Raw genomic sequence first — 64,201 nt, forward strand, 5'->3', positions numbered from 1 at the left:
AGCCGCACTTACAGTCATCTGTCAGTCTAAAAAACACAATTAGTCATCTAGAATTAATAGATGCTTGGAGACTGAAGCATGATAAAGCAAGGCAGTACACATGGATTAAGGTAGTGGATAACAGGGTGAGTGCAGCTAGACTGGACAGGATATATGTATCAGAAGGGCTCAGAGGTCAGCTGACTAGCAGTTGCATTAGTCCAGTGGGGTTCAGTGATCACCATCTAACCTCTGTATGTCTGAGTCTTTCTTCTGGAGAGAGAGTTAGCAGTTACTGGCATTTCAACACAAAACTCCTGCAGGACACAACCTTTTGTCAGAATTTTAAAACTTTTTGGTCAATCTGGACTCAGAGAAAAAGTGATTTTGAGTCACTGAGCATGTGGTGGGAAATGGGGAAAGCACAGATCCGTGTTTTTTGCCAGCAGTATACATCATACACAACAACTAACACTAGGGAAGTGATGGAAAGGCTGGAGACTGAAATAAAGAACATTGAAAGGGGACTACACTCCGACACAAGCTCCGGCGATGAGTCTTTGCTCCAGGAAAAAAGACTGGAGCTTAACTCCTTTATGAGGGAGAGAGTGAAGGGAGCTCTCGTTAGAGCTCGCTATATGTCAATTAAGGACATGGATGCTCCAAGTGCGTTCTTTTTTAACTTGGAGAAGAAGAAGGCAAAGGGGAGGCAGATGTCCTGTCTAAGACTGCCAGATGGCAGGATTTCTACGGACTCTGGTGAGATGAGGAGATGCGCTGTGGATTTCTACACAGCTCTATTCGGAGCGGAGCCATGTGAAGAGCAATGCCAGTCAGAACTCTTGGAAGGTCTGGTCAAACTCACGCGCAGGGAGAGAGCTGACTTGGATAGAAACCTGTCGTACGAAGAACTGACCACAGCAGTAGGGCAGCTAACTGCGGGTCGAGCACCAGGGGTAGATGGGCTGCCTATTGAGCTCTACAAGGCTTTTTGGGAATACATGGGACATGATTTCCATGGAGTAATGATGGAATGCTACCAGAACGGCTCGCTTCCACCCTCATGCAGGAGAGCAGTTCTCTCGCTTCTCCCCAAAAAGGGAGACCTAGCCCTCCTGAAGAACTGGAGACCCGTAGCCTTACTGTGCTCGGATTATAAAGTGCTCTCCAGGGCGCTTTCCAACAGACTGAAGGACCATCTAGGTGTACTAATACAACCGGACCAAACTTATTGTGTGCCAGAAAGAACTATCATGGACAATTTGTTTTTAATTAGGGATGTGTTGGAGGTTTGTAAGGCACATGAAATAAATGTTGGGATATTATCTATTGACCAAGAAAAGGCTTTTGACAAAGTTGACCATGGCTACCTTTTCTCCACCTTGAGTGGCTTCGGTATTGGGGAGGGATTCATAAAATGGATAGGTTTGCTGTACAATGACGCAAGCTGCATGGTTAAGGTGGGAGGTGGGCTAAGTCGACCTATACCAGTGAGTAGGGGGATCAGACAGGGGTGTCCCATATCCGGTCAGCTCTACAGTATTGTTATAGAACCTCTTTTATGTAAGTTCAGGAGCACTCTTAATGGCCTATCTCTGCCCGGAATGACCCAAAGCCCCCCTTATGTCGTCTCAGCTTATGCTGATGATGTAAGCATTTTTATTAGGAACCAGGAGGATATAGAGGGAATAACAAAATGCCTTGACGTGTATCAAAAAGCTTCATCAGCTAGGGTGAATTGGGGGAAGTGTGAGGCCCTACAGGTGGGGCACTGGAGGGGGGAGGTGGTTCCCAACCTGCCTGGAGGTCTACAGTGGGGAAGGCAGGGGATGAAGTTTCTGGGAGTCCACTTAGGTACGGCAGAATATCAGGAAAAGAATTGGGAGGGAGTGCTGGAAAAAGTACGTGTCAGGCTGTCAAAGTGGAGATGGCTCCTACCTCAGCTATCCTTTCGGGGGAGGGTCTTGGTCGCGAACAACTTAGTTGCCTCTATGCTCTGGCACAGACTGATGTTTCTACCTCCGCCCAGGGGCCTAATAGAGGAGGTGCAAAGATTGTTGGTCGACTTCTTCTGGTCCGGGCAGCATTGGATAAGGGCTGCAGCTCTGTACCTTCCAGTGGAGGAAGGTGGACAAGGCCTAATAGACATTTCCTCGCGAGTGTCTGCTTTCAGGCTTGAAGCAGGCCAGAGACTGCTGTATGACTGTGGGGCAAGGTGGCTGGGCACAGCCAGCCTAATATTAAAGAAGGCCGGTCGCTTGGGCTACAACAAACAGCTGTTCTTATTGAACCTGAACGAGGCGGACATTACAGGACTCACACCGTTCTATGCCTCAGTCCTTCAAGCGTGGCAGGCTCTTCAGGCCTCCAGGGACCCCGGTGACGTACCTGGGATGTGGATTTTCGAGGAACCACTGTTCTACAATGACTTTTTAAAGACTGAAACGCTGTCATCACCCAGTCTGAGGGCTGCTCTACGAGAGGCAGGCTGTGTCAAGCTGGGGCACCTGCTGAAAGCCACGCGGACATCCGTGGATGCGCTGGGACAGATGGCCAACATCAGATCCTCAAGGCTTTTGTCGAGGATAGTTCAAGAGGTCTGTGGTTCCTTATCGGAGCCCCTAAGAGTGTATGCTGAAAACCATGACAATTCTGATCAATGGGATGATGATTGTGTGTACAGTTTTCCATCTCTAACTGTCACTCCTGCTGTTGGGGAGTGGCAGGAGGGGGAGGACCAACTTCTCTCATTCAAAACCCCAAAACTGGGGCAATTCAGTGAGATGGAAAAGAAGAAGGCCTATCACACCTGTGTTAAGGTCTCACATGCACGCTCGTTGACGGGGTACAGAGCATCAAGGTGGGCTGGGGTTTTTGGCCCGGACTCTTCCCCGAAGGGTTGTTGGAGGTCACTGTACAAGAGGCCAATCGACAAGCGTGCGGCCGACCTCCAGTGGAGGATTGTGCATGGGGCTATCGCCACTAATAGACACCTGACACACCTGGATCCAAGCACAGGGGAGGGCTGTCCTTTCTGCTCACTGCCAGAAACGCTTGCACACTTGTTTACTAAGTGTATAAGGTTAAAAAGTGTTCTTGACTTGTTAGAATGGTGGTTCCTAGGATTAGGCGAAGGTTTTTCTTTTGAGAAATTTATTTTTGGTCCAAAGTATGCTGTAGCAAGGAAGATGGTGCATACGATGCTAAATTTCATGTCAGGTATGGTAAAGCTTGCAATCTGGATCACCAGAAGGAACAAGCTAAAGGGGGTTGGGTCTATAGATCCAGTGCAAGTCCTAACGGGGATGGTGGCTGCCAGACTTAGGGCAGAGCATGCTTACTACAAGCTAACAAACAATATGGAAGGCTTTGTTCATATTTGGGCTGTTGGGGGGGTGTTATGTTGGCCACAGGAAGAAGGAGAGCTGGTTCTTTGCTTCTAAAAAAAAAAAAAAAAAAAAAAAAAAAAAAAAAAGAAAATGTATCCTTTTCCTGTACTTGCGTAGCTGATTGAGGGTGGAACAATTTTGTTTTGCCTTTTTGTAACAAGTTGAGCTGATTTGGAAAGCTGTGGTTTTAATAAAGAGCTTTTAAAAATCAAATCTCTCTCTCTCGCTCTCTCTCTCTCTCTCTCTGTCTCTCTCTCTCATCTTTCTTGCTCAGCCAGGTGCATCAGAACAGCATTTCTTTCCCATGCTATTTCAAGGTATTTAACATTTGAGACATACTGCAAGGCCTACCAGACTTCGATAACAATCACAAACTGAATTTAGAACGATGCAATCCTGCGGAATCGCAAGTGCGGTGGCCTATATAGTATCTATAGGGATATTGTTCAATTTGAAGTTGAGTTGAGTTGGGTATGTCACTGTCCAATTAGATGAGGGCAAAGCGCATGACAAATGCCTTGGGAAGTGTTCTGAATTGCTGGCCAATCGGAGGGGAGAATACAATTTACAATTTAGTGCATTTAGCAGACGCTCTTAATCCAGAGCGATTTACAATAAGCAAAATAAAAGCATGGCAATATACATCACATACATAAAAAAGTATCATGAAACATGCGTATAAGCTAAGAATAGAGAGTTATTGCATGATTTAAACGTTTTTAAAGGATTTAAATGTTTTGCAGACCGCTGCACGGCACACAGAGTGCCGCGCTATGAGCTTGTAGGTCTGCTATTTGTAGGTCTGCTATTTTCAGAGAGACCTACAGGGACACATACATACAAAACTTATTTTTCTCTCTTCTTGGGGGGGGGGGGGGGGGGTGCAGGGGTGAGGTTGTCTCTCTCTTCAGGCTCATTGTTGGAGGCTTGTGTCAGGAGACTTGTCACTCCTGTCCTACATCGGCGTGTGTGTGTGTGTGCGCGTGTGTGTGTGTGTGCGCGTGCGTGCGTGCGTGCGTGTGTGTGTGTGGTGTACACATACAGTATTGGGTCTCAGCGTATACAGGGCATTCAAAGTACGAGGAGGGAGAGGTTTAGAACCGACGTCCTGGGGGCTTCTTGTCTCTCTTTCAGGGAGCTGTGTGTGTGCGTGCGTCCGTGCGTGCGTGTGTGTGCGTGTGTGTCTCTTTCACGGGGCTGACAGACTCGCTCATCTGTCACTGTAGGAAGGTTCAAAGGGCCAGCCGGGGTTCGCCGATGTGGGGTCGACTTACGTTTCAGAACAGCCAGGAGGAGGATGACTGCGCGATAATAAGTTCATATATACGCTTGTAGAATCCTGTCGAGATAATGTAACTATTATTTAATGTTCTGTCCTATATATGTGTGACCAGATTGAGATTTGACTGAGAGCCTGCCATCGTGCAACCTCCAGCTTTTCACCAGAGGAGAAAAAACGTTTTGTTTTTAATCCAAAATGAGTTAATAGCACAGGCAGACTCTTCACATACTAGAGCATGTCTGAAATAAGTGTCAGAGCTGAAATCGACATGTAAATATGAAATAAATGCTTAAACATGTAGCTAGGTGTAATGCTAGAGACCACAGAAGACATGTAAATATGAAATAAATGCTTAAACATGTAGCTATATAGGTGTAATGTTAGAGACCACAGAAGACATGTAAATATGAAATACATGCTTAAGATGTGTTTTTCCCTCGGAAACTAAGGGGGAGGTACTAGATTTATTTTTGCCGCCCTCTACCCTTCTTTTTGTGAAACATCGCTAAGGCTACCTCCTCAGTCGATTTCATCAGACTGTCATACACATCTTCTACATTATCTGCGTCAATATCAACAGATGAGAGTGACTGGAATTTGTTGTATAGCCTACTTCAAGAGTGAATCTCGTTGCAAGGTCTTGATTACAAGAGACCTCTTTCCAATCAATTGTCTTCATAGGGTGTGGCTCAGAAGGTTTGGAGGATCTAAGACTGAGTTTTACAGTAAGAGAAACAACTTTATGGTCGGAACCAACAGAACTGAAACTCGAGTAGGATCTGGAATCTCGAATACTGTTTCTCCACTTTTTATGACAGATGAGATAGTCAATCTGAGCGCGCTCTCCTGAGGGATATTCAAAGGTCCAAAGTTGTCCCTTTGGCTTCATGAAGCTGGTGTTGGTGCTGAAGAGATTAAACTCCTCAATGAAGTCCTTAAGAAGTTCCCTGTTGCGATTTGTTTCACTCATTCGGTGCCACCTGGTGGACACCAGTTTTGGTCCTCGTTGCTACCGAATCCCATTATTAATAAAATAAATAAATTGTAATTCTATTGTGTATGTAATTTGCATATCATCACCTGCACACCATATTAGAGGAATTTTCGAAATATGGATGAAGTAAAAAAAAAACAAGAAAAAACAAACAAACAAGAAAAGGCGTCCAAAGGCGCCATTGGCACTCTTGGCCACAAGGGGGAGGCGTCCAAAGGTCATGTGGCAGGTGATTCTCACTTCATCTAGGCCTAATTTGGCATTGAGGTCACCAGCAATGATGAGGAAGTTGTGTCATGGAACTTGCTCGACAGTTGATCGCAGAGTGGTGTAGAAGTCTTCAAGCTCTTCTTCAGTTGATGAGTTATGAGGACTATAGACACATATCATGGTGGTTTTAGGATTCCCCTTCAACTCTAAGACCAGAATCCTAGGGGAGATTGACTCAACACCTAATAGATTGTTGCTGGCTTTAGAAGAGAGGAGAAATCCAACACCTCCAACTGATTATTGTTGGAGTTTTTCATTGAAGACGAGGTAACTAATCGGTATAGGATCCTATTTGGTGGTACTTGAGGATATCGTTGGCATGGTAAAAACGATGTTCTTGGACCACAACGATGTCTATCCTTCCGGCAAGCTCTTCGAGGCGGCCAAGGGGACCAAGTTGAAACATTGAAGGAGCTGATCATTGTGTGTTTCTTGCAAGTGTAAGTGTATAGTGTAATAAATGTACTAAGTGTACTAGTGTACTAGTGTAATAGTGTAATAAGTGTAATAGTGTAATTAGTATAATAGTGTAATAGTGTAATAACCCTAATAGCCTAATGTGCCACATTTATCTATTGTTTGTGCTAAATTCCAATTGAGTATCTCAACTTAATATAGCATCTGGTTCATGGCAGAAACACAAAGACATTATTTTTTTCATCATTAGAAATTAATTCAGTCCAAAAGTTGATAATGTGCCTTCATATGAAAAGGGTTGAAAACCACTGATAACTTGTTTTTTTTTCTTTTCTTTTTGTTTTGAGCGGTGCCTAACTTGCTCCAATGGCTGGCCGTGTGTGTATGTCTGTCTGTCTGTTTTAGAGTATGAACAGCTGCAATACCGCTGGCAGCCAGCCAGGTGTTTTTGAGCAGCCTGCACCGCTCAGTTCACACAGGTGTGATTTTTTTCCCAACTTGTCCCTCCCCCCCTCTTCTTTCCATTCCTTGTGTGGAAACAATCAAAACATATAGCTGCAAGCTGTTATAAGACGGGTTAGGTAAGTAAGTACAAAAATAAAAAAATCACACCCGTGTGAAGTGAGGGGTGCTTAAAACGGTGAACAACACAAACATTAAACGCCATTAACAATAAAGAGACATTAAAAATACATAAGTAAATGTTCCATTCATTCATTGTCTTGTTTACAAAACAAGCATTGAACTAAAGACAAACATTAAACCTGTGTATAGGAGGGGCTCAAAAATAAAGATATCGCAAAGTACCGACTGCAGATCTGATGAACAGTAAATGTGAATATAGTTGTAGGGAGCCATCATTTGCCATCATTTCTAATGTCTAATAATAACGGAGTGGCATGGTGGTGATGTGATATTGATGATGTCATTCTTGCCCAAATAGGGAGGGGCGGCGGCCTGCATGCACACATCGGTGTAGTCAGGCATGCACGGCAACCGGTTGTGTTGTGAGTGAGGTCAGATCAGAACTCTGCTCAGTATTATAATTATTTAAAAAAAATCAATTCAACTTCATTCAGACCAGGACCTACCCCCTTTTAGCAGGCTTTACTCAGTTCCGTGAGAGAAGCAGATAGAAAACATATTAAAGGGAGTCAAAGAGAGGATAAATAGAGTGACCATAAGGAGTCAGAAGAGAGGATAATAGGGAGACAGAGAGAGAAGATTGTCCATTCCCCGACAGAACCTACAACGCCATCACAGTCCATGTATAGATGAGGAACCACCACTCCAGGAAGGAGTCTAAATCTTCCCAGGCTAAGGTCCACCGTTCTGGTTGTACATACAGATCGAGCCACGGCGACCTCTACTGCCAAATGCCCAGAAAGGGACCGATCCCCTCAGAATACTGTCAGCAAATCACCAGCATTGTAACCAGCCAGGAAAAAGGAGACGGAGACGAACCAAGATTGTACAGTCATCAACAGTTTACCGAGACTTTGACTCCACCAGGAGAAGTGAAGACACGTCATATGACTTATACAGGAATGAACACTCACGTCTGTAAACAGTGTGAGAAGAGTTTCAGTCAGATAGGTAACCTGAAGGCACACCAGCGTATCCACACTGGAGAAAAACCCTTCTGTTGTAAACAGTGTGACAAGAGTTTCAGTCAGAAAGGTCACCTGGAGGCACACCAGCGTATCCACACTGGAGAAAAACCCTTCTGTTGTAAACAGTGTGACAAGAGTTTTAGTGAGATGGGTAACCTGAAGAGACACCAGCGTATCCACACGGGAGAAAAACACTTCTGTTGTAAACACTGTGACAAGAGTTTTAGTCAGTTAGGTCACCTCAGGACACACCAGCGTGTCCACACTGGAGAAAAACCCTTCTGTTGTAAACAGTGTGGAAAGAGTTTCAATCACATAGATAACCTGAAGACACACCAACGTATCCACACAGGAGAGAGGCCTTTCATCTGTAAACAGTGTGACAAGAGTTTTAGTCTGTTACAAGGCCTCAAGACACACCAGCGTATCCACACGGGGGAGAGGCCTTTCATCTGTAAACACTGTTATAAGAGCTTCAATCAGTTAGGCAATCTCAAGAGCCACCAGCGTATCCACACTGGAGAAAAACCGTTCAGCTGTAAAGAGTGTGACAAGAGTTTTAGCACATAGGTGACCTCAGGACACACCAACGTATCCACACAGGAGAGAGGCCTTTCGTCTGTAAACACTGTGACAAGAGTTTTAGTAAGTTAGGTAACCTGAAGACACACCAGCGTATCCACACTGGAGAAAAACCCTTCTGTTGTAAACAGTGTGGAAAGAGTTTCAGTCAGATAGGTCACCTGAAGGCACACCAGCGTATCCACACTGGAGAAAAACCCTTCTGTTGTAAACAGTGTGGAAAGAGTTTCACAATGTTAGATAGCCTCAAGACTCACCAGCGTGTCCACACAGGGGAGAGGCCTTTCGTCTGTAAACACTGTGACAAGAGCTTCAATACGTTAGGCAATCTCAAGAGCCACCAGCGTATCCACAAAACCGTTCAGCTGTAAAGAGTGTGACAAGAGTTTTTGTCACATAGGTGACCTCAGGACACACAAACGTATCCACACAGGAGAGAGGCCTTTCGTCTGTAAACACTGTGACAAGAGTTTTAGTAAGTTAGATAACCTGAAGACACACCAACGTATACACACAGAAGAGAGGCCTTTCGTCTTTAAACAGTGTGACAAGAGTTTTAGTGAGTTACAAGGCCTCAAGACACACCAGCGTATCCAAACAGGAGAAACACCTTTTCACTGTAAACAATGTGATAGGAGTTTCAGTCAGGTGTGTCACCTGAAGAGACACCATCGTATCCACACAAGGGAGAGGCCTTTCGTCTGTAAACACTGTGACAAGAGCTTCAATGAGTTAGGCCATCTCAAGACACACCAGCATGTCCACACTGGAGAAAAACCCTTCGGTTGTAAACAGTGTGACAAGCGTTTTACTGTGTTAAGCAGCCTCAACGCACACCAGTGTGATTTGTGCAAGTCGACTGTGACAGTATGTCAGTGAAGGTCAAAGTTGAAAAACGACACAAGGGGGGAGGGATCAGAAATGACAACATGTTTGAGAGGCGCTAGAAATTGCATCATAGGCCAGCCAAGTCTATAGATTTTAATCTTTGTTAACCCATTCTGACCGGGCACCCATTTTGGTGTCAGCATCATGTTATGCTTTAGCTATTGAAAAATAGCAGATCTACAAGCTCATATCGCGCCACCGAGTGGCGCGATATGAGCTTGTAGGTCTGCTATTTTTGAAAAATCGAAGAATGACTGACATTTTTAGAATCTGATCTCAGGTCAGAATGGGTTAATCAGACCAGTGTGTGTCCAGTGGAAACCTCGTATGAATCTGATCTCAGGTCAGAATGGATTAAGGGTAGTTATGATGACATGTTTTTGCAAACAAAGCCTATGGACTTTAAAACCCTTTGACTGCCAATTACGTGATTTTTTCCTAATGTCGATTCCTGCCATTGACATGATTGATGTGATAAGAGTTTTTTTTTAATTGATTCAGAATGGTCTCGCTAATATCTACCGAGTAGTAGCTTACCAGTCGCTAGAGGCAATACCGCTGGCAGCCAGCCAGAGGTGTTTTTGAGCAGCCTGCACCACTCAGTTTTTTTATCCACCTGCCCCCCCGCCCCTTCCTTTTCTTTGCTTTTGTGGAAACAATCAAAAATATAGCTGCAAGCAGTTATAAGAGAGGGTCAAGCCCAAAAAGGAAAAAAGCTATACGCAAAATAGAAATAGAGATATCATATTGATGACGTCATTATTGCCCAAATAGGGAGGGGCGGTGGCCTGCATGCACACATCGGTGTAGTCAGGCATGCACGGCAACCGGTTGTGTTGTTAGTGAGGTCAGATCAGAACTCTGCTCAGTATTATAATTATTCAAAAACAAATCAATTCCAATTAATTCCACAGAGACCAGGACCTACCCCTTTTAGCTGGCTTTACTCAGTCCCGTGAGTTCAGTAAAGGGAGTCAAAGAGAGGATAAATAAAGTGACCATAAGGAGTCAGAAGAGAGGATAATAGGGAGACAGAGAGAGAAGATTGTCCATTCCCCGACAGAACCTACAACGCCATCACGGTCCATGTATAGATGAGGAACCACCACTCCAGGAAGGAGTCTCAATCTTCCCAGGCTAAGGTCCACCGTTCTGGTTGTACATACAGATCGAGCCACGACGACCTCTACTGCCAAATGCCCAGAAAGGGACCGATCCCCTCAGAATCCTGTCAGCAAATCACCAGCATTGTAACCAGCCAGGAAAAAGGAGACGGAGACGAACCAAGATTGTACAGTCATCAACAGTTTACAGAGACTTTGACTCCACCAGGAGAAGTGAAGACACGTCAGATGACCTATACAGGAATGAAAACTCACGTCTGTAAACAGTGTGAGAAGAGTTTCAGTAATATAGGTCACCTGAAGGCACACCAGCGGAGAAAAACTCTTCTGTTGTAAACAGTGTGACAAGACTATGGGTAACCTGAAGAAACACCAGCGTGTCCACACGGGAGAAAAACCATTCTGTTGTAAACATTGTGATAAGCGTTTCAGTCAAATAGGTGACCTGAAGGCACACCAGCATATCCACACAGGAGAAAAACCCTTCTGTTGGCGTCTGTCACCGTCGGTGAAAGCTCCGTTGAATGTCTTGCTAAAACCTAGCATTTTACCTATTTTAATTTGTTTTTTGAGCAATATGTTAGTGGAATATAACAGCACTGTCTACCCGCTACACATTCATTAGGATGTTTTAATCATCGGACTCTCTGCTAGCCGATGTTCACTGCCAACTGGTCAGCTGTCAAACAAACACTGCTGCTGACACCCAGATGAGAACGTTGATGACTCAACCAACAACAACCTGAAGCCTTCACCACTTCATGCTAGACCTGATCTTCGCAACGGGCTCCTTACGGAGCCCTTGTGCGTAAGTACAGTTCTGGACCCTCCTCACTCTGAGTATTCATCTAAATCTCTACTCCAGATCACCGCATCGGGCTCCTTTTGGAGCCCCTGCGTGTACGTACCGTTGCTTCTCGTCAGCTTTTGCCTAATGCTCATAGCCACCGGCTGATAAACCTTCCTAGACCTGTGTACTGGCGATTCATCTTTCTTCCCTTAGAATGGCGCCACTTACCCCGGTTGTGAGTGGGGACGAGCTGTCCAGTCTGAGGTCCGAGCTCCATACCATTGAGGGTCTCTTGGGCGACGTCCTCCGCAGGAAGTCCGCGGTCCTCTCCCAGTTGGACGCGCTGACAGCCAACGGACCAAGCAGTTCAACCCCCGTAGCCGGGCCATCTACTCCACTGCCCCCTCCCTGGGCCACCGTTGTGAAGAGGGGGAGAAGGGTCGCTCGACTCGCTCACCCTCCCGGGCGAGCAGGGAGCTAATGCTAACGTGGAGCGAACGACTCCCAGTCCACACGCTGTCCAGGCGCAACAGATCCGCTTCGTGAAATCGCGAAAGCGCTCCTGTCCATCACTGACCCCGAGAATCCTCCACAAACGTACACGACACCGTTCACCCCCACTGCCCACCCAATTTCCCCCGTGTCCAAACACCCCCAACCTAGACTCACTTTCAACACTTCAAACTCCACTGCCCACTCTAGCAACAGCTGTGGAATGCGATGACGTCACCACCAGTAACAGGGGAACCCCTGACCCTGAATCATCAATCTACTCACTCCTCTCCTCCTCTGGGTCAGTCATGGAAATGCCTGACCTGGAATCAGCTCCTGTGCCCCCCCCCCCCCCCCTGATCATTAAAACCCTTTACCTGCCTGGCCAAAACTCATTGTGTATAAGGGGCTGTTATTCAAGGACAATAACCCGGAGCTCATTATAATTGGCGATTCAATCACTAGAGACATTGTAATCCCGGGCTACATCACCTTTTGTCTCCTGGGCGGTAAAATTACAGATGTCTCCAAATTAGCACCTATTATCATCGACCTCTACCCCTCTGCCCACACTGTTTTTGTGCACATCGGTACGAAAGTGTCCTGGATCGGCAATCGGCCAAACACAGACTAGATCTAGAAGAAATTGCCACCAGCATCGAGCGTCTCAACAACCTTCACAGAGAAGCTGAGATTTGACAGTTTGTAGCAGTCGACAGTATAGGCTACTTGCGCACTCTGCTTGCACACTAGTAGGCCGTGCAACAAGCAAGTAGGCACTCGACAGAGTGAAGTTCTAGTTATTATTCTGTGTTTGAGCCACAGACCACCTTTGATGAGATTCAGCCATTCAGAAACCACCAAAGACTCCGGCACTAGTCAGTTTGTCGCTGCCCGGACGCATGGGTATTTTATGAAAACCTTCACTTTCACTTCCCCCAAAAAATCAGGAAGCAAAATCACCGTATAGCTAATGTGAGCATCGTAACTTTGAAAGTCATCAGAACCGCAAGGATATTGTGTAACCGTGAGGTAGCGACAATTCAGTACAGCTAACATCGACGTTCTGATCAATCACCTCAATCTGAGGCTCGATTCAGAGAAAAACGTTGCTAAAGATCGCACTTACAATGGAAGTGGACGGCGGGGAAACATTTCATTGACGGACCACAGCGGAAGCCACAGCCTCTAGCGACTGGTAAGCTACTACTCAGTAGTAGATATTAGTGAGACCATTCCGAATGAATAAAAAAAAAACACTTATCACATCAATCACGTTTACATGTAGCTAGGTGTAATGTTAGATTGTTTTGAAGCCTTGATTCCCTGCTTTCATATGACATGAAGAAAACTAATATTCAAATTTGGCCACATGTTCTGGGACCTACTGTATATAACCAACAATTAGTTCAGTTGTAACTCCTGGTTTCTCTCAGTGTAGACATGTTGTTCTTTGCCATTTTTGCTTGTCTAGTATGTCAAAGTTGTATTTTTCTATATGGCTGACTCTGCAGCACACACACACACACACACACACACACACACACACACACACGCACGCATGCACGCGCACACACACACACACACACACACACACACACACACACACACACACACACACACACACACACACACACACAAACTCAGTTTTATTTGCACATAGCGCTGTTAATATGATTACTAATCCATGCATGTTTTGGCGATGACAAAACATATATTTTTACATATATACATACAATATAATTTGTATAGTTAATATGTGAAACTTCCAAAACGTTTGTCTTTTGTTTTTGTCTGTGACATTTTGCCATTGTTTCTGTTTTATGTATAGCCTACATAAGCTATAATTTAACCAATTGACTTGACGTCAAAATTTTAAAAAATACTTTCTAAATTCTGACAGTTTTCTGAAATACCTATGTTTTCTATATCAGTGGTGCTCAATATTTCATGTCAAGGACCCCAAAAAATATATGTAATTGGCCTCCGACCCCCATCTGAAAATATGTTGTTCCATATTTTCAGACCAGAAGCAAAGATTTGAGTTAAAAAAATATATATATATATTCCAAATTTGTGCCACATTTTCACAATTTTTAAAAAATAGCAGAGTGGCGCGCTACGAGCTTGTAGATCTAAACAAATCTATAATACATGTATAGACCTAAACAAATCTATAATGGGAACGCCATGGAATGAATTCTAGGAGTCATTTTACCCTCGGAAATTAATTATTTAACTATATATACCTACTGTATTCTTTCCATATAGCCACTTAGCCATGAGTTTGCCCAAATTGCTTAAAGAGGGAAGGGTGGGGACTATAGTAAAACAGGGCGTAGGGGAAGAGAGAGAGAGAGAGAGAGAGAGAGAGAGAGAGAGAGAGAGAGAGAGAGAGAGAGAGAGGGGGGGAGAGAGAGAGAGAGAGAGAGAGAGAGAGAGAGAGAGAGAGAGAGAGAGGGGGGAGAAATCTTGAATGAGAGATTACACTAGTCTCTACCAGCCAGCACTGCAGACAGTCGTTGCTTGTTTAACAGCGTACAGCTGACTGACTGACTGACGTCTCATAACTTTTACTGTATAGGCTAAATAATGAGCACATATCTCAGGGAGTGAACGTCTAGTTTTCATCCTCTCTCTCATCTTGGACTTGCACATTGTGGAAAACTATATCAGCCTACTATACTGAAGACGTTTTGACACATCTTTTTCCCCCCTGCATGGCTGCACATGTAACGTCTCTCTATACTCTTGACTCCGAGGAGAAAGCAACGCAACGCAACAGGTTTTCAGAACAACAAGATCAAGGATTATTATTATTATTATTATTATTATTGTTATTATTGTTAAAGCAGCATTTTTGAGGAACAAGGAGGGGGACCTCCAGGCAGCATGGTTGTCCGGTGTGGCGGTGGTGTTGTTGTTGACCAGCAGCAGCAGCAGCAGCAGCAGCAGGATCAGATCCACTCATGGGATGTAGTGGCGGAGGGTTCCTGTTCCACTCCCTGCTGTTCTTCTTCCAGCAGTCTCGCGTCGTGTCCGTGCTGTGCACCATGCTCCTCGTGGTCACCTACTGCCTCTACTGCCTCACCGGACTGTGTGACTCCGCGCCGAGGACCCTGATCTACAGCAACAGCAACAACAACCACCACCAGCACCAGCACCAGCAGCAGCTTGTCCAGCTAGACGACGACATCATCACCCCCAGAGACTATGATGGCGGATCCGTGCCGGTGGAGGACGGCGGTAGAAACGACAATAACAACAACAGACGCGTGTTGTTTGACGAGCTGTTGGTGCGAGCCCGGCCGTCGCCTCTTCGTCTCCTCCGAGCGGCGCACAGAAAGTGGAACCAGACGGACGCGATCGTTACGCACACCGCCGGAGACACTGGTGGTGGTGGTGCGCTCTCCTCCACGCAGGTGCAGTGCTATATGGGGGGGGGGGAAGTATCTATAGACTCGTGCACATCGCATGTTGTGTAAAACATAGAATGCATAAAAGCTTTTTTGTTACAAGTTTATCCTACAAAAGTCCGGTTTTCAAAATTGACTGCCTGTACAAAAGTATTGGTATCATTGGGCTACCAAAACTCAAAAAGTAGAAACTTTAGGTTACTTTATGCATGAATGTCCTATTTTACATGCTTTCAAATGTATTAAAACATCTTTTTGGAAAAATAGCCGATCTAAAAGCTCACAAAAAGCTCATAAAGCTCACACCCCGACACATTGAGCTTGTAAATCGGCTATTTTCAAATGGCCAAAATGTATAGCGCTGAATTGGGTAATGACACTATAGCCTAATATAAATAATCCAAATCTACAAAGTATTAACTATAGTAACTAAAGTTTTCAAATAATGTTAGTGGAGTAAAAGTACAATATTTGTGTCCGTGTGTGTCCGTCCTTCCGTCTGTGAACAGCTAATCTCCGGCACCGTTAACCCGGTCGATGCCACATTTTGCACACATACTCCCTGGATGCCATCGATGAATCGATCAATTTCCCGAACGGCCTGTTATAGCGCCACCAGGAGGCCGCTTTGTGCAAAACAAGTTTTTGGACAGTACACCTACAGATTTTGTCCAAACATCACGCAAATTGGTAAACAGTCTCTCTAGAGCCATTCAACGAAACGGGTCTTTCAGATTTATCAGACTCCATCCTGATTGGCTAAGATTGGCTTCCAAAGTTCGCAGGAGTGCTCAGTTTCAAACAAAATGCTGCAAATCATGAACACATTGTGTGTTTATCACATTTGCTCTTTATAGCGCCACCAGGAGGCCGACATATGTAAAACACATTTTCTAATATTACTCCTTCAGATTTTATCCAAATTTCACGCAAATCGGTACACATGCTCTTCATAGTCATGTGATCAAGACGGGTTTGTTTGATTTCTCATAATCCACCCTCATTGGCTACGATTGGCTTCATTTCGACTATGAGCCTTCATCAGTTCCCTGAAAAATGATGGACTTATATTTTATTTCCTACTTTTTGATGTATAGGCTAACCACTTCAACCTTATACATTTCGGCGATTTGAAAATAGCCCATCTACAAGCTCACAATGCGTCGCAAGGCTCACAACGCGACGCATTGTGAGCTTGTAGATCGGCTATTTTCAATAGATTTGGCACACATCTTGAACTTGTGAAATGGGACATTCTGCAACACGAGCACTTTTTACTTTCAGTACTTGCCAATACTTTTGTACTTTTCCTCAAGTATACATTTTCAATTCCGTATAACTTTCACTCGTAACGAAGTAGTTCTACATTGCCGTATTGGTAGTTTTACTTAAGTAAAACAACTGAGTATACTTTTCCCACCTCTGTGACCTAGGTCTGTGACGATGCACTTATAGTCACTTTACACCTCTGCACACAGGTGGACGACGCAGCGGCCCGTGGTGCCGGACATCACACCGTGGACCCCCTGCAGCAGCAGAGAGGGGGTCCTCCTAGCCGCAGCAGCATGCCCGTGGCCAACACGTTCGGCACCAAGAAGTTCCCCCAGGCCATCATCATCGGCGTGAAGAAAGGAGGCACGCGCGCGCTGCTGGAGTTCCTGCGCATCCACCCGGACGTCCGGGCCGTGGGCGCCGAGCCGCACTTCTTCGACCGCTTCTACGACAAAGGACTGGAGTGGTACAGGTACTTACACACGGCTGATATAGGATTGGAGAGGTACAGGTACTTACAAACAGCTGATATAGGATTGGAGAGGTACAGGTACTTACAAACAGCTGATATAGGATTGGAGATGTATGGGTACTTACAAACAGCTGATATAGGATTGGAGAGATACAGGTACTTACAAACAGCTGATATAGGATTGGAGAGGTACGGGTACTTACAAACAGCTGATATAGGATTGGAGAGGTATGGGTACTTACAAACAGCTGATATAGGATTGGAGACGTACAGGTACTTACAAACAGCTGATATAGGATTGGAGAGGTACGGGTACTTACAAACAGCTTACTTGCGCAAGCAGAGCGTGCAAGTACTGTGGCCTACTTGTGGGCAAGGCACAAGTTGGCGAGAGAGAGAGAGAGAGAGAGTGCATTTCTAGTTTCATAAGTTATGTTGCCTAAACTCAACCAACGCCTGGGACTTTGTCATAATCATTGTTTAACAGCTTATAAGCCCTGATAGGTAAATAGCAGATCTAGTTAACGTAATAGCAACATCGTTGTGAGCTTGTATATCTGCTCTTTTAGATGTTCTTTTCTTTTTTTGAGAAAGAGAGAGAGAGAGGCCAGTGTCATTAACTAATTTTGAGGGGCGCCAGTCAGCTATAGTGTAGATTTTTGTCTTACACAAACATTTAATTCCCAATGACACTGAACGGTGAATTTACGTCATATGTAGACAAGCAAATCGGCACAAATTAAATTCCCATTCCCATTCCTCTCCTGGCTTATTGCTTCATTCTAGTGTCGCAGTCCCGCCCCCTCGAGAGACCCGGAAAATAATTCCCCGTTCATTTTCCTCATAGACTTTTCAGAAAGTATTTATTTAAAGACGTTTACGCCGCGGACAAAGCCAACTCTTGTCGTGACAAATCATGACAACAAACACAATTTTTCGGGCCAAACAAAGAATTAGAAACTATAAAAAAACGCTTTTTTAATTGTTTTTCTTCTTTGTAATCATTTGTTTGGTCCAAAATATTGTGTGTGTTGTCATGATTTGTCACGACAAAAGTTGGCTTCGTACGACGCTTAAAAGGTCTTTAAATAAATACGTTTTGAAATGTCTATGGGAAAAATGCATTGGAATTCATTTCCTGGGCCTGGCGTCGTCATGAAAGGGGGCGGGACTGCGACGCTCTATACTCGGCCACCATAATATGGTGTCCATATTATTCCACAATATTATTGTGGAATGCCTTGAGTATCACTGGCTTTCAAATCTGTCCTGTGGCAGAAAACCCACAAGTGGAGTTGGATATTAAATCCCATTGAAATGACAGATCACACGCTGCCACTGTTTTCCACAATGGAAACAAGTCCCCTGAGACTTAGTTGTTTGCCTTGTCCTTTTAGCCTGAATGTTGTACTGTATACTTATGTGTGCTATTTTGCTGTTTTCACGATGCTTTGTGAGCTTGTAGATCAGCTATTTTCTGTGCTGCAGCGGTCAATCTATCAATCAAACAAAAATCCAATGTGTTGCACCCCGGGAAAAAATAGCTGATCTACAAGCTCTGTGAGCTTGTAGATCTGCTTGTAAGCTTGTAGATCTGCTATTTTCGCTGTTTTTGTCCATCCCCCCTCTTACGGGATTTCAGCCCCTGCCCCCCTCTAACACTCTCTCCACGTCCCTGGGAGGGAGGGATGGAGGGATGGAGGGAGGGAGGGATGGATGGATGGAGGGATGGAGGGAGGGAGGGATGGATGGATGGAAGGAGGGAGGGAGGGAGGGAGGGAGGGAGGGAGGGATGGATGGATGGATGGATGGATGGATGGATGGATGGATGGATGGATGGATGGATGGAAGGAGGGAGGGAGGGAGGGAGGGAGGGATGAATGGATGAAGCCACTCACCTGTGGAGACCTGCTGCTGATGACTGCTGTCAATATGATCCGTGCATGGCTGATAATGTATTCACATGTCCTCCAACAAACCAGTGTGGTTTTTAGCTTTTAGTTTTAGTCGTAGTCTTTGGACTGAAACGTCATTTTGTCTTAGTGTTAGTCTAGTTTTAGTCGACTTTAATGTCATACGATTTTAGTCAACTAAATCTACAGTTGATTTAGTTGTCTGAAATGTATTTTGGCGGGCCTTGATGCCGTCATAGTGAGTGTTTTTACACATGCTGAAAATAGCCGATCTACAAGCTCACAGCTTGCAGATCGGCTATTTTCAGCATGCAACCAAGTGTAAAATGACTTAAACTGGATCTCTTGTCCACTAGTCCCTTCCTAACATTTTAGTCTAGTTTGTATTTGTCGACGAAATTGTTATATTTAGTCTTACAGTTTTAGTCGTCGTAGCTTACTTTTCATTTAGTTTCCATTCGTTTTTGTCAGTGAAAAAAGGTAGTCGACGAGCATTTTTCGTCTTAGTTTAAGTCGACGTGTATACAATACAGTATATTGAAAATGAAGTTCACTCTTGGGTTTTATTGTCATAAACATGATGACATATCTATAGAGAAGTACTTGTTATTGAAGATGTCTCACGTTTGCGTTTCCTTGAGTTAGATGATTATGAAATCTCTTTAGATATGTTTTTTGTTGAAGGCGTTTTTGTGGCAGATTTGATTTATCAAGCTTGGGAGAGAAGACGGAAACACTGTACAATTTAATGTATTATTATGAATATACTGTAAACATGCTTTAAAAATGTTGTGTTGGGCACTTTGGGCTCCATTTTCCGTCACCGCTAAACCCCTTATCCCTAAACTTCTTCGCCTTTTTTTTACTATTTTGAAAAACATTTTTGAATACTTCAACTAGCCAATCTACATTGGCATGTTGTGAGCTCGTAGACTAGCCATTTTAACTATTCAAAAATGTTTTGCAAAATAGTAAAAAAATAAAAAAGGCAAAGAAGTTTAGGGATAGGGGGTTTAGCGGTGACGAAAATGGAGCCCTATTTGTGTGCAGCACATGGAAATAATCAGTGTATCAATAAATCGATCAATCAATCAATCAATCAATCAATCATCTAGCCAATATGGCCCTGCATGTACGGTACGTACGTACGCTCTCATGTAGAATGCAGAAGCTCCGACGGTCTCCAGGGAGCTGTTTTGTCATCATGGCATGCGTTCATTTTAAAACACCATTTATACACTTCAAAAGTGACACCCACTATTAACATTCCATAGCCTGGCTGCGACGCGGCAGCGTGTTGAGATGTGTGTGCAACGAGCAAACGAGATGCAGCCCTGCTATAATATGCGTGTTATTATCGCTGTGCTGTGTATAGTATCATCATCATCATAACCTTTATTTGACCTATTTTGGGGCGCGAACCCCTTTTGGTGTTTTAAACATTTTGTTATAATTTAGCTATTTAAAAATAGCTAATGTTTAAAAAAAAAAATAGCTGGTGTTTTAAACATTATGTTATAATTTAGCTATTTAAAAATAGCTAAAAATAGCCGATCTACAAGCTCACAACGCGTCGCAGCGCGACACATTGCGAGCTTGTAGATCGGCTATTTTCAGCATGCAACCAAGTGTAAAATGACTTATACTGGATCTCTTGTCCACTAGTCCCTTCCTAACATTTTAGTCTAGTTTTTATTTGTTGACGAAATTGTCAATATATTTAGTCTTATAGTTTTAGTCACCATAGCACAGTTTTCATTTAGTTTCCATTTAGTTTTCCTCAGTGACAAAAGGTAGTCGACGGACATTTTTCGTCTCAGTTCCAGACGAAATCAACACTGCATATACCGTATATTGGCATGCCCATATACGCTGTATAATTATGGACATATCGGTCAGATCATGGGCCGTTCTGGAGAACCACATAATGGGAAACGACTGGACGGTGCATTCCTTGGTGTTCTCGCCCCGATGCGCGTGCCCTGCAGTTTGAAGTGGGTTGGTCCCATTATGCTGTATTATGCACATGGCCGTTATGTGGGGTAATTATTATTGGGCATAGCAGTCGCTTCTTGTCTGTGGCTCTCTGGACAACCGCATCACCATAATATGCCTATATATGGGCGTATGTATATGGGGTTTTGTTTATGGTTATGTGTGAGGCACAGTGACGTGGCCAGCGGTCCCCGTGCGCCCTCCCTCCCATTAGTCAATTTTAAAGGGCCACTTCACCCCTTTTGCAACCAGAACTTATTTTAATGATGTTTGGGAGACAAGAAACATTTTCCTGGGGGTCCTTATGTGGGTAATATGTGTTTTTAGATATTTCAGTATTTAAAAATGTCCATGGGCTCCATGATGTCATGGACCCTGGGCTCACTTACTTCCTGGACTACATGTTGTCTCAGTAAGGCAGTCCTCCCCCTGTCCACAAGGAGGAGCAGTGCACCAAAGCATTATGGGAATTGTAGTCCATGAAGGAAGTGAGCCCAGTGTCCATGACATCATGGAGAGCGCATGGACACCTTGAAATACTGAAATATCACAAATGACCCACACATAAAAAACCCCAGGAAAGTGTTTCTTGTCTCCCAAACATCATTCAAATAAGATCTGGTTGCAAAAAGGGGTGAAGCGGCCCTTTAATAGAGATTTTTGAAAAATCTTGTAAATGTGCGGGGGAAAATAATGTGGAATAGTTTTGAAAAATGTCAACGGGCACAAATCTCAAGTCTCTTATATGGCCACACAGAATGGTTTCATGTGTGTGTGTGTGTGTGTGTGTGTGTGGGGGGGGGGGGGGGTGCCAGCAAAACACACATCAATTTGGGGGTCCTTGACATGTAATTGTGTGAGAACCACTGGCACACACGTTATTACTTTTGACAAAATGATGGTGGTTTTACGTTTCCCATGGAGGATGGTTGGGGGGGGGGGGGCACATTACATCTCCACTACTGCTGCCATGTCGATAGCAGTTGATCTGAAGTGACCCGGCTGAGAGCAGAGCTATATAATTTGGGTGCAGTTAAGGCCCCTTAAAGAGGGTATATACGCCGGGGCTGGGTGACCGAGCTGGTGCTCCTCCTGATCACGTCCAGATGTTTCTCTGCATCAGCACGAGGCTCCTGCAGGGACAAGGTCCCAGAGACTGAAGGACTGAGAGAATGTGCTTGTCAGAGGACAGCGCAGCGCAGTGCCGTCTCCACAGGGGGGCATTGGGGGGCATTGCCCCCCCAGATTGGATTTTGTGCCCCTCCAGTCCAGATTGGACTACCCTACCCTACCCTACCAATATTTTACAAATGTTAAATCTATAAGTACTTCATGATTATTGTAAATATATACGTTCCAAATGAATTTGAATAGTTAATAGAAATACAAGGTAATATATGCATGCAGAAGACATATTTGTATTTCTTTGTTTGTTGTTGCTGCGGCTGCATGATTGTAGCCTATACTTGTAGCCTTTTTCAAGCTTCACTTGGTTAATAGGCTACTATTTGTTATACATAGGGGGGGTTTGAAAAATTAAGTGCCCCCTTTGGAAAAAAGTATGCCCCCCCCTGCTGATTTGTGCCTGGAGACGGCACTGCGTTGTGCGGATCCGGCAAGGCTCCCATCACACCTCAGTGGTGGAAAGTAACTATAAGTACTGCAGTGCTTAAAGTACAATTTTGATGTACTTTTACTTTACTGGAGCATTTCCGATTTTCTATACTTTAACTTCAACTCCATCACGTCTCGCAGAAGAGGCGAATATTGCACTTTTCCTCCTCTGCAGTTATTTGAAACCTTGAGTTACTATAGTAGTTACTTTGTAGATTTGGATTATTATTACAAAGCATTTGAAAAGCTCACAATGCGTCGATAATAGGTGACCACGTATACATAGTCTAGTTTTAGGTGACAAGAGACTCACCGCTCACCCCAACACATCTCTCTGTTTTTACTAAAACTACAACATGACGTCACTGAGCCGGGGAGGTAAGTGACTCACCGCTCAACCCCAAACACATCTCTCTGTTTTGACTAAAACTACAACATGACGTCACTGAATCCGCGGTGGTAAGAGACTCACCGCTCACCCCAACACATATCTCTGTTTTTACTAAAACTACAACATGACGTCACTGAGCCGCGGTGGTAAGTGACTAACCGCTCACCCCAAACACATCTCTCTGTTTTTACTAAAATGACAACATGACGTCACTGAGCCGCGGTGGTAAGAGACTCACCGCTCACCCCAAACACATCTCTCTGTTTTTACTAAAACTACAACATGACGTCACTGAGCCACGGTGGTAAGAGACTCACCGCTCACCCCAAACACATCTCTCTGTTTTTACTAAAACTACAACATGACGTCACTGAGCCGCGGTGGTAAGAGACTCACCGCTCACCCAAACACATCTCTCTGTTTTTACTAACCACCGAAAAGGTGCGTATATAGCAATTATCACCTAAAACTGGAGTATTGCGGGACGACATGATATGAGCGAGAGGTTATTTATCATAGCAGAATGAGAAGGGATCAAGAGCAGAGCGGAGCGTGAAAGCGCTCAGTTGTAATTGAATCTATGTTTTAACCCCCTTAGCAACTCAGTTTCGACTGGGAACGGCCGAGACACATGGAAACACTTTTGCCGACAATTTTAGCACGCTGCCTGCTATAGGTCTGCTCTGTCTCTCTCTCTCTCTCTCTCTCTCTCTCTCTCTCTCTCCCTCTCTCTCCCTCCCTCTCCCTCTCCCTCTCCCTCTCCCTCTCTCTCTCTCTCTCTCTCTCTCTCTCTCTCTCTCTCTCTCTCTCTCTCTCTCGTTCTCTCTCTCTCTCTTCCTTCCCCTCCCTCTCCCTCTCCCTCTCCCTCTCCCTCTCCCTCTCCCTCTCCCTCTCCCTCTCCCTCTCCCTCTCCCTCTCTCTCTCTCTCTCTCCCTCTCTCTATCTCTCTCCCTCTCTCTCTCTTTCTCTCTCTCCCTCTCTCTCTCTCTCTCTCTCTCTCTCTCTCTCTCTCCCCTCTCTCTCTCTCTCTCGTTCTCCCTTCCATATATCCTCACACCTCTTCCTTCGTGTTCCTCGTCCTCCCCTGCGTGTCTTTAGAGTGCTTTCAAGGAGTGTTTATGTGGAAACGCCACTGGCACACACATCGTTTACAGCAGGCTGCTCTCTGTGTGCGTGCATGCGTGTCTGCGTGCGTGCGTGCCTGCGTGCGTGCGTGTGCACGCTACATGTGTTCTTTTAATTGCCCCCCCCTCTTCCTCAGTCTGGTGCTGTAGTGTTGTTCGTTAGCAACGATAGCGCTGTAGCAGCAGCAGCATGGTTGGCCCCAGACCTGCACATGTGGCCAGATGTTGCCTATACTGTAAATGGTGAGAGTGCACTTACTGTATATGCATGTATAAGTGCCCTTATCCAGAGCACTGTACAATCAGACCGTATCATATATGTGTGACTGACTGTCGCAAACGATACAGAGACACCTCCATGACAATATTGTTTATATTTGGACCACATCGCTTATAGAGCGGCGCAGTCCCTCCCCCTTTCAGAACAACGAACGGCCCAGGAAATGAAAACGCAATGCATTTCCCCATAGGCAGTTTTTATTTAATTTATTCAAAGACCTTTTAAGCGTCGTACGAAGCCAACTCTTGTCGTGACAAATCATGACAACACATACAATATTTCGGGCCAAACAAAGAATTAGAAAGTAGAAAAAAACGGCAGGTTACAACACTTTTTTTGTTGTTTTTCTTCTTTGTAATTCTTTGTTTGGTCCAAAATATTGTGTGTGTTGTCATGATTTGTCACGACAAGAGTTGGCTTTGTACGACGCTTAAAAGGTCTTTAAATAAATTGGAAAAAAAACTGCCTATGGGGAAATGCATTGCGTTTTCATTTCCTGGGCCGTTTGTTGTTCTGAAAGGGGGAGGGACTGCGCCGCTCTATATGGAACGATCTTAAGATCACCCCATGTTATTCTCCATAGAGAGGAATGACTTCCGTGAACCAGGGGAATGGAGGGAACGAGGAAGTGACGGCAGGAAGGGCGCTCTATTCTTCTATATAGGAAGTGATTGATGTGCACTTCATGCACATTGATTGATTGATTGATTGCTTGCTTGCTTGATTGATTGATTGATTGATTGATTGATTGATTGATTGATTGATTCCCAAGTGGCTGCTTTTTGAGCCGCTCTCCTACGCCCAGCTTTGTGAGTAGCCAATGTGTGAGTAGCCAATCAGCCAATCACCCCATAGCGATGATTTGATTGGCTGAGGGCTCCAAAACTGAGGACAGAAAAGTGAGGACGCCAAAAGGTGATTGGCCCGGAATGTGATGATGTATGATGATAAGAACTCCCCTCACTTCACACAAGTGTGATTTATTTATTTATTGATTGAATACTTTATTATTCAAAAATGCAAACAGGTGGGAGCTACATTTATAAAACATTTATAGGCTAAAATGACAACACATAAAAGTCCTGCATGGGGACTTGCTTCCATTGTGGTCCTATCATATGATGTATTCAATTCATCAAGCCCTTGCTTGAGCCAACAATGTCAGATGTGGCCAGATGTGACCAACGCCACATGCAGACATGATGTCATCAGCCAGAGGGGGGGGGGGGGAGATGACACCTTTTTTAATACGAACGAGAGAAAATAAGATGTCTGTCTGTCTGTCTGTCTGTCTGTCTGTCTGTCTGTCTGTCTGTCTGTCTGTCTGTCTTGCCTTGCCTTGCCTTGCCTTGTCTTGCCTTGTCTTGTCTTCTGTCTTGTCTTGTCTTCTGTCTTGTCTTGTCTTCTGTCTTGTCTTGTCTTGTCTTGTCTTGTCTTGTCTTGTCTTCTGTCTTGTCTTGTCTTGTCTTGTCTTGTCTTGTCTTGTCTTGTCTTGTCTTGTCTTGTCTTGCCTTGTCTTGTCTTGTCTTCTGTCTTGTCTTGTCTTGTCTTGTCTTGTCTTGTCTTGTCTTGTCTTCTGTCTTCTGTCTTGTCTTGTCTTGTCTTGTCTTGTCTTGTCTTGTCTTGTCTTGTCTTGTCTTGCCTTGTCTTGTCTTCTGTCTTGTCTTGTCTTGTCTTGTCTTGTCTTGTCTTGTCTTGTCTTGTCTTGTCTTGTCTTCTGTCTTGTCTTGTCTTGTCTTGTCTTGTCTTGTCTTGTCTTGTCTTGTCTTGTCTTGTCTTGTCTTGTCTTCTGTATTGTCTTGTCTTGTCTTGTCTTGTCTTGTCTTCTGTCTTGTCTTGTCTTGTCTTGTCTTGTCTTGTCTTGTCTTCTGTCTTGTCTTGTCTTGTCTTGTCTTGTCTTGTCTTGTCTTGTCTTGTCTTCTGTCTTGTCTTGTCTTGTCTTGTCTTGTCTTGTCTTGTCTTCTGTCTTGTCTTGTCTTGTCTTGTCTTGTCTTGTCTTGTCTTGTCTTGTCTTCTGTCTTGTCTTGTCTTGTCTTGTCTTGTCTTCTGTCTTGTCTTGTCTTGTCTTGTCTTGTCTTCTGTCTTGTCTTGTCTTGTCTTGTCTTGTCTTGTCTTGTCTTGTCTTCTGTCTTGTCTTCTGTCTTGTCTTGTCTTGTCTTGTCTTGTCTTGTCTTGTCTTGTCTTGTATTCTGTCTTCTGTCTTGTCTTGTCTTGTCTTGTCTTGTCTTGTCTTCTGTCTTCTGTCTTGTCTTGTCTTGTCTTCTGTCTTGTCTTGTCTTGTCTTGTCTTGTCTTGTCTTGTCTTCTGTCTTCTGTCTTGTCTTGTCTTGTCTTGTCTTGTCTTCTGTCTTCTGTCTTGTCTTGTCTTGTCTTGTCTTGTCTTGTCTTGTCTTGTCTTGTCTTGTCTTGTCTTGTCTTCTGTCTTGTCTTGTCTTGTCTTCTGTCTTGTCTTGTCTTGTCTTGTCTTGTCTTGTCTTGTCTTCTGTCTTGTCTTGTCTTGTCTTGTCTTGTCTTGTCTTGTCTTGTCTTGTCTTGTCTTTTCTTCTGTCTTGTCTTCTGTCTTGTCTTGTCTTGTCTTCTGTCTTCTGTCTTCTGTCTTGTCTTGTCTTGTCTTGTCTTGTCTTGTCTTGTCTTGTCTTGTCTTGTCTTGTCTTCTGTCTTGTCTTCTGTCTTGTCTTGTCTTGTCTTGTCTTCTGTCTTGTCTTCTGTCTTGTCTTCTGTCTTGTCTTGTCTTGTCTTGTCGTGTCGTGTCTGTCTGTCTGAGGTGTGAAAACACGCCGCGTCGCGCCCTGTGTTATTGTTGTTGTGTCTTTGGAGGCTCGCCAGGCCCGGGGGAAGCTGACAATGGGAGGATTAAGAAAACAATAGCGGGGCGTTGGGGAGGGGGGGACGACGAGATATTTGTCTCAGGTGTTTCCGCAACCGGGCCCTGACAGAGCTGAGGTCATCGGAAAGACGACTCCCCTCCTGGGCAGAGCGGTGACGTCAGTCGACCTATAGCCTGTGTGTGCTGTCACTGTCACTGAATACAATAGGATATCACAACAAAACGCCATCACAGGGGGATCTGTTTTGCATCCGCTGTTCGCATGTGACCCCCGTGTAGCAGCGGTGTGTGTGTGTGTGTGTGTGTGTGTGTGTGTGTGTGTGTGTGTGTGTGTGTGTGTGTGTGTGTGTGTGTGTGTGTGTGTGTTTGTGTATGTGTGGGAGGGAGGAGTGTATAAAGTAACTACCGGTAAGTACATTGCCTAAAGTACTGTACCTAAGTACAATGTGGCTGTATTTTGTACTTTTCCAATTTTCCAATACTATTATTATTATTATTAATACAAAACATACATTAACCACTTTCATGTCATGAAAGGTGCATGCTATACTTGTATTATACCATTTTTTGGTAATTTCTTTAATCAATATTTGACAGGAACCCTTGTTGGTGTAGTTTAAAGCATTAAGACAGTACAAGCACGGTGGGGGCACGTGACACAGTTGGTAGTGCTGTCGCCTCACCGCTAGAAGGTCCTGGGTTCGATTCCCGCTGGGGACACTGTGGGCACTGGGGGCGTGTTCCCTCATCCGCGTCATCAGTGCCCATACCCGAAGGCGGGGGTTGGCGATAGGGCCTTTCTGTGTGGAGTTTGCATGTTCTCCCCGTGTCCCCTAGGGTAGATACCCTCACATGTTCTCCCCGTGTCCCCTAGGGTAGATACCCTCACATGTTCTCCCTGTGTCCCCTAGGGTAGATACCCTCACAAAAACATGCAGTAATCCTGGTCTCTAAAACTACCTCCCCCTGGCCAGCCGGGGCGCCTGATGGAGGGGAAAGGAACTGGTTGGAATAACGTGTCCCTTCCACGCGCTACGTCCGGCCGGGGAAATTCCCCTCTGTCAGGTGAAAAGAAGCAGCTTGGACTCTTCATGCATAGAAGGAGGCATGAGGTCAGTCCGCTGCCCCCCCAGGTTGGCAGAGGAAGTGTAGCGCCCAGGATTACATTAGATAATTGGCACTGGGTGAAAAAAAAAAACTGGGTTACAAAATCGTGGGATAAAAATACATTTAAAAAAAAGACAGTAGAAGCAATAGTCTGTTAAAGCATTAGTTTAAAGCAATTATGTTATGCTTTATCTATTGAAAAATAGCAAATCTACAAGCTCCTAGTTCTACGAGCTTGTAGATTTGCTATTTTAGAAAAATCTTGTAAATGTGGCGCAAATCTTTGAATAGCCTACATATTCTTTCAGAGCGAACGTTTTACTAAAATCTTTGCTTCTGAGCGGTCCCTGGAGGGGTCCCTTCTGAGGGGTCCCTTCTGAGGGGTCCCTGAGGGGTCCCAGGAACAACATATTTTCACATGGACGTCGGCGGCCAATTACCTATATTTGTGGGGGTCCTTGACCTGGAAATGTTTGAGAACCACTGACATAGAAACATGGGTTTAACCCTGTGAGAACCGCTGACATAGAAACATGGGTTTTTAACCCTGTGAGAACCGCTGACATAGAAACATGGGGTTTAACCCTGTGAGAACCACTGACATAGAAACATGGGTTTAACCCTGTGAGAACCACTGACATAGAAACATGGGTTTAACCCTGTGAGAACCACTGACATAGAAACATGGGTTTAAACCACTGACATAGAAACATGGGTTTGAACCACTGACATAGAAACATGGGTTTGAACCACTGACATAGAAACATGGGTTTAACCCTGTGAGAACCACTGACATAGAAACATGGGTTTAAACCACTGACATAGAAACATGGGTTTGAACCACTGACATAGAAACATGGGTTTGAACCACTGACATAGAAACATGGGTTTAACCCTGTGAGAACCACTGACATAGAAACATGGGTTTAACCCTGTGAGAACCACTGACATAGAAACATGGGTTTAACCCTGTGAGAACCACTGATATAGAAACATGGGTTTAACCCTGTGAGAACCACTGACATAGAAACATGGGTTTAACCCTGTGAGAACCACTGACATAGAAACATGGGTTTAACCCTGTGAGAACCACTGACATAGAAACATGGGTTTAACCCTGTGAGAACCACTGACATAGAAACATGGGTTTAACCCTGTGAGAAACACTGACATAGAAACATGGGTTTGAACCACTGACACAGAAACACAGGGTTTTTCCAGAAAACTTTTAGGATTCAGAAGACATTTTTGTAGAATCATCCTCGGGTCTAAATGGGTTAAGTAGCTTTTGAATTCCGAACGTACTTTTACACTGCAGTATAAGTAGAAAACATGATGTGAGTATTAGAGTGCTATTTTCCAGCACTGGATGGAAACCCAGCAGAGCACATTGACTTCATGGGCTACCGACCTGGGTTCACAACACTGTCACATCTGGACACACACGCATACACATGCACATGTGAGCGCACACGCACACGCACACGCACACGCACACACACACACACACACACACACCCTTTTGCACATGTGACAGTGGTGTGTGACAGGATGGATCTAAGGTCTGGGTGAAGTACATATTGTAGGTTTGGTCTCAGAGCTGACGGCGGTTCAGAGCTCTCTCGGTTCAAGAGGTTCACTTCTCAAACGTGTACATAATATCACTGTCACTGTCGGGATGAATCTCAATATGTATAAGCCTTTCAGCCAGTGTTGACTGAAAGGCAACACTGGCTGAAAGCCATTTGGCAGCAAATTTCTATTTTAGTTTTAGTCACATAGTCTCTTGAATAGTTTTCATTTTGTTTTAGTCACATTTTAGTCACCTGGAATGTTTTACTGTTTTTAGTCGACTAAATCTACGGTTGATTTAGTCGACTAAAATGTGACTAAAACTAAATGTGACTAAAATGAAATACAAATTACACTTGCTGAAAATAGCCAAGGTATTTACAAGCTCACAACCCGTCGCGCTGAGACGCGTCGTGAGCTTGCAACCAATTATTGTAAAGTGACTTATACTGGATCTCTTGTCCACTAGTCCCTTCCTAACATTTTAGTCTAGTTTTTATTTGTTGACGAAATTGTCAGTACATTTAGTCTTAGTTTTAGTCATCATAGCTTAGTTTTCATTTAGTTTCCATTTAGTTTTCCTCAGTGAAAAAAAGGTAGTCGACGGACATTTTTCATCTTAGTTTTAGTCGACGAAATCAACACTGCTTTCAGGGCCTGCTCACTCCTCACGCATGATGCATTGAAGAAGGCAGCATGACCTCCGTTCGGGGCTCTCCCCGGGTTGGCAGTGGGAGAGTATATGGGACCCATAGTATTACAGCTTAGGCACTGGGCACGCTGCAGAGCAAGACCTTTATATGCTGTTGTAGACGCTGTCATTTCTTTGGTGGGCGGAAGTTGCAGGATTTTGGCGGAAGTACATATATAGCGCTCAAGGAAATGACGTTGACGCTTTGCAAATCTGTTTTACATCTCCGTGAATGAGTGTTGTCACTTGTGATCGGTCGAAAATATATCGTATCCGGGGCGGATGTTCTGTTTTCCGGCCCCCGACACTTCCGCCGATAGCTTCTCTGCGTTATAAGGTTGTGACCTGCAGGCTTTCCTCTTCGCCCATGAGTATAAGCCCGGGACCGAGGCTATATAGGCACCGGGTGGCACCAGCTATAGGTGAAAGAATTGGTTCCAAATGGTAAATGGTGCATTTATATAGTGCCTTTATCCAAGGCGCTTAACTTAGATTGTGCATTACATTCACCCATACATTCATACACACCGATTGCGGCGGAAGCCATGCAAGGTACCAACCAGCACATCGGGAGCAATTTGGGGTTCAGTGTCTTGCCCAAGGACACTTCGACATGTGGACAGGAGGAGCCGGGATTCAAACCGCCGACCCATGGATCGTTAGACGACCTGCTCTACCTCTTGAGCCACAGTCGCCCCCAAAATCATGGGATTTCTTTCATGTCCATATCGCCCATGCAGCCCTCCCTGAGGGCGTTCAGACAGGCAGGCGCGGCCGTCCCTCCCTCCCTCTATCCCTCTATCCCTCCCTCCCTCCTTCTCTCCCTCTCCCTCCCGTGTCTGCTCTTAGTAAATCCATTGTCTTCTGTAACAAAACGCACATCTCTGTTTTTCCATCGCTTTCATCTCAGTCTTCCGAGGCAGAGCCACCGGTCCGGTTTTCATTTCTGCCTCTTCTCATTCCTTCCATGTCAATCCCATCTGCCTAGTCTCCACCCCCCCCCCCCCCCCCCCTCTCTCTCTCTCTCTCTCCCTCTCTCTCTCTCGTTTTGCATGTGCATCATACAAGCGAGACCGTTATTGGAATGGGTTTGGGGGGGAGAGAAGAAAAAAAAAAAGCCGCAAATAGCCGCGTTCACAATCTTACCCTTCCGAACATTTTAATGGTTTTCTGTGTTGTTTTATGGCTTCAAGGGGGATTTTCTCGGGTGATGGGTTTCACATGGAGGACTTGAGAGCCACCGCAGAGAGCTGAAAAACCTCAACGCTCCGTGGGCATCAATTGTCCCTGATTGTCATGAATTTGTCACCAAACGGCGAGCAGCTATAGGGGCCGGCCAGGGGCCGCCCGCATCATGGTGGAATGACTGGCTGTGTTTGTTCAACTTTGTTGTGCAGTTCGTACAACGCAGTGCCTCGAGGATGACCGTACTCGTTACTGCTGTTCTGTATATATAGGACAATATAGTTTGAGAGTGACCGTGACACGTTTCTGTTTGTTTGGCGAAGCACAATAGCTGTGGCTGCAAAGGAAGGCGTTGTCGTCACACACTGACGTCTGTGTTTGTGGACACTGACAGTAGCCAAGTACAAAACAACATTTTCCACCCATTGTTTCCTTCTGTAGCAGCAATCGTCAGCCACTGGCACTGCGCAAAATGCTTGGATGTGTATATTATAGGGAACTCCTGTTAAACTTTCCAACAAACTCCCGTAAACCCCTGAATTGTACCATCACGCCATATATGTTACCGTATATTACTGTATATGCCCGCTAAACTTGGGGTTTACGGGCAAAATACAGTGCCCATAATTGCCCGTTATAACTTGTCATGCAGTGGAGTACTATATTGTGCCGGTGTTTACCTGCGGAAGCCTTCTGGCTAACTATGGAATGAACTTCCCATTGACCTTATATGCACACGGCGGCCATCTTTGCCAGGAAGGTGCTAAGTAGGTGCAACTTCCCGTCGACAGGCAGCCCATTCATCCAAACAGAAAAGTCCTGTCTAATTGTCTTAACCCATTTAGGCCTGACGTCGAAATAAAAAACACGCTCGCTCTGAAAGAATAATATAGTATTATTCAAAGATTTGTGCCGCATTTTTATGATTTTTCAAAAATAGCAGATCTACAAGCTCGCATAGCGCGCCACTGCGAGCTTGTAGATCTGCTATTTTTCAATAGCTAAAGTACAACATAAAAGGGGTTCCCGTCCAGAATGGGTTCAACAACGTCAAATTCACCGACATCGCAGCATGTGTACGAAAAGCTTGAATTATCCTCTTTCAATCTGTAAAGTTTTTTGTTTCATAAAATAATCCACCGTAGACATGTTATGAGCTATACTTATCCTGTCAAGAAATTCCTTTGCAGCTGATTTGTTTTCTAAGTGTTGGAGTTTGGAAGCGCTTGTTCTATGTCACTCAATGGCCAAGTATATATATATGCTAATGTGTTTGTGATCTTTACAGCACCAAGGCTGACTGACGTTTGTTATAACGAACACACCCCCGAATGAATATGTATCATCAGACGTAGATGAAAGCCGTGATTTATCATCCGAGATCATTAGCGATTTTCTGTTCGAGAGGGATGAAAAGAAAACTCCAATGGGGCTGCATGCTGCCGTCAATATTTAGACAGCTCGTCAATGGGCTGACCTAATACCCCCTGACATCCCAAGGCCCTGTCCTCCCATTGGATTGCAATTAAAATAAATATATAGCGTAAATCCTTTAAAAGCAGCTAATGCAGGGTCTGTTCTTCTCTCCTTCATTCTCGTGATCAAGGTTATGTCAAAGGAAGTTTACTGTCTAGCAGTGTTAGTCTAGCAGTCCACTGATGAAAACTAAATGGAAACTAAATGAAAATTAAGCCATGATGACTAAAACCAAGACTAAATGTATTGACAATTTCGTCAACAGATAAAAACTAGACTAAAATGTTAGGAAGGCATTTTACACTTAGTTGCATGCTGAAAATAACAGCTCTTGTGAGCTTGTAGATCGGCTATTTTCAGCAAGTATAAAATCTGCCATTACGACGGCAAAGGCCCGCCAAAATACATTTTAGGCGACTAAATCAACTGTAGAATTAGTCGACTAAAATCGCATGACATTTAGTCGACTAAAACTAGACTAACACTAAAACATTCCAGGCGACTAAAATGTGACTAAAACAAAGTGAAAACTATTCAAGGGACTATAGGACTAAAACTAAAATGGAAATGCTCTGCCAAAAACAACACTGGAGCTCAGAACATTGCCGTTTGCAGAAAGAGTATAGTGTAGGGAACAGTTGTGTATTAAAAATAACCCTAATATACAAATTCTAATTCATTATAACAGACTTACCCTAAAGACAATTGATTTAGACCATGGCGACAAATGATGAATTATTCTCCTATAGCCAATCGACCTAGAACTATGCAGGTTTATTCATTGGACGCTGCTGTGCGCTTTGGGAAAACGCATGTAATCAGCAGAATCGCAAACGATCCTAAAGGTTATACAGTTATCGATGTGGCAACAACTATAACAAAAAAAGACATGGCATGGATGCACCTGGGACGGATCCTCAGTGATGTATCCTGAGGTCATGGATGCACCTGGAACGTATCCTCAGTGATGTATCCTGAGGTCATGGATGCACCTGGGACGTATCCTCAGTGATGTATCCTGAGGTCATGGATGCACCTGGAACGTATCCTCAGTGATGTATCCTGAGGTCATGGATGCACCTGGGACGTACCCTCAGTGATGTATCCTGAGGTCATGGATGCACCTGGGACGTACCCTCAGTGATGTATCCTGAGGTCATGGATGCACCTGGGACGTATCCTCAGTGATGTATCCTGAGGTCATGGATGCACCTGGGACGTATCCTCAGTGATGTATCCTGAGGTCATGGATGCACCTGGGACGTATCCTCAGTGATGTATCCTGAGGTCATGGATGCACCTGGGACGTACCCTCAGTGATGTATCCTGAGGTCATGGATGCACCTGGGACGTATCCTCAGTGATGTATCCTGAGGTCATGGATGCACCTGGGACGTATCCTCAGTGATGTATCCTGAGGTCATGGATTGCACCTGGGACGTATCCTCAGTGATGTATCCTGAGGTCATGGATGCACCTGGGACGTACCCTCAGTGATGTATCCTGAGGTCATGGATGCACCTGGAACGTATCCTCAGTGATGTATCCTGAGGTCATGGATGCACCTGGGACGTATCCTCAGTGATGTATCCTGAGGTCATGGATGCACCTGGGACGTATCCTCAGTGATGTATCCTGAGGTCATCACCTGGGACGTATCCTCAGTGATGTATCCTGAGGTCATCAGGGTTTCGGGTCTTCCAACATCATACCCCTCACTCAGGCGACCCAGCCCGGGGGTGATCAAGTCCCGACTTATGTCCCAGTAGCTATACCCTGGATCAGTCCCCATAGGGCAAAACCAGGGCCACACAATCCGTTGGAACTACTCCAGAACTACTCTGCCAGGGCTGGGAGGTATATACACTTCTGGTGCATGGAAGGATTTTGATATTATATATTGATCATAATGATAAGCTGTCTCTTTTTTACTTACCTCACTTCACCTCATAGCTCAGAGTTCATTCATTTATTGCTCAATCAGCGTATCTCAGAATTATTTCAGCATTTCCTGCATGCTTTATCAGTGCACTCATGCTGTTGCCCGGGCACGTTTCACATACATATCATATCGCTGTGTGTACAGTGTGTGTGTGTGTGTGTGTGTGTGTGTGTGTGTGTGTGTGTGTGTGTGTGTGTGTGTGTGTGCGTGTGCGTGTGCGTGTGCGTGTGCGTGTGCGTGTGCGTGTGCGTGTGCGTGTGCGTGTGCGTGTGCGCGTGCGCATGTGCGTGCGTGTGCGTGTGCATGCGCGTGCGTGTGCGTGTGCGTGTGTGTGTGTGTGTACGTGTGCGTGTGTGCGTGTGTGTGTGTGCGTGTGATACACCTGATGTGTATTCTAAAACAGCTGAAATGATAAACCTGAGCTGTTGCATGTGTTCCTACTTCCTATATAGTGTTAATTTCACTCTGAGAGTGTATACATGGAACCAAATGGACCCTAACGGGCCCCTATATAGCTTAGGGGCTTGCAGAGGAGTGTAACAGATGGAACCAAACGGGGTCCATTTGGTTAAATAAAGACTGAGGATATAGCAGATATAATAATAGCAGATCTACAAGCTCATAGCGCGCCACTGAGTGGCGCGCTACGAGCTTGTAGGTCTGCTATTTTTTGAAAAATCGAAGAGCGACTGACATTTTTAGAATCTGATCTCAGGTCAGAATGGGTTCATCAGACCAGTGTGTGTCCAGTGGAAACCTCGTATGAATCTGATCTCAGGTCAGAATGGGATAATATGCAAGAGGCAGATTTTCCAGAGTGGAAGGTGATTTTCCCTGACACCTCGCTTGGTGTTCGCCCGAAACGAAAAGTCATTACTGATAAGTGCTCGTAACTTTAAGAGGGGTGCAAATTAAGCACCGCGTCCGATTGGTCTAACAGACCAGGAAGTGGGGTTTATTTCCAATGGTGTTGACTTGTGCATGTGTTATAATGGTGTTTGGGCCCCGGGTGGGTATACTTTAACACATTCATGACGGGAACCCCTTTTGGTGTTTCAAGTGTTATGTTATGCTTTAGATATTGAAAAATAGCAGATCTACAAGCTTGTAGGTCTGCTATTTTTGAAAAATGGTGAAAATGTGGCGCAAATCTCATATATTCTCATATACGTATATTCTTTCAGAGCTAACGTTTTTTAACTAAAATCTTTGCTTCTGTGGGGTCCCTGGAACAACATATTTTCAGATGGGGATCGGCGGCCAAATACATATATTTTTGGGGGTCCCTGACATGAAAATGTTTGAGAACGACTGACGTAGAAACATGGGGTTCTCAGAAAACTGTCAGGATTTAGAAGGCATTTGTAGAATTGTCCTCAGGTCTAAATGGGCTAAGGCCAGAGTTTCTTTTTATTTCTTTATTTTTTTAGTTTCGGGGTGTAACAACGTTATTGGTTTTGAAAGTGGTGCTGTGCTCACACCCCATATGGTGGGAATTATAACAATGTGAGGTGCGTTGTGGTCCGGTGAAGGGAGCCTTGTAAAAAAAAAAGGCTCAGTGTGTGATTTGAGTCGTGTCGTTTTATGGCTGCGCGGTTGCCAGCGGGCGGCGGTGGCTCAGGGGTAGAGTGCCTGGATGGTAACCGTAAGGTTGCCAGTTCGAACCCGGGCTCCCCCAGAGTTACTGTCGAAGTGTCCTTGAGCAAGACACTGAACCCCTAATTGCTCCCGATGTGCTAGTTGGTGCCTTGCATGGTTTCTGCTGCCATCGGTGTATGAATGTGTGTGTGAATGGGGTGAATGTAATGCACAATCTCTGTAAATGCACCATTTACCATTTACACAGATAGCATGCAGCTAGGTAGGGAAGGACCGATGTTGTTGCCATGGTCTGAGAGAGAAACAAGCAAGTCGGGTGAGTCCATACGAAAACAAGCCTATAAAATAAGCGACCACAGTATAGGTCGCATGACCGCACACACAGCACGCACGCACGCATGCACACATGCATGAATGCGCGTCACACACACACACACACACACACACGTGCAGTACCAAGTTGATATTAATTTGGGTGGTCCTCGTCGACGTGGAAACGTTTTGAGTTCCACTAATTTAAACCAACAAGAAAACCAAGTTCGCTTATAATGAACAGACATGGCAACTCCGGGACGGGAATAACGTTTTATTAGTTTGAAGAAGAAAATAAAAAAAATAAACAGCTTTCCTTCATCCAGCCCAAAATGTTTGGTTTTCTTTGGTAGTCATGCTTGGTTGCGCTGCCATATCCCCCACAAAGCAAAACGTTATATAGGTTGGGAAACACATGAGAGAGGAGGGAGCATGTGCCCTCGAGGAAATCTTAAATGCCAATTGGTTAATCGTAAATATAATCATCTATTAAACTGTTTTAAATAAATTAAAGGTCTATAAATGGAAAACCATGAAGAGATCTGATGTTTATTTTATTTTTTTGTTGTTTTTTTTTTGCAGTGAATGGTTTGGCGGCGAAACGCTTGACATAATGGTTTGTTTACCAGAGTTTTACAACAACTAACATCAGCGGTACGTTTCATAAGAACTACTGCCACACTTCCTCCATGTGTACGGTCCAGGGTTCATCGCCCCACGGTGGACATTTTTGTCAAAATATTTTTGCACAGGCTATTAACCCATTTCGACCGAGACCGAGTCTACAAATGCCTTCTAAATCCAGTTTTCTGAAAAACCTCATGTTTCTATGTGTCAGTCCTTGACATTTTCATGTCAAGGACCCCCCATCTGTAAATATGTTGTTCCAGGGGAAAATGTTACATTAAATCAAATTAATGTGGCCTTCTTTTGGCCCATGGGGTGCCAGATTGGGGGAAGCTTGAAATACATTTAAAAAATGGCTGTTTAGGACTTGAGATAGTTTTGCGTATAGTGTGTCATGTCTTTATTTATGTTTTTTTTAATTTTTGAATATATAGTTTTTATCCCACGATTTTGTAACCCATTTTTCACCCCTGTGTCAATCATCTAATGTGATCCTGGGCTCTACACACCCTCCACCAACCTAGTCCCCATATATGGGGGACAAGGGGAGAGCAACGGACTTGAACTCATGCTTCCTTCATGCCTTCATGAGTGTCCAAGTTGCTCCTTTACACCTGACAGGGGGGAGTTTCCCTGGTTGGACGTAGCGCGTGGAAGGAACACGTTATTCCAACCAGTTCCTTTCCCCTCCATCAGGCGCCCCGGCTGGCCAGGGGGAGGCAGTTTTGTCTTTATTCATGTTAAATATGAATACATCCCTTTTTCAAATGAAAATGTCTGTCATATATGCCTTCTTTCTAGTAGTTAGTACACTAAATATGTTGTTGTTGTGGGGAGCAGTGCATGGTGGCATCGTCATGCATCCTCCACGATTGTTTGAAATATGCGAGCGGTTCCAGCCCTCCCAAGAAATTAAAAAGAAAATAACCACCAGTGTAATTCTATAAGTATAGCGTGGCATGTCTGCGCTGTTCCCACAATTACACGGAGGGGCGGAGGGACGTAGTCGTAGTGCGTCGTCGTTTTGCACGCCATGGCGGTGCGAAGGCAGCGGGACGTCGTTACCGCTGTCTTCCCCCCCCCCCTCCCCTCCCCTCCCCTCCCCTGCCCACACAACAGCTGCGGGTTAACCCGTTAAAACCCGAGGCCGATTCTACGAATGTCTTCTAAAACTGTTTTCTGTTTCTATGTCGGTGGTGCTCAAACCTGTCACCATGTCACATATACATATAGACCCCAAATATTATCCATATATTTGGCCGCTATGTCTCCCATCTCATGATGTTTTGTTCCAGGGACCCCCAGAAGCAAAGATTAGTTACATTGTTCGCTTCAAAACAATTTAAAATAAATGTATATATATATATATATATATATATATATATATATATATATTATATATATGGGTCTAGTCAAAGATTTTCACATAATTTCACAATAATAAAAAATAAATAGCACATCTACAAGCTCATAGCACCTCATAAAGTGACGCCCTGTGAGCTTGTATATATGCTATTTCTGAATATAGCCAGAGTATAAAGACGATGGTTGAAGTTCTTCAAATACAGGTACAATCTAAAATGGCACGCCAGGTTTTGATGGGTTAATTTATTTGAACACACACACACACGCCCACGGATTCGACGTTCACACAAAGGAAAATGTGCGAATGATGCACACATTCTCATCAAAGATGGGATTTGTTTAATAAAATCCTTCCCCCGCTTTAAAAGTCAGAAAAACAACATATGTTCCAGACTGTTGGGGGGGAGAGAGAGAGAGAGAGAGAGGCGTAAATAAGGTGCAGTCTGTCCTAGGGGTGGACGATATGGCGATAATTATCGTCGGGACGATACAACGTCTCCACGATATGGCTTTTTAGAGTTATCGTTTTCATCACGATAAATGTGCTGCATCAGACAGTGAATGCACACTCTATATATGCAGTTCTATGCCGTAATTTTTACTTCTGCAGTACGACAGTTTCGTTCACAAAAAATAAAAGATCTACAAGCTAACCACACGTTGCTACGGCACCCCAATGGACGGCGTGGTTTGCTTATAACTCTGTTGAGTTCTCAGCACTCCCAAAGTCCCCGCCCCCTTTCTTCTAGGCAGAGGGAAACAGCATTGCGCTGAGCTGTAGCCTCATGTAGTAAACAGCTCAACATGTCGAGGAAGGGTGACGTGTTTATAGTTCCCAAAAAGAACTCCACGTCTGTCACACAGACAGAGCCCGTGTGTTAAGACCAACGTGACTCGTCTTCATGGATATAAACTCACAAAACAACAGCATAGACTGCAGGACTCCTCCACCACCATTTACCACGCTATCGTCTGCTACGCTACAGAGTAAATTGTCCGTAACACCGGGGCTCCACCGGGCGCATCAGCATCGCGTCTCCGTCACCATCACAGAATGTTCCCCTTTTAATCAATGAAGGGGTCACCATTAAAATTGAACTGGTTCGTTTGTTGACGCACGCGACGGAGACGCAACGCGCCCGGTGGAGCCCTGGCGTTAGGCTGGCCACGCCTAGTAGCCAAGCACCAGAGCGCGCGCCGCTCACTGTACACGCGTCGCTCGCTTAATAATCATTAATTTCTGTATCAATGCGGACATAACGTGGTAAATGTTCATAAGCACACAAGTGTACAAAATGCTTTTTACACTTGATTTATCTCCAGAGTCCTCAGTCCTGCACCCCCACAATGCCTATGCCAGTTTAGCCTTAACATCTACATGTTATTCAATGTATTACTTTAGCACAAAATAATCTTTTCTAAACCAAGCCCTCATTCAAAAGTTATGTAAGTAAGTAAAATGAAATGTTATTTATAAAGCACCTTAAGAAACAAAGTTAGAAGGTAAAAACAAGGAACATATCAATCACAGTTGTGACAATATCAGAACAAAAACAGACGAGGCAGAACAGAAACATAGGGCTATACAAATGAATGTATTTTCTGTGAATTAACTCAGTTTAATCCAGTGATCCTCAGCCATTTTAATTTCAAGGACCCCAATAGAAAAGGAACCACCGCTCATCCGCTGAAAAAAACTTTAGAGAGGTGCTGGAGCCACAAAGGGAATAAGAGAAAAAATAAAGGGAAGCTCCGCACACTCAGATCTGCGCACAATCAATTTATTTTTGGCAAGCTTTCGGTCTACTGACCTTCTTCAGGCATTTCAAGGACTTATCCAGGAATTTCAAGGACCCCCAAATTAAATGTATATGAATTAGCCAGGGTGACAGGGTCCTATAGGCCTTTTCATTGTGATTTTCATCTCTGCACTGGGACCCCATGTTACAGACATGTTTACAATATTTTACAACAGTAGCTACTTATATTTTGTTATTTAAAGCTGTGATTATTTATTTAAGAAGCACTGTTCTGAACCAATGTTCGCCTTTAAATAAATAAAAAATTAATCATCCTTAACCTTTTAAGCTAAAATAATGATGACCGGGGACTTAAAATCATTGTTTTAATTGATGGCCTTCATGCCCTGGCACTTGGCCTTGTGCCCTCAAAAAGTTGACCACACTAAAGGCCAAATGGGACTCATAACAACTTTTTGGGAATCATTTGAATGACCACCTGTGCATCCCGGGACCCATATTTGAAAACCTATTTACATCACTGATACAGCGTCACACAAAAGCAGCAAAAGTAGAAGATCCACAAGCACGAGATGTGTGAGTGAAGTGACATGATTTGAGCTTGTAGATCTGCTACTTTAGCCCTTTTTGAATTTGAATCCTATATGGGATTTCCACCGACAGAGACGATAAGCAGAGCTTGCGGATCTGCTATTTCTGTTGCTTTTGTGTGATGCTATAGTATGGTAGAGCATACATTTGCAAGACATAAAATATAAAAAAATGACAACAAGCGGTTTCTGCTGACAGCTACATTATAATAGTGTGGGGTGTGTGTGCTCGTGCACATACCGATGAGGAGTTTCTCATGGTATTTAAATGTCTAAATACAGTCTAAATGGTATTTCTTAAATTTTTGTTACCTTGTACTGTTAAGTAACTTGAAAAATAACCATAAAAAACCGCGCGCGAAAATATCGTGATAATATCGTGTATCGTGATAAGCTTGAAAAAATATCGTGATAAAAGTTTTGTCCATATCGCCCACCCCTAGTCTGTCCTCTGTCGCGTGGGAACCTTGTATGTTCTATGTAGAACCTTCTCTAAAACACCCTGGACAACGCTCCACACGTCCCAGACTCTTCTCCCTTCTCTAAAACACCCTGGACAACGCTCCACACATCCCAGACTCTTCTCCCTTCTCTAAAACACCCTGGACAACGCTCCACACATCCCAGACTCTTCTCCCTTCTCTAAAACACCCTGGACAACGCTCCACACGTCCCAGGCTCTTCTCCCTTCCCTAAAACACCCTGGACAACGCTCCACACGTCCCAGACTCTTCTCCCTTCTCTAAAACACCCTGGACAACGCTCCACACGTCCCAGACTCTTCTCCCTTCCCTAAAACACCCTGGACAACGCTCCACACGTCCCAGACTCTTCTCTCTTCTCTAAAACACCCTGGACAACGCTCCACACGTCCCAGACTCTTCTCCCTTCTCTAACACACCCTGGACAACGCTCCACACGTCCCAGACTCTTCTCCCTTCCCTAAAACACCCTGGACAACGCTCCACATGTCCCGGACTCTTCTCCCTTCCCTAAAACACCCTGGACAACGCTCCACACGTCCCAGACTCTTCTCCCTTCTCTAAAACACCCTGGACAACGCTCCACACGTCCCAGACTTTTCTCCCTTCCCTAAAACACCCTGGACAACGCTCCACACGTCCCAGACTTTTCTCCCTTCCCTAAAACACCCTGGACAACGCTCCAGACGTCCCAGACTCTTCTCTCTTCTCTAAAGCACCATGGACAACGCTCCACACGTCCCAGACTGGGAGAAGGGAGAACCTTCTCTAAAGCACCCTGGACAACGCTCCCTTCTGGCTCCAAAACTATGGAATGAACTTCCCACTGCAATCAGAACTGCAGACTCACTCCGCCGTAGTCTGGAAACTCACCTCTTCAGACTCCATCTTAGCCCGTAGGATATCTTTCACAATAATGAATAAAACATGTTCTAGACATTCTAATGATCACAAAAAACATATATTACAATTATTGTACCTACTTTTATTAGGGTAAAGGTCAAAAGTCTTAGGTTAAAAAAATGTTCAAAATCGCACAGAGTCCAGACATTTTTAATTTGTGTGAATTTCAGCCTCTGTGGGGGGTATTTATATGCAAATATCATGACCAATGGCATTGAAATGGCATTGCAATGAACATCACTGATGACGTTTAGGTGAAAAAAGAACAGAAAAAAAATTTTTTTTTTAGTAATTAAATAAAATAAAATTGTTGCTAAAAAGCAACGCTGGGTCTTAGAGGGTTAAGCACTAGCCTCAACGACCTCACAGTATGCAAAGGCTCAACTTATGTAACTAAGGGCTGTATTTTGCATGTCTTAAGTACCAGGTCTTATTACTTAACTTAAGACCTGGAGGCGTGGTCAATGCTCTTTGGCCACTCAGAATAGTCAAATGGCATTGATCACGCCTCTAGGTCTTAAGTTAAGTAATAAGACCTGCTACTTTAAGACACGCAAAATACAGCCCTTTAGTGTCCGTGACATCACTGGCACTTTGAAATAATAAAATATCTAAAAACACATCTTACCCGCATTAAAAAAAAACAACAGGAAAGTGTTTATTGTCTCCCAAACATCATTAAAATAAGATCTGGTTGCAAAAGGGATGAAGCGGCCCTTTTAGCCCAAAAACCTGCAACTACAAATATTTCCCAAGCACAGAAAAACAAGCCCAAATTGCTTATAATAAGCGGACATGGCAACACTGCTGGGAAGTGTTTGAGTTGTGTGCCCCCCCCCCCCCCCCCCCCCCCTCTCTCTCTCTCTCTCTTACTCACTCACGTTTTTCCCGACGGTGCTGATATATTCGCTTTTCTCTTTAAATGAATCGCGACGAAACAAACAAGTTGACCGCAGCCAAAGTACAACAACTCACCACAGCTGGGGCGGTCGGGCTCGTGGCTTAGTGTGTATGGCAGAGAGAGCTAGAGAGGCAGAGAGAGAGGTCACCGTCGGTTCACATCTCTCTCTCTCTCTCTCTCTCTCTCTCTCTCTCTCTCTCTCTCTACACACATCTCTGGCCAAGACACTTCTTCGGTCATGAGGATCTGTTGAACAGTGAATTTCCCCACCTTCACTGGATTGTAGGGCATCAATATATATATTAAAGGGAATTATTCTTGTTTTTTTTAGGTTTTCTAATCTCAATTGCACCCAAAAACATGAACTTTTAACATTCAGTAGATTTTCTGTGATCTGGGGTTTTCTGGCTCAAACAGGTGCTCTGATTTGCCGGCAGTAAGTGACATCACTTACTGCAAATCCCATATATGTCAATGGGATTTGCCAGCAGATGTCACTGTTTCCCTGTGTTGCCTGTTTTCATTGTAGCTCAAAAGTAGCTCCAAACCCCAAAGAAAACTTCAGACCACAGAAAATCCACTGAATGTTCAAAGTTCAGGTTTTTTGGGTGTAATTGAGGTCATAAAACCTAAAAGAAAAAATAAAAATAAAAATAAATGAAAATTAATGTCATAAAACCTTTAAAAAACAAAAAAAGCTGAAATATGGACGTATACTTATGAGGTTTCTGACCGACAGCAGCAATATCCTTTAGAACATTTGTGACCCAATTTGACGGAGGGACTGCCATTGGATTTTTTTGGGAATTTGCAATGTTCTTGTGTGTTCTTGTGTGTCTTGTGTGAAAGCAAGGAATCATAGCTTCAGATTGACATATTGGTTGTCAGTTTGACCCACCAGTTTTGGAGATATGCCATAGAGTAATGTCTTGCAGAATACAGCAAGTTGAGAAAACAGGCCTGAAAGGTTCACTTCTGTGGACTCTAACACCTAGCTATACATGTTTAAGCATTTATTTCATATTTACATGTCTTCTGTGGTCTCTAACATTATACACCTAACTACATGTTTATGCATTTATTTCATATTTACATGTCTTCTGTGGTCTCTAACATTACACCTAGCTACATGTTTAAGCATTTATTTCATATTTACATGTCTTCTGTGGTCTCTAACATTATACACCTAGCTACATGTTTATGCATTTATTTCATATTTACATGTCGATTTCAGCTCTGACACTTATTCCAGACATGTAAGTATGTAACTTATATGTAAGTAAGTTTTTCTCCTCTGGTGAAAAGCTGGAATTTGCGCGATGGCAGGCTCTCAGTCAAATCTGGTCACATTTGTATACGTTGTTTGTTTTGTTTTGTTGTCCAGTGCACCACAGGACATGGAGGAGGTGCACTCGTTCTCCGACAGAGCGACCTCCGCTATCATGTAGGCCTGACGTCGACGTTTAAAAAATGTCTTTTTAAAATGTCTTTTTTTCTGAAAAACCTCATGTTTCTGTATCAGTGGTTCTCAATATTTCATGTCAGGGACCCCAACAATTATATGTAATATTTGGCGCCGACCCCCATCTGAAAAGATGTTAGATGTTGTTCCAGGGACCCCCCCCCCCCCCCAGAAGCAAAGATTTGAGTTAAAAACTGAAACTCTGAAAGAATATATATTCGAAGATTTGCGCCACATTTTAACGATTTTTCAAAAATAGCAGACCTACAAGCTGGAGTGCCGCGCTATGAACTTGTAGATCTGCTATTTTCCAATAGCTGAAGCATAACATAATGCTTTAATAAGCGAGGCAGGAAACCTCGTCCACATCCTCGTTTGTGTATAAGCCCATTATAATAATTAATGTTCTGATCCAGACAGGCCCGGCCCGGCCCGGCGCGTATTAGTCGTATAATCAGCGCCATATCACGTCGGGGGGGGGGGGTGGGGGGGAGGGGAAGAGCCACTTCCTTTTTAACAGCAGGGACCTGACTGCACGGTGGTGGGAATTAGAATGTGGCGAGTCAGCACAGGCTTGCCAAGCGTCACTCACTCACGCTTAATAGAAGACATCTCCCTGGCTGGCTGCCTGCCTGGCTATATACTCTCTCTACACATGTTCTGCTGAGGCTGGAGGTCTCCAGCCGTAGTGCTTCTCAACCAGGGGTCCCGTAACCACCAGTGGTCCCCTTGAAGGGGTCCCTATAGGACGGTGGTCCCCCCAGCTAGATAACCAAATGGGACCCTTATTAGATTTTAAACTCTGTAGTGCTGAGGGTCCATTGGGGATTCATTTTACGCTCTCGAGTCAAGAGTTTTTTTTTTTTTGATTTATTTATCTCACGATTTTGTAACCCGTTATTCACCCCTGTGCAAATCATCTAGTGTGATCCTGCGGGCTCTCTACACACCCTCCGCCAACCTGGGGAGAGCAACGGACTTGAACTCATGCTTCCTTCATGCCTGAGTGTCCAAGTTGCTCCTTTTACACCTGACAGGGGGGAGTTTCCCTGGTTGGCCGTTTAGCACGTGGAACGGAACATGTTATTCAGACCAGTTCCTTTCCCCTCCATCAGGCGCCCCGGCTGGCCAGGGGGAGGCAGTTTAGAGACCAGGATTACTGCATGTTTTTTTTTAGGGTACCTACCCTATAGGTATAGGGTTCTGGGGGGGGGGGTCCCTGGAACACCATGTTTTCAGATTGGGAGTCGGCAGCCAATTACATACTATAATCTTGGGGCGTCCTTGACATGAAAAGGTTTGAGAATGACTGGCATAGAAACATGAGGTTGTTCAGAAAACTGTCATGATTTAGAAGGTATTTGTAGAATCTCAGGTCGAAATGGGATTTAAACAAACAGGATTCCAATCTGGATGTGGCACAGATCTGATTCAGTCTGGATTTGGCTGCCAGTGTAATTATTGAATTTTATTTTTGTATTTGAATCGTGAGAAGTGACAGTTTTGGACATATGAGGTTTCCACCCGAACAGAGACGATATGTCCGCTGTGTAGGCTGGCTTTCTGTTTGCCTAACGTGAAGGTTGTCGCAGACTATAGAGGTTAATGTTGGTTTCGTTCAAACAAGTGTCAAATAGGTCTTACATCCTAATGCTAATCATTGCATGAAAGACTGTTTGTTCAGCTAAATAAATAGCTCTTCTACATCCTGATGATAAAACATTTTCTTTGAGGCGAGGAGTTAAATCATTTATTGCTACGAGCTGTTAGCATAAACACCAGCCCCAGTTGCCAGCGCATACATTCACTTTAAATAGACGGTGTTTGACCGCCCCTTCCCCCCCCCCCCCCCCCCCCCCACACACACACACACACACACACACACGCTACAGACAGCACCGCAGCATTGGAACACATACAAGCTCCTTACCTCTCGTCAGAAGCTTTAACATACATACATTGTACGTACATACATACATACAGTACATACATACATACATGCGGTCACCTTGGGTAAAGTTTGTCATGGGGACCTCAAGGAGGGCCTTATCTGAGGATCTTAAAGGATATACGTTCAGATTTGGGAGGGGTGTAGTAGAGGCACCTGGAGCTCACAGGCATGCAGCCAATGAAGAGCATGCAGCTAGTATTTTGGATTTCCAGAAAGACCTCGTGGTCTAAATGGGCAATAGAGAGCTATAGTTCGATAGTGACACTTCTCGGACTATGCACATAAACCCTACGTACTTCATAGGGCTCTATCCTTGGCCAACAACTGGTTTTCCCTCTATACGTCTAATCTCTTTGCAGAGAATAGCCGATCTACAAGCTCACGGCGTGTCACGTTGTAACACGCCGTCAGCTCGTAGATCGGCTATTTTCACCCGCAAAATGTTCACCCCAGAATATATAGGGACACTTAGGGTTCATGTGGTTAATTTCCAACCCCACGCCACAAACACAAACACATTTATGACAAGAGTGTGTCTGTTATTGATTCGCTAATAGTTAGACAGATTGTGTGACCGGGGTGGGGGAGGGGTGACCAGAGCATTGTGGGTGAAAAGCCACACACCATCAAGTATTCACGAGTCTGGGAAGAAGACGGACTTCTTGGTCAATTAGTGAAGTGACAAACGACTCTTCATGGAGGGAGGGAAGGAAGGACACTTCTAGATTGCTGCAGTTTCAAACACGCTAAACAGTGGCATGGCACGCCATCATATCAGTTACATCATATACATACATCACGCGTGGACGCACGCACGCGCGCGCGTGCACACACACACACACACACACACACTGTATAGAGAGACAGACCTATCGATCACATGGACAACTCGACAGACAGACGGGGAGAAGGCCATTATTTGCAGCTATGGAGTCGCGTAATGACTAATGACAATCAATTAATGGCCTTTTTGTGATAAGGATCAAGTTCATGGAACACAGCTGAGCTTAACTCTAATTCAAGGAGACTCTTAAATGCTTGGCAAGAATGGTCTGCTTTCTAAGAATGATGCTGTGGAATCAAGCTGCGGTCTTTCACCATCCATGTGGGCATGGAGACACGGCCAAATCATTTCTGGGTGTCCCCTGCAGCCAAAAACGTTGAGAACCCGTACTCTAATCGGTGTAAAGTACTGCTACTATGTACATTTACTCAAGTACTCAAGTATATATGACCTTCTTAATATTTTTACAATTTCCAATACTTAGTTCTACTTCTACTTGTAACCAATTCAGCCCTATATAATAGTTTCCCATTTGAAAAGAACTAACGCATTGTGAGCTCGTACTGTAGATCTGCTTTTTTTTCATACTTTTACATTTTACATATAATGTTTGGGTCCTTGAGATTAATTCTTTGAGAACTTATATATACTAACAGAAATATGGGTTGTTCAGAAAACTGTCAAGATTTCGAAGACATTTTTTAGACTCCTCAGGTCTAAATGGGTTAAATTTGGTACTTTAGGTATATTTTGATGTCAATACTTTTTTTTTTTTTTTTTTTTTATCCCACGATTTCGTAACACATTTTTCACCCCTGTGTCAATCATCTAATGTGATCCTGGGCTCTACACACCCTCCACCAACCTAGTCCCCATATATGGGGGACAAGGGGAGAGCAACGGACTTGAACTCATGCTTCCTTCATGCCTGAGTGTCCAAGTTGCTCCTTTTTCACCTGACAGGGGGGGAGTTTCCCTGGTTGGACGTAGCGCGTGGAAGGAACACGTTATTTCAACCAGTTCCTTTCCCCTACATCAGGCGCCCCGGCTGGCCAGGGGGAGGCAGTTTAGAGACCAGGATTTCTGCATGTTTTTTGTGAGGGTATACCTACCCTAGCTGTACTTGTACCCTAGTGTGTGTGTGTGTGTGTGTGTGTGTGTGTGTGTGTGTGTGTGTGTGTGTGTGTGTGTGTGTGTGTGTGTGTGTGTGTGTGTGTGTGTGTGTGTGTGTGTGTGTGTGTGTGTGTGGTGGTTCTACATATTTGCAGTAAAACATGTGAGTACGTACTTTGTACCATGACTGCCTCTAATTTACTGAAGTTAGAGCACACAGCAGCACTTCTTGACTCCGGTGTCGGACTGCAGTCTGAGGCCGAGTACACTGACTACACAAGTACTCCTTTAAGTCCTCACTTTGAACTATCGTCAAACCAGTGCTTAGAGCTTCGGGGCTATTAGAGGGTCAGTTACCGCAACACCTTCTTTTTTTCCTTCTCTTTGGCCCACACATTAAGGCCAGCCCTCTCAGCCCTCTCAGACAGAATCCAGGGGGATTAAAGGGAGATGTAAGGGATACTTCATACAGCAGGACAAGGCCTCAGAGCATGATACGTATACATGCACACTAAACCTTCAAGTGCAGCGCCGGCCTTTCTGTGTGTATAGCATTACCCGCTTCTCAAACCTTTTTTCACGTCAAGGACTCCACAAAATGATACGTAACTCGTCAGTTAAAAAAAACAGTTTTGTGCCATGCAGGGACGTCGTCCAGATGCAAAGATTATGAGTTGAAAATGTTTTGTTTGTTTTTTTAAATTATTATTATGTATTCAAAGATTTGCTGCATGGGGGGGGGGGGGGGGACCCCTGGGAGAGTATACTTTGAAACTCAGAACACAATTCTCTGCAGCGGACGCAGTGGCATGCAGGAACGCAGTTATTTGTATTGACTCGATTCGTTGTGAAATCGATCCCATGCCTGCCGTCGCTTTTTAGAGTTTCTTTTCACCTTCTTTTTTTCCGGGCCTAAAAAAACGGAGCCGTTTTTTTTTGGGTCGTCGCCGTTGTTGTCGTTGTCGTTGTTTCGCTGCCATGTCAAACGTCTGGCGAGGAAACACGAGGGAGCTTAATGAAGCGTTCCTTCATCCAAACGACTTGAAACAATCGTCAAAGTGGAATCAGAGGGACCCGACCGACCGCAGAGAGGAACAACGTCGTTGCTGGGATAACTGGCCTGAGATCAAGCTGTGTTTTGTTTGGGCCCCCGGGGGGGGGGGGGGGGGGGGACTTTGAACTGCCTCTCTCTCTCTGCACCACGGGAACGCTGTTCTTTTTGTTGAATTATATGTGCGGCTCATGTATGACAATGTATATACCGTACAGCAGTGATTGGTGTTCTTAAACCATTGAGACCGGGAAAGCCTCCGTGTCATTTTTAGATCTGAGCAACAAAAAAAAAGCATTATTTATTTTATTTATACTTTGGCGATTCATAAAAGTTGCCGCAAGACGTACAAGGTCACGGCACGTCACTTCGTGCCACGCTGTATGAGCTTCATGTACATCTGCTATTTTTGGTTGCTTCTGGGAGGCACAAAATATTTTCAGATGGGGGGGGGGGGGGGTTAAATACATAAAATGTTGGGTGGTCCTTGACGTGAAAACCTTTGAGCACCACTGTGATTATGTCGTAGAAACACACGTTTTTTTTTTCAGAAAGATGTTAGACATTTTGTAAGAACGGGTCGTCGTCTCCTCAGGTCTTAATTGGTTATGGGACAAATCCGCGAAGCCTCCTGTCATTCCCATGAACGGTTTGGACGTCTTTAATGGGAAACAAATAAGGCATTCAGGCTCCATTACTTGTTTGTTTTATAGCGAAAGCCACAGCAAAGTGCTCTTTTCAAAGTCGTTCACTGTTTTGACCATATACTCGCCATCATCATCCCTCCTTTTGAAGTCAAGCAATTTGTTCCCCCAGATCCATATTGGCCACAATAATATAGCCTGACAGACATTCTTTTTAGGGGAGGGAGGGGGGTGGGGGGGATGTCAGAGGAAGACATAATGAGCTGGCGCCGGATAGGACAGCTATACCACACACTACATTACCCACAATGCCCACAGTGGCCTGGCCTCTTGGCTATGGCTGGAGAGGAATGAGTCTGCAGCCTATAGTCTAGTCAGGAGGGACGGACGGACGGACGGGCGGTCAGGCAGGCAGGCAGGCAGACAGGCAGGCAGGCAGACAGGCAGACAGGCAGACAGGCAGGCAGGCAGGCTGGCAGGCAGGCAGGCAGGCAGGCAGGCAGGCAGGCTGGCAGGCAGGCAGGCCGGCAGGCAGGCCGGCAGGCAGGCAGGCAGGCAGGCAGGCAGGCAGGCAGGCAGGCAGGCTGGCAGGCAGGCAGGCCGGCAGGCAGGCCGGCAGGCAGGCCGGCAGGCAGGCAGGCAGGCAGGCAGGCAGGCAGGCAGGCAGGCCGGCAGGCAGGCAGGCAGGCAGGCAGGCAGGCAGGCAGGCAGGCAGGCTCATACTTTTAGAGCCGAATAAAAGTCGGTTCGGCGCTGTAGAGCCTACAATTTGACGTCATTTGAGGTTCTGGGGGGCGGGTACCGTCCTAAAGTCGGCTCCTCGGTGCTACTGAAAATCTCTGACGAGCCGCAATCATTTCGGCACTACAGCGCCGAAACAGCGATAAAATAGGAGTATGAATCGGCCCTTAGAAGCAACCAGTATCAAGTATAACTATAGATCGTATGTTATTTAGACAGATGCGCGGGTTCACTGGTTTACCTGGCATCCTTTAGTGTTGTGTTTCAATTCACAGATTACATATATTGTTGATAGTAGGCTATATTGTTTGTATACACCAACCAACCCACTTTTCATCAGTGTTGTTTTTGGCAGCAAATTTCTATTTTAGTTTCAGTCATATAGTCTCTTGAATGGCTTTCATTTAGTTTTAGTCACATTTTAGTCACCTGGAATGTTTTAGTGCAAGTCTAGTTTTAGTCGACTAAATATAAGATTTTAGTGGACTAAATCTACAGTTGATTTAGTCGAACAAAATGTATTTTGGCGGGCCTTGATGCCGTCGTAATGACTGTTTTGCCGTCGCAATGACAACGCACTAACGCAGTGCGCGACGCAGTGTGACACGTTGTGAGCTTGTAGATCGGCTATTTTCAGCATGCAACTAATTGTAAAATGACTGGATCTCTTGTCCACTAGTCCCTCGATTCCTAACATTTTAGTCAAAAGCTGTGTGTGTGGGCCCAGGCCGTAGCGTAACGGTCTGGGCACCGGACTGGTAATCCAATCGCAGTGTGCCGCGGGTTCGACTCCCGGACCCGACACGGCCTTTACTGCATGTCATCCCCCCATCTCTCTCCCGTTTCCTGTCAGCCTACTGTCTGTCCCTTCAAAAATCAATAAAAGGCGTAAGCCGCAAAAACATATCTTAAAAAAAAAGAAGAAAGCTGTGTGTGTGGGTGGGAGGCTGGGTAGGAGCACGAAAACACGCACACACACAAACACACACGCACATATTAACTGTATATATTATGATGCTTTCGGGTGTACAGTGACAGTACAGTAGAGTAGAGGGAATGCACGGACTGCACTGTAACTGTCATTTCTCAACCATTTCGGACGCGGGGTCGGGGTGGCTCGCCGGAAACCGGGCCAGCACCCTGGATGGATTTGGCGTTTGTTTTATGCTGGATGCGTTCCTGTGGGTCTGGAACTCTACCTCATGCTGATGCTGTGTTGGTTTTGCCTGTGATCCTATAGTTTACTAAGGCACTACAGACATGCTTTCTGTATGATCCTATAGTTTACTGAGGCACTATACAGACATGCTTTCTGTATGTATGATCCTATAGTTTACTGAGGCACTATACAGACATGCTTTCTGTATGTATGATCCTATAGTTTACTGAGGCACTATACAGACATGCTTTCTGTATGTATGATCCTATAGTTTACTGAGGCACTATACAGACATGCTTTCTGTATGTATGATCCTATAGTTTACTGAGGCACTATACAGACACTATACTGTATGTATACAGCTCTGGGTAAAGGAAGAGCGTCTGCTAAATGCCTAAATTGTCTAAAATTGTAAAAGTGTAACTGCACATGATTCAGCAGACTCCACGGTAGAGCTGTACTGTACTGTACCGTACCGTACCGTACCGTACCGTAGGCTACCGTACCGTACCGTACCGTACCGTACCGTACCGTACCATAGGCTACTGTACCGTACCGTACCGTACCGTACCATACCGTATACCGTATAGCAACCGCTGCCTGCTTGTGTGTCATGTGTTTTAGCCGAGCTCGGCAGCTTTTTCGGTGCTTTGCATTGTAGACTTTGGTTTACTCTGTCTGGTGTGGTGTGGTGTGGTGTGGTGTGGTGTGGTGTGGTTTGGTAGTGGTGTGGTCCTTCTTGGAGCCTCACTGGGTGGGGGGGTGCACACCACCACCACCACCACCACCACCGACCACTCCTTCAGGAAAGAGTCCTGGAAGAGAGAGAGAGAGAGAGAGGAGAAGGTTTTAAGGAAATTGCTGTTAAGTGGTTCTTGTGGCTTTCGTGACTTTGACTCATCAGCCGTCTGCACTGAGTCCGTTCGGGGGGAAGAGAGACCTCTCATCTCCAACGTTGTGTTGCTTTGTGCATTTTGCAGTTACACAATGCCCTACTGTCACACTCACAGTTACACAATGCCCTACTGTCACACTTACAGTTACACAATGCCCTACTGTCACACTCACAGTTACACAATGCCTACTGTCACACTCACAGTTACACAATGCCCTACTGTCACACTTACAGTTACACAATGCCCTACTGTCACACTCACAGTTACACAATGCCCTACTGTCACACTCACAGTTACACAATGCCCTACTGTCACACTCACAGTTACACAATGCCTACTGTCACACTCACAGTTACACAATGCCTACTGTCACACTCACAGTTACACAATGCCCTACTGTCACACTCACAGTTACACAATGCCCTACTGTCACACTCACAGTTACACAATGCCTACTGTCACACTCACAGTTACACAATGCCCTACTGTCACACTTACAGTTACACAATGCCCTACTGTCACACTGACAGTTACACAATGCCCTACTGTCACACTGACAGTTACACAATGCCCTACTGTCACACTTACAGTTACACAATGCCCTACTGTCACACTTACAGTTACACAATGCCTACTGTCACACTCACAGTTACACAATGCCCTACTGTCACACTGACAGTTACACAATGCCCTACTGTCACACTTACAGTTACACAATGCCCTACTGTCACACTGACAGTTACACAATGCCCTACTGTCACACTTACAGTTACACAATGCCCTACTGTCACACTTACAGTTACACAATGCCCTACTGTCACACTCACAGTTACACAATGCCCTACTGTCACACTGACAGTTACACAATGCCCTACTGTCACACTTACAGTTACACAATGCCCTACTGTCACACTTACAGTTACACAATGCCCTACTGTCACACTCACAGTTACACAATGCCCTACTGTCACACTGACAGTTACACAATGCCCTACTGTCACACTTACAGTTACACAATGCCCTACTGTCACACTGACAGTTACACAATGCCCTACTGTCACACTTACAGTTACACAATGCCCTGAGTGTCACACTCGACAAAGGGCGCCAAACAAAATAGCAGATCTATACGAGCTCAAAATGTGTCGCGAATGAGACACGTTTTGAGCTTGTGGATCTATACTATTTTCTGGTTATTTTTTTCTGCACGTTGAAAAATTACAGTTCTTTTTTTTTTTGTGGACATTGTGAGGTTTGATGGGGTGGGGCTTCATCAGTGGTCTGTCTGTAATGGCGCTTTAATCATACACGTGCTGTTATTTAGGGTGGGATGTTTGGTGCGTACTTACGCACACACACACACACACGCTCTGTGCGATGTTAATGTCTTCTGATGACGTGCTTTATATAACGGCCGTGATTAGGATTTTACGCTGGAACTAATTCGAGAGTATAATAGTCTGTCTGTGGCTGGTGGGTATATAGACTAGCGTTGCGGTCCCGCCCCCTTTCATGACGCCGGGCCCAGGCCCTGGAAATAATTCTTAATGCATTTCTTTCCCCCCATAGACATTTCAAAATGTATTTATTTAAAGACATTTTTTAAGCCTCGTACAAAGCCAACTCCAGTTGTGACAAATCATGACAACAAACTTTTTTTTTACAACCATAGACTGTAAATAAATATGGACAAAGCGTTCCCCGGGTCTAACATGAACGTAAAATGAAGCCTGTCAGTCCTTGTATTGTAAGTCGCCATCTTTCTAGATCCGTTTGGGCCCAGCTGGCCCATTGGCTGGCTCCGTTTGGGCCCAGCTGGCCCATTGGCTGCCCAGACAACGAGGCGGGACTTCCCCCCTTCTTCTCCGTTGGTTTTTATTTTGACTCGAGTGGGTGGGGATCATAGACTGTAACGGTAGCCACGCCCCTCAGAACATACGCGACTTTATGGTCATTTTTTTTCATAAATGGGACCATAATTTTCCAAAAAGAATATTATGACATTAGAAATGAGACTTTAAACTAGTGACTGGAAGCAGAAAGTATTCATGACCATGTTTATTAAGGTAATACAGTCTAGGTGAAGTTGGGCCCAAATACATGGACTTCTATGGGGCTATGGGTTTTTCTGGGTCCAATGACAGCGCCACAACAGGCCATTATATGAACTTTCAGGAAATCCCAATTTCCTCAGTGGCTTCACAAAATATCTGTCTGACTGCCCCCCTGGTTACAACACTTTTTTTTGTTGTTTTTCTTCTTTGTAATTATTTGTTTGGTCCAAAATATTGTGCTTGTTGTTGTCATGATTTTACACAACCTCCAGTTGGCTTTGTATACGACGCTTAACCCATTCTGAACGGGCACCCATTTTGGTGTTGGCATCATGTCGTGCTTTAGCTATTGAAAAATAGCAGATCTACAAGCTCACAAGCTTGTAGGTCTGCTATTTTTTTAAAATCGACTGACATTTTCAGAATCTGATCTCAGGTCAGAATGGGTTAATCAGACCAGTGTGTGTCCAGTGGAAACCTCGTATGAATCTGATCTCAGGTCAGAATGGGTTAAAAGGTCAAACGTTTTGAAATGTCATAGGGGAAAAATGCATTGGGAATTATTTCCTGGTCCTGCAGGCGTCTCCCCCGGCAGGGCTGGACTGGCCACAGGACGTACCGCCATGATAAAACAAAAAATCACACCCGTGTGAACTGAGTGGTGCAACTCCCCTCTCCGCATGCTGCCATTCTGCCAGTGCCATCATGATAATGTCACTGTATCAGTGAGTGACAAATAAACCCTCTTCTACCTTGAATCCTTTTGCCAGCATCTTGCCAGTGAGAGCTACAAAGGGTTGTGTATAGTTAGTTGTATGTTGGTTTGTATCATTCATGTTGTTCTGTAAAAGTGGTGGTATTATTAGGGGCTTGTTTGTTTGCGTGTGCCTCGGCGGAGCGGGCGGTATGGTTGCTGCTATCTGCGCGCTGGTTGTGGTGGGCCGGTCTGGGCCAAATTCGCGCGAAAATGACCCAGTCCAGCCCTGTCCCCCGGCCAGATGGGGGTTTGATGGTTCGATACCCTTTGGTGGAGCGGTTAGTTAGGGGGGTTTTGGTTTCCTATTCTGGAGACCATGGCGTTCAAATCCAGGTGGATATACCGGGGGTTCGGCCACTAGTGGATCAGGGGTAGATATGGGAACCACGAGGTTCCTCGGTTCGATCCCGAGGGCTCAAAGTGACCGATGAGGTGAAACCGCTTTTTTTTAGACCCAATTTATATTGTTTTCTTGTATGCTGCTGGTGTTGCGTGCCAATGATAGCCGATCTAGACTTTCACAGAGCGTGGTATTGTGAGCTGATAGCAGTGTTGTTTTTGGCAGCAAATTTTGATTTTAGTTTTAGTCAAATAGTCTCTTCAATAGTTTTCATTTAGTTTCAGTCACATTTTAGTCACCTGGAATGTTTTAGTGTTAGTCTAGTGTTAGTCGACTAAATATAAGATTGTAGTCGACTAAATCTACAGTTGATTTAGTCGACTAAAATGTATTTTGGTGGGCGTTGATGCCAATGGCTGTTTTTATGCTTGCTGAAAATAGCCAATCTACAAGCTCACAATGCGCCGCAGCGCATTGTGAGCTTGTAGATCGGCTATTTTCAGCAAGCAACCAACTGTAAAATGACTTATACCGGATCTCTTGTCCACTAGTCCCTTCCTAACGTTTTAGTCTAGATTGTATTTGTTAATTGTCCGTACATTTAGTCATAGTTGTAGTCATCATGGCTTAGTTTTTATTTAGTATTTATGTCGTTTTTGTCAGTGAAAAAAGGTAGTAAGTAGACAAACATTTTTCATTAGTCCACGGAAACAACACTGGCTGATAGGTCTGCCAAGAGTTTTTAATGTATGATCCTCAGAGCTTAAAGGACCACTTCACCACTTTTCAACCTATCTTCATATAATAGGTCCTCACTAATAATCATGAAAACAAAACTTTTTCACCTCGGTCTGTGTCTCATAGGAGGGCTGTGGGCAGTTCAGAAACCGTCTTCCAGTGACATCATCGATGGAGAATACAAGCTAATAGAAACTGCAGGCTTTCTAGTCCTGAAAAGTTGCAATGCGAAAATGGAAGCCATCGTTCTCACGATAATGAAAATCTAAACATTTTTGTGAAATAAATCTGCCTAATGATAATAGGCCGATTTTAATAATAATGCCTAATAGGGTGCATCCTGCATCCCAAAACGCAGTTCATAGTTAAGGGACGCAATAAAACAACGACCTCTGCATCCACGGGATGCACTACTGCACTGTTTTATATTCTAGTTTATTTTGCTAGCTTTAGTTATAATAATCATTTCTTCTTCTGTTTTCCACATGAATATAACCACATTATAACCATGTAAAATGAAATGGGAGTTAAATGCTGCCATTTGTAAAAACAAAATTACTAACGTGGTTGAAGTGGGATTCATAAAATGTCCCTGGGACTCATTTCTAAAAGACCATCCCTGCATCCTTGACTCATTACATTGAAAACCTATTTTCATATATAGGAGGCCTTAGCGATGTTTCACCAGTTTCAATTGAAACGGGCCCCCACCCTCAGGGGGCCTCCACCCTCAGGGGGACTACACCCTCAGGGGGGCCCCCACCCTCAGGGGGGCCTCCACCCTCAGGGGGGCCCCCACCCTCAGGGGGGCCTCCACCCTCAGGGGGGCCTCCACCCTCAGGGGGGCCTCCACCCTCAGGGGGGCCCCCAAGCTCCAACTGACCGCCAGGCATCAGTCAACTCCCCGCCACCCTCAGGGGGGGCCCTCTCTCTCGCTCGCTCGCTGCCTTGCTCTCTCTCCCACGATGTTAAGTTACACCTATTTCCTGTTAATAACCTTGGTAAAATGTGCGTCATTGGGAGGTAAAGGGGAGACACTTTATTGTGAAGGGACGACACGATCAGGTTGCTGCGTAATTGTCGAGAGTAATGGCTGTGCGCGATATATAACAGTCCAAACTATTTGTATCAATACGGCTGTATCAACAGAATAATGTCATAGATATATAGGGGGCCTCATATTTCATCTTGAAACGGGCCTCCGGATTCCTAAGGCCGCCCCTATTTACATCGCTGAACGGTACCTTGAAATGAAAAGAGGACTGATGTCCCCACGTTTTGTTCTCCCTCCGCTTCCTCCCTGCAGGAGCCTGATGCCGAGGACGCTGGAGGGCCAGATCACCATGGAGAAGACCCCCAGCTACTTCGTCACCAAGGAGACGCCGCAGCGCGTCGGCGCCCTCGACCCCCGGCCCGCCAAGCTCATCGTGGTGGTGCGGGACCCCGTGACGCGCGCCCTCTCCGACTACGCCCAGACGCTGTCCAAGAACCCGGGCCTGCCGTCCTTCCAGAGCCTGGCGCTCAGGAACGCCTCCTCGTCCTCTGCGGCGGCGGCGACTGACGATGGCGGCCCCGCCGTGGACGCGGCGTGGAGCGCCGTGCGCATCGGCCTCTACGCCGAGCACCTAGAGAACTGGCTGCGCCACTTTCCGCTGTCGCGCTTCCTGTTCGTCAGCGGCGAGCGGCTGGTGACGGACCCGGCGGGCGAGGTGGGCCGCGTGCAGGACTTCCTGGGCCTGAAGCGGGTGGTGTCGGACAAGCACTTCTACTTCAACCGGACCAAAGGGTTCCCCTGCCTCAAGAAGCCGGAGGGGAGCAGCCGGCCCCGCTGCCTGGGCAAGTCCAAGGGCCGAGCGCACCCCCGCATCCCCCGACACGTCCTGCAGAGGCTCAGGGACTTCTACCGGCCCCACAACCTGCGCTTCTACCAGATGACCGGACAGCACTTCGGCTGGGACTGATTCTACCAGATGACCGGACAGCACTTCGGCTGGGACTGAGCCTTTAGCCTGGCTGGGACTGAGCCTTAGCCTGGCTGGGACTGAGCCTTAGCCTGGCCTGGGACTGAGCCTTAGCCTGGCCTGGGACTGAGCCTTTAGCCTGGCCTGGGACTGAGCCTTTAGCCTGGCTGGGACTGAGCCTTTAGCCTGGCTGGGACTGAGCCTTAGCCTGGCTGGGACTGAGCCTTAGCCTGGCCTGGGACTGAGCCTTTAGCCTGGCCTGGGACTGAGCCTTTAGCCTGCCTGGGACTGAGCCTTAGCCTGGCCTGGGACTGAGCCTTTAGCCTGCCTGGGACTGAGCCTTAGCCTGGCCTGGGACTGAGCCTTTAGCCTGGCCTGGGACTGAGCCTTTAGCCTGGCCTGGGACTGAGCCTTTAGCCTGGCTGGGACTGACCCTAGCCTTCTACCAGATGACTGGCCAGGACTTTGGGCTGGGACTGACCCCAGCCTGGGACGCATACCATTTCCGGGTTTCTGATATGGTCATGGGGGGGGGGGGGGGGGTGACGCGAGGTTAGACTGACCGTACAACCTGCACTTCTATACCAGAGTGTCCAGGACTTTGGCTGGGTTTGATGGACGGACTGATGGACGGACGGACGTACGGACGGAAGGGACGAGGTTCCTGTCATAACTGGAGGACGGACGTACGGACGGAAGGGACGAGGCTCCTGTCATCGCTGTCGTCATGGAGAAACCTTGCATGTCCATGTTTCAACTTTTTCTCGTTTTCTTTCGCATCCCATTTAGACCTGCAGGCCGGTTCTACAAATGCCTTCTAAATCAGTAGTTCTCAAAGTTTTTCGAAATCCAACACTTCCAAATTTTTCAAAAAATTGTAGATAGTAGCTTGTAGATCTACTATGGGAAAAAAAACGTATTGTTGAAGTGGTTAAATGAGACTAAATACCGTTTTACCCCATTTTCTGAAAACAGTACGGTATGTGCTTACAGTTTGGACATACAAGGTTTTGACGGTGATGTCTTGTCTCTGGAGAGACTCTGGACGTTCTAATGATTCGCAGGGCTAACATATTATACTCAGGGAGGGAGGGGGGGAGGGAGGGGGAAGGGGGGGTCTAAAGGAATGAGAGAGGAGGGGGTCACCAAACTATAGCGGAGACCCCCCCCCCCCCCCCAGTTTCTGGAACGTTCTGCCTCAATCAACAGAAGGCACAGCAGCAGCATGTGGAAGAAGGACTGACTGACTGTCAGTGGGAGCGTCCAGTGGCGTGCACAGATAGACACTAGGGGGTGCTAGAGCACCCCCTGCCCTTTTGGCAATGTGCTAAAAAAAAATATATATATATTTTTTTTTTTTTCTGTGTGGACCATGGTGACATTGATCAAATCTTGATAAAAACGCTTCTATATTATTTAGGCCCCCACAATCTAAAGCTATGTTTCTATGTCAGTGGTTAAAAGAAAAATAGCAGACCTACAAGCTCGTAGCGCGCCACTCGGTGGCGCACTACGAGCTTGTAGATCTGCTATTTTTCAATAGCTAAAATGTGCTGCACAAGGTGCCCTTTTTTCACTTGAGCACCTGCCCCTCTAAATGTCAGTGCACGCCACTGGGAGGGTGCATGCTCGCTTCAACGTGAGGTATAGCTCCGCTGAGAGCTTCTCACTGCTAGTATGCGGTATGCGACCGGAGCGTGACTTACTCGCTGCTGTCGCTGGGCAAGAAACCTCTGGGGCTATATCTTGCGCCACCCCTTAGGCCTCACTCGCACCTGAAAAGAAAACATCCGTCTTGTGTCTTGTCCGTGTTCAATGCCCCCCCCCCCCCCCCAATGCATTTCCGATGGAAGTCACATGTTGTGCCCCCCTCTCCCGCATTTGGTCAAACCATGTGACTTCCATTGGAAATGCATTGTGGGGCGGCCATTAAACACGGACAAGACACAAGACACGGACAAGACAAATGTTTTTTAGGTGTGATCGAGGCCTTAACCCTAATTGTCCCTAAACTAACTTGCCATTTAAAAAAAATACCTTTAAAATAGTTCAAATAGACAATATACAAAGTAGTCTCAATGTATATTGGCTAGTTGAACTATCGTTCCAATTTCACGCATGCGCACACCACTCGTGCTCATGTCGGATACGGACATGATACGGACATGATACGGACATGATACGGACATTGCTGGATGTAGAAGTGGTTGCACCACTTAAAAAGGCAAATACGTTTAGGGATAAGGGATAAGGGTGGCGCAAGATGGATCCCCTTATCTCCACATTATAACTTTTTGTGTTTTATTCTATCGTAAAGTGACGGTTTTGGACATATGAGGTTTCCACCCGACACAGACGATATGCCACATTTGTCCCACCGTTTGTCTTGTTTTTGTTATTGTGCATAAACAGTAGAGCCCCGGGCCGGGCCGGTGCACGGACGTCTGGCTCCGATCCACGCTGTTCCAAGGTTTTGTCCTATAGACCACGTTGGTTTTGAACGATATTTGGTATAAAAAAAAGTCAGAAATATTCTATTTGGGAAAAAACATCAGAACAAAGATTTTGATTTAAGAAGTTTCTATACGCGAGACATAAACTGTTCTTATTGTATTTAACCCACTTAAGTCCCAAATTCTCAAAGACGGGTTCAGGGTTCACGAACACACCGAAGTTGAATTCTACCTTCTCCGGTGTGTCCTAAAACATCATGCATACCAACGGCGTTCCAAAAACAAATCTAATCGAACTAATGGCCTGAATATCAGCCAAACCGAGCCATTGTTCGGGCTCTACATAAAAGTTACGAGAATAATAACCCCACACCATTCTGTGGAAATTAAGCGACATGGAAGTGTGTGCAAGAGGATTACACCTGCCTGTCCACTATTCTGTTAATGGTATAAGCTGATATTTATATTTTATTTTGATTTTAAGCTACTTTTTTTTAATGGGTAAAATATTTATTATATGACAGAGAAACATCAGGACACTACATTATGGGATATTGGAACGTGACGATGTGACATTTGATTCCAACATGAACCACTATTTAGTTTTTGACGTTGTTATACTTTTGTGACTGCATTTATTACTTTTCACTATGAATCTACGGTAATGTCGCCTTGTTTCACTGCTTGAGCTGAGATGGCCAAGCTTCGTTTTGACCACTTTCAATCGCTGTAGTCTTCAGAGAACTGGACTTGAGTTACAACCTGACCACTAGTATTTCCGTTAACTGCAAGCTCACAATGCGTCCCAACGCCGCGGTACATTGTGAGATTGTAGATCTAGCTATTTCCGCTCCCAGAATATGTGACTAAATTTGACTGAGGGGCTGCCATTGGACAATTTTCTGAATTGTCACATATAAAAAGCAGGTAATCATAGCTTCAAATTGACATATTGGTTGTTCAGTTTCACCCACCCGTTTTGGAGATATGGCTTATAGAGTAACGTCTTGCAGAAAACAGCAAGTTGAGAAAACAGGCTTGAAAGGTTCACTGCTGTGGTCTCTAACATTACACCTACAGTAGCTACATGTTTAAGCATTTATTTCATATTTAGGCCTACATGTCTTTTCAGCTCTGACACTTATTTCAGACATGCTCTAGAATGTGAAGAGTCTGCCTGTGCTATTAACTATTTTTTTGGGGAAAAAAAACGTTTTTCTCCTCTGGTGAAAAGCTGGAGTTTGCGCGATTGCAGGCTCTCAGTCAAATCTGGTCACATATGTACACTGAGGTAGGCTACAAGTTGTTAACCGCTTTCAACAAACATTCCTATTTGGTTCATTCGGGGAATCTGGAAGAAAAACTATATTATATAATATAACAATATTTTAAATGCAATGAGCCGCTTTGTGAGCTTGGCCATTCTCACTATTTTCACCATTTCGCCGCCGTAGAGAATACAATCGTTACGCGATTCTAAATGTAACACCCATATAATTTGTTGCCTGCAACTGACAGTTGATACGATACATAGACCATACATACACCAATGATACCTCGTCTGAAATCACTCACCACATGTCATGGACTCCATTTACAGAATTATTGTACATACTGCATGTATTTTGCTTAAAAAAAAAATAATTGATCACCGTCATCCTTACCAACTGACTGAGCACGTTAATATGTTACGAATTTAGATGGCGATAGAGGGTATGCGCTTGACAGCATCATCATATATCCGGAAGATATGCGGGAATGCCTACTGAGTGGCAAAAAGCTACTTTCTGGCCTTGACAGCCCCATACATCCAAACAGAAAAGTCCTGTCTGATTGCGTTAAACAATATTAAACAACATTAAACTCACTTTGCCACTCACTTTGCCACTCGATTTTGCCGTTGACCCTCTATTGTTCATTATGTAAAAAACCCAAATTGTTCCTTTTGATCTGTGATTATATTGGACTACGTTGGATCTGTGGCTTAAAGTGAAGAAAAAAAAAGAAGCATACTAAATGTATACTAAGGTGTTTTATGTTTCTGTCTGACTCTGGTACTCACACTGAGAAGTACTAAGTAAAGTTTTATTTGACAAGACGATCCGGTGCGTTGTTCTTCTGGTGTGTGGCGCTCCTTTTTTCCTTCCAGAATCCATCAGTGAAGCCTGACATGCAGTATACAGACTGTCTGTACCTGCCAGAGCTCTCTGAAGGTCTTAAATGTAGTACCACCCCACACCTAGACTGATCCTTGTACCTCTTTCTCTCTCTCTGTCTCTCTGTATCTCTCTACCGTGCAGTGTTTTCGTCGACTAAAACTAAGACAAAATGTTTTCGTCGACTACCTTTTTTTCACTGAGGAAAACTAAATGAAAACTAAGCTGTGGTGACTAAAACTAAGACTAAATATACTGACAATTTGGTTGAGAAATATTAACTAGACTAAAATGTTAGGAAAGGAC

At 44.9% G+C, this 64,201-nt stretch overlaps 1 protein-coding gene across 1 annotated transcript; it reads left to right on the forward strand.

Moving 5' to 3' along the window:
- Window positions 1-14,647: 14,647 nt before the first annotated feature.
- LOC310869941 (heparan sulfate glucosamine 3-O-sulfotransferase 6-like) lies at window positions 14,648-59,286 on the forward strand (the record flags this gene model as incomplete). The annotated part of the gene is made up of 3 exons (XM_083780932.1): window positions 14,648-15,242; window positions 16,715-16,980; window positions 58,632-59,286. The coding sequence occupies exons 1-3, from the start codon at window positions 14,790-14,792 to the stop codon at window positions 59,284-59,286; spliced, it is 1,374 nt and encodes a 457-aa protein (XP_083637058.1). The 5' UTR covers window positions 14,648-14,789.
- Window positions 59,287-64,201: the final 4,915 nt, after the last annotated feature.

Source organism: Protomyctophum parallelum, assembly GCF_964188405.1.
Source record: "Protomyctophum parallelum genome assembly, chromosome: 13".
In the NCBI taxonomy this organism is placed as follows: domain Eukaryota; kingdom Metazoa; phylum Chordata; class Actinopteri; order Myctophiformes; family Myctophidae; genus Protomyctophum; species Protomyctophum parallelum.